The sequence below is a fragment of the Pipistrellus kuhlii genome, unplaced genomic scaffold, assembly GCF_014108245.1.
Source record: "Pipistrellus kuhlii isolate mPipKuh1 unplaced genomic scaffold, mPipKuh1.p scaffold_m20_p_18, whole genome shotgun sequence".
Lineage (NCBI taxonomy): Eukaryota > Metazoa > Chordata > Mammalia > Chiroptera > Vespertilionidae > Pipistrellus > Pipistrellus kuhlii.
The window spans coordinates 8,893,602-8,962,858 of NW_023425493.1; the positions used below are offsets into that span (position 1 = coordinate 8,893,602).

At 51.8% G+C, this 69,257-nt stretch overlaps 3 long non-coding RNA genes across 4 annotated transcripts in view; all 3 read right to left on the reverse strand.

The window, feature by feature from the left end:
- LOC123652544 overlaps positions 1-8,780 on the reverse strand; it is a 9,627-nt gene extending 847 nt beyond the window's left edge. The window contains exons 1-3 of one of the 2 annotated variants that reach the window (XR_006741928.1): positions 7,402-8,780; positions 963-1,135; positions 141-288 (exon numbers count right to left, since the gene is read on the reverse strand). This is a non-coding gene — a long non-coding RNA (uncharacterized LOC123652544). Of the gene's footprint in view, positions 289-962; positions 1,136-7,401 lie in introns of both variants that reach the window. The other variant, XR_006741927.1, reaches the window with a different exon arrangement.
- Positions 8,781-32,940: 24,160 nt separating this feature from the next.
- Positions 32,941-47,920, reverse strand: LOC118721268. Its single transcript, XR_004988674.2, has 4 exons — positions 47,790-47,920; positions 33,918-33,974; positions 33,816-33,887; positions 32,941-33,308 (listed from the first exon to the last, which is right to left on the reverse strand). It is a non-coding gene; the product is annotated as an uncharacterized LOC118721268 (long non-coding RNA).
- Positions 47,921-55,801: 7,881 nt separating this feature from the next.
- On the reverse strand, positions 55,802-57,327 carry LOC118721267. Its single transcript, XR_004988673.2, has 2 exons — positions 57,054-57,327; positions 55,802-55,879 (listed from the first exon to the last, which is right to left on the reverse strand). It is a non-coding gene; the product is annotated as an uncharacterized LOC118721267 (long non-coding RNA).
- Positions 57,328-69,257: the final 11,930 nt, after the last annotated feature.

Sequence of the window (69,257 nt, forward strand, 5' to 3'; positions counted from 1 at the left end):
GGAGCCTGCCCTCATGGATCCTTAAGAAAACCAGAGGGAGGAGGAGGAGGAAGGGGTGGAGAAAGGCAGGGAAGACCAGAGGTCCAACAGAAGGAAGGGGGAGGTCAGAGCAAGGCAAACAGGAAACCCAGAAGACATACCGGAGCCTGGTCTTCACCAAGGGCCACGCCGTGCCTTCAGCCACATCCAGGGCCCGGTCTCTCCTCGTCCAAAGCCCAAATCCATCGAGGCTGTCAGCTCCTCCGATATCAGGACCCTCATCCACGTGACCTTTGGATCTCTCCGCATCTGAATTAGGGGAAACCGAGCGTGGCAGCCCTGAATCAGGGACACCACACACGGACACACACACACACACACACACACACACACACACACGCACACACAAGGACACACGGCCTTCCCAGAAGGAAAGGCCCCTCAGAGATGCCTCGCTCTCTAGGTTCTGGTTCTCTGATAGAACCGCTCCTCTCCCACAGGGGAGGGCAGACACGTCCGATAAGGATTGCTTAGCAAAGGCTATATATAGTCTAGGTTCCAACCGGCCTGGAGATTTGGAGCTAGAACTTGGCAGAGAACCATGCTAGATGCTGGCAGGGACCAACCTCCCTCTGCCAGCCAACTGGGAGCCTCACCTCCCTGCCAGGGGCAGGGAGGGCAAACAGGGTCCTCCCATTTGGCCCATTAACACTCTGCACCGAGGGACGTGGGCTCCTGGCTCTATTTTAGGGCAAGTCGAGGTCTCCTAAGTGAGAGGGGGACGTGTGCGGGATGAACATCGCGTTCTAGCGTCTCTACAGTTCTCCGCAGCACGAGAAAAGCAATCCAGTCCTCTCTTCCGGAGTACCGAGGATTGGGGGTGCCAGAACAGAATGGAGAAGGCACGGCAGCTGGCTGGGGTCAAAAAACATCTATCTGCTTCCGACGTCTGAAGGAATAAAAGAACGCAGGCAAATACTTACTGCACGGAGCCAGGCTGCCACGCATCTCTCTTTTTTGGGGGTTTTCAAATAAATGCAAAAGGGCGCACGTGACCCCACGGTATGACGGCTGTCTTCTGCCCACCAGCACCATCCTCGGATGGTCCGAATCTCCACACGGTTGTCACTGATGGAGCTCAACTTCTCTGAGTTCTCTGTGGGGAAGAAGCAAAAGGAAGACTCAGCTGCAGGGCCAGCCGCAAGCCATTCGTGGTGCAGGCTCCGATGAGGTCCCGTCAGGGTCACGATGTGGCCCTGGGACCATGGCTGCTCAGCATCCAATGACAGGAGCAACCCACTGTCCTGGAGGAAGGGGCAGCGTCTGGTCAAGAAGGGCCAGTCCCAGCAGCTCTTTCAAAACCAAACCTGAGGCTGCTGTGGCTCCGTGGTTGAGCGTTGACCCATGAACCAGGGGGGTCATGCTTGGATTCCCAGTCAGGGCACATGCCCGGGTTGCGGGCTCGATCCCCAGTGGGGGACGTGCAGGAGGCAGCTGATCAAGGAATCAATGATTCTCTCTCATCTTGGATGTTTCTCTCTCTCTCTCTCCCTCCCTCTCCCTTCCTCTGTGCAATAAATAAAATTATTTAAAAAAAAAATAACAACCAAACCAGAAGGACCACGGAGCTCTCTGAAGGACAGAACCTGGGCTCTCTTCAGACACGCAGCTTCTGGACAAAGAAAACAGGAGGCTCAAAGCATCTGACACCCACTATGGATGAGTTTTTGTAGGTCAAGTTGCTCTGTACTCAGGCTCAAAGAGACATGACGCAGAGGGGCTGGTCCTGCCCGCGGGCTCTGGGTGGGGACGGCTGGCTCCTCCACAGCTCTGACCAGCCGTCCGCTGTGACCTCAGTCAGGTCTCCGTGCTCCCTCAGCCTCCCGAGGCCCCAGGGCCACTCCTCCCAGAGGCCCCCAGTGAGTCACGCCCGCCCCGATGTCGCTGGGGAAGGGAGGGGGCGCCCCCATCCTCTATGGCAAAGCCTGAGACTCAGGAAGGGGACCCGGAGAGAGGGGTCCGGGAGCTCCAGGCCCGCTGCCCCTCCAACCCACCCGCAGGCTGTCTGCTCCTCTGCCCAGTGCCACGGACAGAGAGGAGAGAAAGCGAAGCCAGAGGCTGGGGACGATGCTTTGGCCACAACTCAGCGGCGATGGAGCTCCATGTTCTCTCTGGCTCCCCGGCAGGCCGGGCGGGCGGGGCGGGCGGGTGGGGCCTGGGGGAAGGTCACATGCGCTCAGCGCAATGCGGCAGATCCAGGAAAAGCCTAGAACCCTGAGCCGCCATGACACACACCCAGGTCAGGAACTCAAGGTCTACCATTTTGCCTGAGAAGGAAGAGAGGCAGATGAAGGGGTGGGGGAGAGGGAGTTAGCTTTGATTTGAGAAGGCAGGAAAGGGGAGACCCAAGCAGGCAACCCAAGAGCTGAGCTTCAGCTTAAGGCCGGAGGGAGATGCGTCTCCACCATCTTCACACGGTGCCACCTAAGACGCAACATCCCCACGACGGGCACTGGTTCGTGGGATCCCCCGGGCGCTCCTGCTCGCCCCGTCCCCACCCCAAGAAGAGATCCCCCCACCTTCTGTCCGAGCCACAGGGACACATCCCCAGGGGCCCCGGTGAGATGCCTCCCGTTGGGGACGCGTGAGAGGAGCTCCAGAGGCGACCCTGTTTGTCAAGTTCATCTAAAAATACAAACAGCTGCGTGTTCTGTTCCGATTCCAAAATGCACGGGCCCCGCAGCAGCCTGGTGAGTCCCCGGGGCTCCCCCCAACCCCACCCCGACACGCCATGGGGGGCTTCTTGCTGCCCGGCCCCTCTTGCAAACGACCCCAGCGGCGGCTGGGTCAGCTCTGAGCCGCCCCGACAAGCTGTTCCTGCTTTCACGCTGACAGAATGTCCTGGCCATTCAGCTGAGCGCTCCATCTTCCTGCTCCCAACGCACTGAGTCATCATCCAGAGAGGAAAAAAACAACCGAGCGGCCGTCACCAGGGTCCCCGCTGCCGACGGCTGGCGACGCACGGCTGGCGTCACTCTCCGCTCTGCAGCCCCACAATTGGTGACGAGGGGCCTCAGGGTGCTCGGCTCCCCTCCCACGGATGGATGCGTGGCAGGAAGCAGGGGAGGGAGGCTAACCTGGCATCCGAAGGCTCCCAGGAAGGCGCCCCGTTAACCCTCCCTCTGCCACCTCCCGCCCTCCGGCCCCGTTCCCGCGGCCTCGCTCCCACGCAGACGGTGGAGGGGCAATTCCTCCCGGTGGGGAAGGAAACGGCGTGGCAGGCTTCAGGTGCCTGCTGCCTGGTGCCTGGTGACCTCCCCTCCCTCCCACCCCCCACTCTGTTCTGCTGCCATTGAGGCATGCAAGCTCCCCTCTTCCCCATTTCTTCTTGAGCCCAGCCACCTCACGCCATGCCGGCCTCACGGCCCTGCAAACCTCCTGGGTAGGGGCCAGGGAGCCACACTTCGGGGGGGGGAGGGGGGCCTGCTTGCTGGGCGAGATGGCAGGCATTTCTGCGGAGTCACGTGGCTCCCTCTCCCTGAGTGAGGGAGGACACGGAGACTTAGGAAGATCCAATAATCGGTCTAACACCGCCCGGGGAAGACGAGGCAGGGTCCGCAGGCCACCCACCGTCCGTCCAGGGATAATCAATGTCCCCGGCCCTGCCTCCCACGCTCTCCACTTGCTGCTGCTGCTGCTGCTGCGTTCTGGAGCTTATCTCTGCTCAGAAGGTCCCATAACCCACCCACTCTCCTCCTCCTCCTCCCTCTCCCAGGATCACGGAGGTTTGTCAATCCATCCATTTCAGCTACAAAAAACAAACAACAACAACAGAAACAAAACAAAACAAAGGAAGCCGGCCTGATGAGTGAGACTGGCCACAGGGAAGAGGAAAAAGGGTGAGGGTGGTATGGGCCAGCTAAGGGACCCAGACCTTGGGTGCAAAAGGACCGGCCACCCGAAGTCCCCCCATGCCTCAGGGACTTACAGAACCCCTTACACAGTCACGTTTGGGGGACCTACCTCGTTCAGGGGCATTTTGCAGACACAGAGGACGGAGAGAGGAAAAAACACACAAAGGCTTTGAGAGACCAGGGTTCTAACCATGATCGGAACACTTACCAGCCACCGATGCCCCCCGGGGGTCAGGGTGAGGGATAAATGAAATGGCCGTCGTGCGAGAGCCAGGAGGGGGGCCCAGTAGGCAGGAGGCGCCCACTGGGTACGAGTGAGCTCCCCGTCTAATAGGTGGCGTGAGATTTACAGGCAAAAAAAACAACAACCAAAGGAGCAGACAGAGGGATGAAGGCCATGGGAGCTGGGCAGGGGTGGCTCTGAGGACCCCGCTGGCGGAGGGAAGGACAGGTTCCTGGGGACAGGCACTGCGGCAGGTGGGTGGGTGGGTGCCACGGAAAGCGCCCCCCGGTGAAAACGGAGGTGGGAGAAGCAAGCACAAGGGAGTCACCTGGTTTTGCGAGAATGTGTGGCCACCTAGGGACAGGATCTGAGGCTGGCTGCAGACAGCCCCCGGCAGGCAGCCTGCGAGGGGAAGGCTCTCCTCCGGATCGAGGAGGAACCATTTCACGTTTCTGGGCAGGAAGACAAGATGGCCGCTGCACGCAGCCAGCCGGGGACGGCATGGGCACGGGCACGGGCACGGGGACGGCAGGGCGCCTGCTGGGCTCGGGATTGGGGATCGGCTGTGGGAGGGGCCTGAGCACAAACAGAGGGGGAAATGGCAAACAGGCAGGGCCATCGGGACAGATCCTCAAACTGCCAGGGACCCCACCCCAGGCCGTGGGGAGGCTGCCTGCCCGAGGCAGATGTATTTGGGGATCCCACACGTCTGAGAGGAGCTGCCATGGCTCTGCCTCCTCCTCCCACCCCCCGAGATCCAGCCGTTCACCCGACAGCCCTGAGCCTGAGGCTGAGGCATGACGCCCCAGGCCTGGGTCAGCAGGGCCCACGCTCTGGCCACACCAGGGCCCCAGTGGTGAGGCCCCCCCCCCCCCCCCCCCCCCCCCCGCAACCAGGGCTGTGCTTGGGGTTGGGACTGGGCCACCTTCACTGCGGCAGCCACCGATGCCCGCCTCTGACCCCCCCCATCCCAGCCCCCCCCGCCCCCCCCACTCTGCAGAACCGGCGCAGCAGGACAAAAAAAACCAACACCACCGTGTCCGAGCCCAGCACCTGTACCTCCAACATGGCAGCCTTGCAAGAAAAGGAGTCCAAGAACCCTATCAGCCCACCCAGGGCAAGGAGGGCCAGCGACCAGGGCGGGCAACGGTCCACCGCTCCCACCGGGGCCCCCCAACCTTCCCTCGCTCTCCCCAACCGCCACGTCGTTCCCATCAGAACTGCCCTTTCCGAAGCCAGAGGCCTAAGAGGGCAGGAAGGGCATCCGCCCGTCCCCCGGGAGAGGTCCGGGGGGACCGGAGGTGGCCCCGGGCACTCAGAAGGACAGCCTGCGTTCTACGCCCCAACCCGAGGACCCATGGTCACCCCCCTTCTGTCTGCAGCCCTAGCGCCTACCTCTGCCGGGACAGAGCGAAATGGCTCTCCTGTGAGACCCTCCCGGCTCCGTGGGCCCCGGGAGGGAGCCGGGAGGCAGGTTGGCGAGGAAGGGCCAGGAAGGCGCCGCCGTGCCCTCCGTTATGTAAGCAGCAGGGCGGCGCTGCCCCAGGCCGGAGACCCAGGCGCATTGCGCTGCCAGCTGCGCAGTCACGGGGCGGGGGCCACTGCGCAGGGCTGGGGCGGGCTCGGGAACCCCGTCCCCACCAAGGGGAGGCCTGCAACCAGGCGGGATGGGGAGCCGAAACCCTAGATTTCCCACGTCCCCTGCCCCCCAACCAGAGGATCAGCCTGCTGTCCTAGTTTTGCTCTCACTCTCGGTCTCTCCCCAGAAGGACAAGCCTGTGTCCCCTCTCGGGGCCCAGGGGCCCTCCCCGAAACCCCACCCGATACACAGCTTCGGACCGACGTCCGGGGGTCGGTCCCATCCTCACCTTTGCGAGCACCAGGGAGCAGCAGCTTCCAGAAGGCAGGTCCTCCCCACACTGGGCTCGGCTCTGGACAGCCCCAGACGTCAATGCAAATCTCTGGTCCCCCTGGGAGCAGCCCAGCGTCAGCAGGAAGCCCGGGGTGGTGGCAACAGCAGCAGCGGCGGCTCTGCCCTACCTTGCCCGGGCGTTTCCAGGGGAGCCAAGAATTATTTTGCCGCAACACCAAGGTGTGGCTGATTGGAAAATTCCCTTTTCTGACACCAAACTGAAGGACAGATATTTTCTTTCCGTCTGGCCAACGCTCTGGGCACCTGTCTAGCTCCCCAACCCTTCCCCCTCGGCCAAGTTTGGGGTGCCCTGAGCTCCTCATGAGGTAAAAGGGCGCAGGAAGAAGCTTCTCCTGGTCCGTCGAAGGCAGGCCCCCAGGAGCACCTACGCACACCCCTAAACAGATCTCAGAGAGCTGCTGGGCTTCTCCCCCCTCCCCTGGAAGCAAGTGGAATGCAAATTCAGATTTGATACCTCACCCTCAGCCAATGAAAAAGAGGTTTTCACCTGCCACAGGCCAGGCCACCAATCGGAGGACGTGTCTGGAGGGAGAGCCCTCCCCTGGCCAATGGAAGGCCAGCTCAGTCACTTAGTTAATGATGCAGCAGTACAAGGAAGGCCATCACATGTGAACTGGAAGGGTGCCAACATGGAGAGACACAGAGAGCGCAAGGTAAACAACTTTCCAACGCCAAAGGGATGACATTTAATCTCTAAAGGCTGGCTTCCCCCACTCCGCTCCTCTTTTAAACCCTCTCAGCTGGCCCCACACACCCCGGGAACCTCACTACCTGTCCCCCCAGAGGTCCCCACGAGATGCAACAGTGACTGCGTCATCATTTCCCCACTTTCCCCAACTACGCAGTGACCAGCCTGCCAGCCTCACCCCACGGCTCCCAGTCCACAGCCCAGCCTGCCCACCTGCTCCCCGCCGGCCAGAGCCTCAGGGCTGAGCGTTTCCATGAGGCAGCCCCTGGGAGACTGTGCCTGGCCTTCCTCTCAAGACCTCTCCTCCTCCTCACTGACCCCCCTCCCCCTTCCACCTGAGCCCTGCACGGACAGACAGACAAGGGCTGCCACTGAACTGGAAAACCAGTCCGTATGTCTGCCCAACAGAAGAAAAAGGGGATCAGGACTAGGAGGGTCAGGTGGGACGCCCGAGACAGCTTGCTCCTCTCTCCTCGCCCCCCCAGAACAGGTTTGAGCAGCTGACACGAAGGGAGAAGAAACTGAAGTGGGAGAGAGAGAGAAAAAAAAGCCCTCCCTCCATAAAAAAAAAAAAAAAAAATAGCAGAAAGTGAGAAAGGAGGTGAGAAAGACAGAGCGCCCACATACGCAGAGCCATCGCCCCCGAATCCCGGCAGATACGTACGTGGGGGAAGAAGAGGGCTGCGCCATCGAGTCCCGAAGCCCATCGGACCGCCCATCGCCGGCTGCGCAGACCTAAATCTTGGTCTGGCTGTGACGATGCCGCAGTCTCGAATGTTCCAGAAACCGGTCCGGTTCAGGCTTCCACCGTGGCCCCCACCACCTCTGGCCCCCACCCCTGCCCCCCACCACCCCCTCTCCCCACCTCCTCCGCACGGGAACCGCCCGTGCCACCTTGCGTATCATCCTCCTCCTCCTCTCAGCCTAGGCTACCCACAGGCCTCCAGCCCCAGACAGATTTCTGAACGGCTTTGGCCAGGGAGCTGGCAGAACCTGGCACCCGGTGTTGCTATGACTTGTTTCTTGATTCCCCTCTCTCTCTCTCTCTGCTGCTGCTGCAGCACGGCTGTTGCTAGCAGACCTATCGACGGAGCGCTCTCTCTCTCTCCCTCTCCCCCTCTCTCTCCTCTCCTCTCTCTCTCTCTCTGAGCTCTGTGACGCAGATCTAAATTCTCCAGTCTGCTCCTTGTGTTGCAAGAGCAGAACTGCAGCTTTTCCCCTGGAGAGCCTGAGGGCAGTGCCAAGGCTGGTCAAACAAGGCAGAAAAAAAAAAAAGAAAAAAGAAAAAGTTGGGCCTGCACTCGGCTCCCTGGCCACACTTTCCCGTCCCATTTTTTACCCCACACCTCACTGCTCCGGGGCATCCAGAGGCTGGTCCCCGTGGGCTCACACCTTCCCTGAGGGCTCCCCGGCCCCAAGGCCAGCTTAACTCTTTGAGGGACAGCGCCCACGAGGCCGACAGGCCAGGGCTGTCCCACACCAAAGGTTGCGTCATCTTTTCTTGAGCCCCGTGAGCGTCTCCCAGCCACAGGAAAAAAAATGGCCCTCACCCCGAGACCACTGTCCTGTTAACTCTTTCTGTCACGGACAAGTCCAGATCTACAGCGCAGCTGATCTTGGCTGCCTTTTTAGCTTTTGGGGGCCACCAACCGGGACCTTTTTTCCCCTCCCTGAAATTTCCGAAAGACAAAAAAAAAAAAAAGGTAATTAAAACATGGCCTGGCTTATCCCACGAGTGAGATCCTGGTACCGGGGCAGGAACTGGACCGGGGAGTCCGAATGTGAACGGCAGCCTGACGAAGCCAGACTAAAACCTGTCTGGGTCTGCGTGGCTCCTGAGCTCAGAATTTGAGAGACGAGGCGGACCCGTCCAATCGCTTCTCAGAAGGCACGCCATGCCACACTCAGTCCCAGAGATCCAGGTTGCTGAGTCATTTGTTCCCAAGAAGATCCTCCGGCAACACGAAAGGCAGCAAAACAGAGCGGCAGCCAGGCCTGGGCCTGGAGAGGCCAAGGACGGGGTTCTCCTCGCTGGGGGGTGGGCAGCCAGCAGCCCACCCCCATCGCCCTGGCGAGGGTAATGCCTGGGCACTCACATACCTGGACACTCTTTCGGGGTCTGGTGGGGGGAGGGGGAGCACCATGGCTCTGGAGAAGGCCCGAGACTGTTCTAGGATACTGACAGGTCTCCACTGCAGCCAAGCACAGACCCAGATATGCTTCCAGAACAATTCCGATGCTATCCTTGGACCCCGCACACCGAGGCAGACCCAGGAAGGGTCTTAGGCCCCCACACCATCACCTCGAAAAAATCCAGACCCAGAAAGATTTCCTGACAACCAGTGGCACCATACGAGAGAGGCTCGACCCGACTGGAAGTGAGAGAGAGAGACTCAGTCCCGGGGCAGGTGACTCGTAAGGTACTTCACATCGAGAACCCCGCCCCTCCCGGGAAGATGGCTTGAGAGAGAGAGGCCAGGCAGCCGCGTGACCCCGAACCCTGCCTCCCTGGCAGCCTTCCTCCAGCCACCACGCCAGGCCACGGCCTCACGCAGCACGAAGACCACTTGGAAGACGACCATGGGTATCGGTGCCAGGCTCCCAGCCGGGGGCAAAGCGCTCCAGACTCACACCTTCTGGGCTCCAGGGCAGAGCATGCCAGCGAAGACGTTACCGACTGGTCCGGCGGCCAAAGGCGCACGGCGCGAGGCCCCCCTCCCCGGCACGGTCCTCTGCCGACTTAAATACCATTCGCCGGAGTTTCCTTTTCCATGGAAGAAAAACATGCCTAAGTTCACGTCAGGACATTCCTGATTTATCCAAGAGCCCAGGATCAAATAAACAAAAGGGCTCTGAGCTCTGCCAGGGAGCCTCCTGCTCCGGGACGGAGAACCAGAGGGAAGCAGCGGGGGCCCCTGCGCGCAGAGCTGGCCCATCACCCCGGGGAGCCTGGTGCGTGACGCGGCTGCTCCCCGCCTCGGCGATGGGGATGCCACGGGTGGGTGGACGTGCGCAAGAAGAGGCAACTAAGTCAACGGGAGAGGGAGCGAGAGCAAGCTCGGGTCAGAGGAGGGCCGCTCCCAGCCACGGAGGCTGCAGGTGGAGGCCGGCCGTGGCCAGTCCCCGAGCGTGGGTAAATGCAAAGGAAGGTCCCCCATCCCGGCGGCTCAGCCGGAACCCACTCTGACTTGCAAAGCAGTACGACGACGACGAGCACTGTGTTTGGGAAAGGCTTTGTTAGAGTTCACTCTTCGCCCACGTCTTCTCTTCTTTCTTCCCACAGCCCCATCACCGTTCTTAGCCGCGTCACCAGGGATCGAAATGGCCGTGGCGGCTGCCTCTGCCCAGGTCTAGCTCTTTCTTCGGTTAACTCGGTTCTGCGTGGCACCGGGAACAGAAACCCCCGAGCGGGATGACCAGGAAGCAGAAACGAATGTGGTTCCAAAAACACAGGGGAGGATGTTTACTTAGCAAGCATGCGCGAGCCTACCAGGAAGCGGCTTTCCAGGGTGCTGCCTGCGGTGTTGGACTTCGGGGGGCAGAGAGAGCTCGGGGGAGAGGAGACGGGGCTGGCTCCTCCCGCCACACTCGGGGGGCCTGCAAAGGCAGGGCTTCCACTCCAGCCCAGCAGGCCCCTGGTCCTCCTGGGTTTCTCTGAGCTACAGGCCTCGGAAACCAGCCCCACTCTGCAAACACGGCGAGCTCCCCGTGGCCTCTGATGGATCTGGGTCAAAACTCTGCAACGCCAAAGACGAAGTTTTTTTTTTTCTTCTTCTTCTTCTTTTCTTTAAAGGGAATGAGCTGAACTTTTACCCAGCCCTTGTCCGGGGTTTGGAATGCGAGCACCCTGTCCTTGCCACAGACTCCCGTTTGGCATCAGCCAGGAGAGCAGGCGTGAGACAGCCTCTACGTCGTGGGACCCACTCAACCGGACGGGAGCTGTCACCCAGAGAGAAACTGTTTTTCTCCAGACAGGGGAGCTGGGCAGGAGACCGATCCCAAACTCCACGCCAGGAGAAGGGCCAGAGTGGGTGTTGCGGAGAGATCAGGCCGGTGAGGTCTCGGGAGGAACTGACAGGCCCAGGCAGACAGGCCCAGGCGAGCACCCAGAACGTCATTTCCTAAGTCCCGACGAGGTGCTGAGCCACACACAGCAAGCGCTGTGAGACAGAGACCGTCATCTCAAGACATACCATGCTAGGGGAGGGCCCTGTCAGCATCCCCACATTTGCACTGTTGATATCTCTGCTCTTTAAAAGCTGATATTCGTTTTCCCGTTGAAATATACCAAACAGTATTGTTTGCGTTCCCAGGACAGCCCACAAAAGCCTATTTCAGTCTCGTCAGAATGTCGCAAACGCAAACGCCTGTGGGCTGGCAGGCAGGTAAGAAAGGCGAAGCCGCTGGGGGAATGTGCCAAGGGGAAGGAGGGTCCTCTCTTCACAAGCAACCCCTCCGCAGCCTGCCTGCGGGGGACCAGCTGGGGGTGGGGGCCCCAGGAACTCAGATCACCCCGTTTTTCAGGAGAAGGTGGAAATCCAGATTTATTATATTAAATTCTTAATTTTTAAAAATATATATGTTTACTGATTTCAGAGAGGAAGGGGAAGGGGGAGAAAGAGAGAGAGAGAAAGAGAGAGGAGAGAGAGAGAGATCAATGATGAGAGAGAATCATCGATCATCTGCCTCCTACACGCCCCACACTGGGGATTGAACCCACAACCCGGGCATGTGCCCTGACCGGGAATCGAACCGTGACCTCCCTGTTCACAGGTCAACGCTCAACCACGGAGCCACGCCGGCTGGGCTACACTCTGAGTTTTTTAAAACACCGTCCAATGTTTTAAAAGCCAAAACATACCTGCTCACCTCCCAGACTGTCTGCTCTGTGGTGATGGGTCCGGAATACGATACGTTTGCAATGAAAAAAATAAAGGCAGTCACTGCCAGAGAGAGAGGACTTAAAGAAAATAAAGAAACAAGGACGCGTAGAACGGAATAGGAAACTGCCTCGCAGCGGCTGCTACAGGAGAAAAAAATGACACAGACCAAAACCAGAGACCCTCGACCTTCTGCTCAATGCTTGTAAGCCGGTTCTGTGCTGAGGGCTGCGGCAGAGAGTGCCTCAGAATCTCCTAAATATTCATCACCCCGCTAAAGGGCTGGTGTTTGTGCCTGGCCTGACCCGGCAGGAGCACAAAAGAGTGCTCCCCAATGGAGAGGTGCTGCTCTGAGCATCCCCAAAGGGTCCGTCCTGGGCTTTGCTGGTAAAACCGGAAGGGCTTATCCTAATCCAGCTGCCTGTCCACGGCACCGGGCCCTCCACAGACAACACCGTGACCTAGACGTGGTGTAGGTTTAGCCTCCGCGTGACCCAGTGACGCCTGTGCCACCTTCGGAGGTCCCACAACTGGGACGAAACTGAAGGAAACGGTCACTCCGGGTCCTATCTACCAGCCTCAGGCCTTCCCTCTGCCTCGGGGATCCACAGGACAAGCCTGCTCCCCCGAAGGCGTTCATGTGTTAGGATAACGTTTACGACCACACCAGTTTAGGCTAAACAAGGAGGTACAGAAAGGGAAATGAAAGAGGAGGTGGGGGGTTGGGGGAAAGCCGGGGAGAAATCTTCTTAAAACAGCTGATCAAAAATTAACCAGCCCAGCTGAAACCGGTCTACGGACTGAAAGGTCCCAGGTTCCATTCCAGTCAAGGGCATGTACCTTAGTTGCGGACACATCCCCAGTAGGGGGTGCGCAGGAGGCAGCTGATCTATGTTTCTTTCTCATCGATGTTTCTAACTCTCTATCCCTCTCTCTTCCTCTCTGTTAAAAATCAATAAAATATATTTTAAAAAATTTAACAAGCCCAAGGAAAAGAGGAAGGTGTATATATATATCTATATCTATATCTATATCTATCTGGACACTGAGTGGCCAGATTATTATGCATTCAGAGATCATAATAATCTGACCACTCAGTATGTGTGTGTGTGTGTGTATAATGTATTCATGAGAAAGAGGCACTTTGGCCAAATAAACAGCTGAGGGAAGCAGGACTGGGAAAGGAAGGGCCCGGGGCCACACACACCGGAAGAGAACAAGAACCACGGGACCAGACAGTTCCCAAGGCCAGCCACCAGGCTGTGCCGTGATCAGGGCCCGCTGCTTAAAACCTGAGACTGGGAGAAGAACACCGCATACAGCCCACAATTTATAAGAATGGGGCATTCTTTTGACCCATTTTGAGGGAAGGGATTCTTTTCTTATAGATTGTATGGATTCTTTATATGTTCTAGAATCAGATCCACTTGCCAGTCCTAGGTGCAGCCTGAGTCTCCTCTCTGCTTTGTGCTCTCTTTTATTCATGACTTGTGATGATCAGTTCCTCATTTTAATGTCAATAACTTATCGGCCTTTCCCTTTATAGCTAGTGCTTTCGGTGTCTTCTTTAAGAAGTGTATGGCCACTCAAAGTTATGAGGGAATAGAATTCCTAAGTTATCTTGTAGATGAAGTTTTACTTTGTATTCAGTTGGGCATTTAGATTGATGAGCTCACTGGGAAGTATTTTTGTGTGTGATGCGAGGGAGTGAGTGGTCATTCATTTCTACAAAGATACCCACTCTCCCAGCAGCACTGCTGATTAAAGTGACTGTCCATTCCGAACTGCTCAGCAGTGGCCCATGCTCAGGTGTCCAGATGTGTGTGGGTCTGTTTCTGAGCTCCCTGTTCTGTTCCTTTGGTCAGAAATAAGATAATGCTCAGCTGATGTGGCTCAGTGGTTGAGAATTGACCTATGAACCAGGAGGTCATGGTTCCCGGTAAGGGCACATGCCCAGGTTTTGAGCTCAATCCGGGGATATGCAGGAGGCATTCAATTGGTGATTCTCTCTTATCATTGATATTTCTATCTTTCCCTCTCCCTTCCTAAAATAAATGGAAAAATTAAAAAAAAATTAAAAAAACGAAGTAAGATAAGTAGGTGCATTATGGAGCACCAATCTTCAGTCAGGTGATTTGACAAGTAAAGTTTAAGAAAATGTAAATCAAAGAGCCAGTTTTGCAAAAGGAGTTCAGTGTGGACAGAAATAGTAGTAGGAGAGGGCTCCAGCCAAGGCCTCTCAGAAAGAATACAATGAGCAGGGATAAACAAAGAAGAAGCCAGCCAGCTGAGGAATGGGTAGCAAGAAGAAGGGGGCAGAGGTAAAAAGGAGTCTTGTTTTTGTAGGTGGTTAACACAGCGATCCAGAGGATGGACTCCTTCTACATTCCAAGTCCTGACTATAATGTTTAGCTGTGAGACCTTGGACAAGTTTACTCAGCCTTCCTGAGCCTCAGTTTCTTGATCTGCAAAATGGGGATTAAATAGGTTCATTGATGTCTGCCACTTAGCACAGAGCCTAGCACTGTAAGTATGCAAAAAGTGTTGGTGTTATCCACATCAGAATTAGTGTTACCATGGAGACCATGCAGACTATTGGAGCAATCTTGCTGTTCAACAAGCATTAAGCTATTGTACAAACATATATTATATATATGGCTTAAAAACTCAGACTCTACAATGAGACAGGCTTGAGTCTAAATTCTAATTCAGCCTCTTTACTAGTTATACAGACTAGAATAACTTACTTGATCTAGTAAGTTTCCAGTTTCAGCTTCCTCCAAACTTCCTAGTTTTCTTGGTGAGGATGTTATGTGATACAGCAGCCTTTAGCACAATGCCCAGGACAAAGGGAATGCTTCCCTGGTGCCAGCCATCGCTGTGATGACAACAGCGATGGGCCATGATGATTTTGTACTCGGTCTCATGTCAGGCACCAGAAGGAAAGGCCTACCAACCCCTGGAAAAACCTACAGTCCCCGACATTCTCCGTCTTCCACCCAAGAACTAACCAGGCCGGACCACACCTGGTTTTGTATCAGCAAGACTAAGGGGGTAGACCCAAGACGAAGGAAGAGCTTGGAGAAAGAAAAGAAAAAAAAAGGTTAGAGACGTTGAGTAAAAGCCAAATGGCCGGGCCTGTTAAACACTTGGTAAAAAAAAAAAAGAAGAAACAAAAATACAGAATCCACAAATTCCATATAATCAGAAAAATTCTGAAAATGCGCAGGGTCGAAATGTTAGATGAAACGTCGGATGGTCTCCATGGGGAGAAGGTTCCTGAAGAACATGCCGTCCACAGCTCCAATCAACACTAATGACCACGCTACGGTCGGCCTGAAGGGCCGCAGCTCAGCTGTCTCCCGGAGCAATGACCCCCCAGAGCCGCCGAGTTGCTGCCAGCAAGTCCCCAACCGGAGGGACCACCACCCGTCCACCCGGGATTCCTGAGCTGCAGTGAAACGAGGCCCAGCGGGGACAGCAAACACTCCAAGGACACAATACGACGCCAAGTGCCAAGTGAAAATCTGAGAGACAAGGGCCGGGGACAGCCTGTGCTGGAGGCGAGGTCCTGGCAGAGGTGAGATGCAGATGCTGACGCGGACGCTGCCTCAGCCCGGGAGCTGGAGCCAGGCAGCAGACGGCAAGTGGCCTGGCAACTGCTGGCCTGGGGCACACGGGCCTCCCATGACGGCAGCGGGGGGGGGGGGGGGGGGGGGGGGGGGGCGGGGGGGCGGGGGGAAGAGGGGAGAAGGCCGTCAGGTCCTGACTTCTCAGCACAGGTGGAAGGGAACCTCAGCACCCATGGAGACTCCACGTGGAAGGTGGCCGAGTAGAGATGGGAGGGAGAGGGGGCATGTCTGTTGGGGGGTAAGGCCAGGCCTGGGATGGGATATTTGTAAGCAGGAGCTTTCTCTTGGGCAGAGTGAGTCAGTCGGCCACGGAGGCCAAGAATCCAGGCTCCTAGCCAGTCGCTCAGTGGTTAGAGCAATGGCCCTTGGACTGAAGGATCCCAGGTTTGATTCCATTCAAGGGCACATGTACCTTGGTTGCAGGCGTGGTCCCTGGCCCTAGTCAGAGGGCATGTGGGAGACAACCAATCGATGTGTCTCTCTCACATCAATGGTTCTCTCTCTCTCCGCTCCCTCCGACTGTTTATAAAAAAAAAAAAAATCAATAGAAGAAATATCCTTGAGTGAGGATTAACAACAAGAACAAAAATTACCCAGGCTCCAAAATGTCCTGCCCAGCCTGAAACCGGTTTGGCTTAATGGATAGAGTGTCGGTCTATAAACTGAAAGGTCCTAGGTTCAATTCTGGTCAAGGGCATGTACCTTGGTTGCAGTACATCCCCAGTGAGGGGTGTGCAGGAGGCAGCTGATGGATATTTCTCTCTCATCGATGTTTCTAACGCTCTATCCCTCTCCCTTCCTCTCTGTAAAAAAAAAAAAAAAAAAAAAAAAAAAAGTCAATAATATATATATATTTTTAAAAATGTTCTGCCCAAGCTAGCTCCTGTCACTTGAGAAAGTGAAAGAGGCCGACACTTTTATCTTGTCCTAGGTCACTGGTCATTCAATCCAAGTTCCTGCCCCAGCAAAAGTTACCCTCGAGCAAAATCCAGGCTGCAAGGGGACTGGCACCTGGGTGGCCATGGCCATTCCACTGACCAAAGCCTTCCAGGGCTGCCCCCGGCGCAGAGGACAAAGTCTTCCTGGAACGTCGGAGGAAGCCAGCGTGCCTCTTGGCCGGCTGCTCTTGAAATCCTGGCCTTGTCAATGGGTGGAAACAATTTCCAGAGGGATGGAGTGTGGCTGGGCCATGTGAGCCGGACTGAAGAGACATCATCCCTGCGCGGGGAAAGCCGTGGCTGTGCCAAAGGCCGGAACGGGGGGCCATGAGGGTCCTGCCATTCACCCCTACCCACAGGCTGGAACCCTTAGATACTATGCTGGCTGCTCTTGAGGTTCTTGTTCTTCTCTTTCTTTCTTTCTTTCTTTCTTTCTTTCTTTCTTTTTAAAGATATATTTTATTGATTTTTTACAGAGAGGAAGGGAGGAGAGGGATAGAGAGTTAGAAACATCGATGAGAGAGAAATATCCATCAGCTGCCTCCTGCACACCCCACACTGGGGATGTACCTGCAACCAAGGTACATGCCCTTGACCGGAATAGAACCTGGGACCCTTCAGTCTGCAGGCCGACACTCTATCCACTGAGCCAAACTGGTCAGGGCTGGGGTTCTTGTTCTTGATCAGGGATTGAAGCTCTGGGAGGAGGAGCTGTCTCTCGGGTAAGAGAATGTGGGCAACGGATGACTCACGGGCTGCACTGACCTCTGCGTGACCACACGAGCTGCACCATGTGACTCAAACATGGAGTCTTTTTCCTGCTTTGCTTAGCTGAGTCACATCTAGAGAGCAAGAGTCCCCAACACGGGCAGGACGGGGTGGGGGGGTTCCCCAAACAACTCTGACGGGAGCTGTCATTTCCATACTGCCCTCTCCCCCTCGCAGGGGCATGCCCCTGCTTATCCCCACAGCCGAGAAGGGAAGATGCAAGACCCCGGGGCCCTCAGGCACATCCGGGTTTCCGGCAAGGGCAGCCTGGGCAGGAGCTGGAGCAGGGACCGGGCCTCGAGGAATGAGACTTTCGCCTGTTGGTGGGAGGGGCTGGGAGCAGTCTAAAGCATCGTATTGAATGTATTTAATGTCAGGTTCTGGGGCAATGTTTGCCATGTGCTTTATATTGAAACCTTGATGAAAGTAAGGGTCCACAAACATCTTTGACAACATGAAAACATCCTGTGCCTACAGAAAGCTAGAGCGTGGGGAAGGGCTGTTGACCAAAATCGTGGGGGTGAGCGGCAGTCAGTCCCTGATTGATTTACAGAGGGAAGGTGTCTGACAAACATTCTAGAAGATTCAGCCCTTGGAAGCCCTTTGGGACCAGTGGGCAGTCGTTATTATTTTTTATTTTTATTTCTTTTAAAAAATATTTTTATTGAGTTTTTACAAAGAGGAAGAGAGAGGGATAGAAAGCCAGAATCCATGAGAGAGAAACATCTATCAGCTGCCTCTTGCACACCCCCTACTGGGGATGTGCCCGCAACCAAGGTACATGCCCTTGACCGGAATCGAACCTGGGACCTTTCAGTTCGCAGGCCAACGCTCTATCCACTGAGCCAAACCGGTTTCGGCTGGGCAGTCGTTATTTTTAAGTTAGGGTCTGGCATAGGCCTCTGGGGTCACTGTTCTTTCCCCAAAGCCAGAGCAGTGGTGACAGCTGTGCCTTAAAAAACAGAAAGAAGATTTTCCCCCAATGCTATGTGTGGCTTGGGGTGAGAGGAGCACCCCACCATTCTCCAACACTCTCCCTCTGAAAACTTCAAAATCTTCAGGGGTCAAGGTGAGCACTGAGAAAGCACGTGAGTCCTACAAGAATGAGTATTTATTTACTCCAAAAGCACGTGTCTGGGGCCCTGGCCGGTTTGGCTCAGGGGCACATACCTTGGTTGCAGGATCCACCGCAGCCCAGGCCCTGGTCAGGGCTCAGGCAGGAGGCAGCTAACTGATGTGTTTCTCTCAAATTGATATTTCTGTCTTTCCCTCTCTCTTCCACTCTAAGAAATCAGTAGAAATATATCTTTGGGTGAGGATTAAAAAAAAGTATTTGGGGTCCATCGTGTGTCCGTGGTCTTCTTAGAACTTGCCCTTGGCCAGCAGGGCTTTCCCTGTCGCCAGAGGCTGGTGACCTGGGAACCCACAAGGCAGACAGGGGACTCCTTAATCCCAGCCTACTCTCCCCTGGCCCCACCCCCCACCGCCCAAACAAGACAGCTCGAGTCCTGCCACCTGCCCAGGTCATGGCAGCCAGACGCCACTCTGCCCTTCTGGAGAGGCAGAGCTGGGTGGGGACACCTGCAGGCTGAGCTTGCTGCCAGTCAAGATGTCCCTGGGGCCCTAACAGTTTGGCTCAGTGGATAGACTGAAGGGTCCCAGGTTCGATTTCCGGTCAAGGGCATGTACCTTGGCTGTGGGCACATCCCCAGTAGGGGGTGTACAGGAGGCAGCTGATCAATGTCTCTCATCGATGTTTCTAACTCTCTATCCCTCTCCTTTCCTGTCTGTAAAAAAAAAAATCAATAAAAAATATATAAAAAATTAAAAAGATGCCCCTGGGAAGGCTGACATGAAAGAAGCACCACTGGTGCTTCCGAGAGTCCCAAGCCCCCAGGGATCGAGGCCACAGGAGAGGCGGAGCTGAGATGCTGAGATAAGCCCGGGAGTCCCCAGCCGCTTCCCCAGGGGCCTGTCAGTGGCGGCTAGCAGACATCTTTGGGGCAGAGCCCCGCCCCCTGACCCTGAGGCCGGGCAGAAGCACCCACAGAGAAGTCACTGAAAGCAAGAACCCTCCCCGCACCCAACAGCGCACCCAACCCCTTCCAAAGGGGCCAGGATGACCTGCCTGGTGGTGGTGGTGGTGGTGGTGGTGGGGATAGGGAGGGTGAGGCTTTGGAGCCCTGTGGAGGTCAGATGGCCTCATCTTCCTAAATATAAGACCGGCCTTGGGATCACAGCCGAGGCAGGGGACCCTGGGTGGGTGACTTCATCTCTCAGCCCAAACTTCCTCGTTTCTAAAGTGGGGCGAATGAGCCCCCTGCACCCCGTGTGTGGTAAGGATTCGATGTGTCCACAGGAGTAAAGCTGTGCCCAGAGCACCGTGTTCAGGGAGAGGTGCCTATTACTCTTGTTTTTATCATCAGCACCCCCGTGTGCTGGCCACTCCACTTGCCTGTGCGCAGTATGGCCCCACGGAACCAGCTCCCTGCCTCCCAGGGTCGCCCATCCTCCCTCCCTCCCTCCCTCCCTCACATCCTCTCAGGCTCAAATAGTGGGAAAATTAGCCGGTTCCATGCATCCACCACTGGTCTCGGGTCACCGTGACCTGCTGGCCCCAGGGCGGCCCTGCGGAGTTCCACAGAGGAAGGAGGACATCCACACCACGTGACAGTTCTTTAAATACACAAAACTGTGCCCATCAACCCTCCCTCCCCCTCCCTCCCACACACACACCAAAATCCTCCCTTCTTGGGGGTAAATATGCCCATGTTTGAACCTATCTTCATATGCCAGCAGTCCTTCTCTGGACTCATTCTACAGTTTGATATTTCCTCCTCTTACTCCCGCTTCCGGAAAGGGTCCCCAAGCAAATATCCAAGGGACACGTGACCTGTGCTTTCGCCAACACCAGCGATCCCCTCCCCCTCTGGCTGGAGGAAGCCAAGGGTTGCTGGCTGTGCAGGAAAACAGCGCCATGGCAGCTCTGAACCTTGGGGATCGGTTGTGGGGATTCCTTTCCCGTGTAGCCCCACGGAGGTTGAGGATGGGGAGACAGAAATCGCCTGTCCTCCTCTCCGCCGAGCTGGGAAGGCACCGCCAGACCCACTCCCACCGGAGAATCCCGGGCCAGTCACTCTCCTGGCTCCTGGTGGCGCCCAGGTCTGGGCTCAGGAAAGCACGGACCGCCTTCCTCACCTGATACCTGGCGGAGGAAGGGGAGAAGGGAGCAAAGGAGCACCATCCTTGTCCCTGGGGAGGCAAGAGGGGAGCTGGCGCCTGGCCCGCCTTCAGGTGCCTCCGGGCTGGGCTGGCATTCTCACGGTGAGGTGAGGAGGAACAGGCCCCACCAATGCCTGGCTCCCGGCATTCCCCAGGTGCCATGGGCTCCCCCCAGGCACCCTGAGACACGCCTGGGGACACACACGGAGAAGGCCCTTCGCCCGGGGAGGCTGTTCTAGGCTCTCATTCCTTAACCAGCTCTTTCCCAGTCCGTCCCATTCGCCTAAGCACCTCCCACACCCCCCGGACAACGCCCGGCACACCGTGTTTGTTGATTCGGCTCCTGAATCCAGGACAGGAGGAGAAAGAGAATCAAAATTAAATGTAAGATATGGTTCAGAACCAAAGCAGCGCCTAAAATAGCTCCCGGAGCTAACATGGTTTGGGAACAGTTACAAAACAGCCCGGCCGCGAGGAAGCTGCTTGTGAGCCTGGGCGGCGTGGGGCCCGCCCTCCAGGCCCGGCGATGGCCCTGCCCTGCCCTTCCCAGCGGCCATCGGCCGTGGCTGGAAGGACGGATGGGCACAGGAACAGAGACTCGGGGCCACTCCGGCGGGACCTGCTTCTAAACACCCGCAACCTCAAGGTTTGCCTCTCCTTTTGGGAGTCACACAACTCCCCGAGCCTGGCTGACCACTACCCACCAGGAGGCCATCTGTCCCCCGAGGTATCGTGTCGCCTTCACGCAGGAGAGCGACCCAGGGGTCCCTTCAAGCGGCCCCCACGCCGGCTCCCCGGCTCCCGCTTCTCTCTCACACACAGAAAAAGGAACAAGTTAAAGAGTGGCGGGAACCCTGGGCGAGTAAACTCTGCTCCTTGGCCAAGCCACACGGCGGAACGCACCCCTCCCTCCGCCTGCAGGTCTGCCACCCAATGGAATGAGAGAGCCTTCCTGTGGCTTAAAGCCCTAAAGGGGTCTGGCTGGCTTCCACCCAAGGTTGCCCTCCGTTCCCCTAGACATGGATGACCCCCTTGTCCCTCTTCTGAAACAGCCTTCACATGCGGCCAAGCCCCCCAACGACAACACCCCTCGCCTTCTGTCTGCCCACACAGCATCCTCATCACCGTGAATGTGGTCCTCAGCACCCACCAGGCGCTAAACACTCCTCAGGCCTGGCGCTCCGGGCCCTCCACGGACCGCAGCTCAGCCCACCTTCACGGTGGTGCCGAGGCCCGGGCCAGTTCCGCCTCCACTCTGCAGGCCTGAACGGAGCAGCCTGAGGAAAAATGCCCATCCAGTCACTGGACTTTCAACCACGGTGAGAGGCAACCTGGCACCACCATCCCTTTCCGAGACTTCGCCCACTTCCCGTCCCCGTGTCACACCTGACAACCCCGGGTATGAAGGTGGGACCAAGCATGTTTCCTTACAAAAAGGCAACCACCCAGGTGCTGTGTGATGGCTGTAAATAAATATTTAAAAAAATATATATTTTATTGATTTTTTTACAGAGAGGAAGGGAGAGGGATAGAGGGGACATTGACGAGAGGGTCATTGATCAGCTGCCTCTTGCACGCCCCCTACTGGAGATGTGCCCGCAACCAAAGTTTACATGCCCTTGACTGGAATTGAACCTGGGACCTTTCAGTCTGCAGGCTGACTATCCACTGAGCCAAACTGGTCTCGGCTAAATAAATATTTTTAAAATGAGATTTTACTTTTGGCTCATTTAAATGAGGCCTAATAGATGATGTTGGCAGAGGGCATAGAGGGGATACATGGTGATGGGAAAAAATAAAAGAAAAAACTAAAAGAAATGAGCTGTGAGGTATGTGTAACTCCTTCTAGTGAACAAGGTAGTTTTATGACAAATTAGCCTATGCCCCTCCTCCCCATCCACCCGGAAGTCCTATGAAAGAGACCCAGTGATTCCCAGCTAGTCATCAGCAGAGCAACACATGCACCCCAGGACCTCTACCCGCTAAGTCCTGTGCTCTAGGTGCCCCCAGGGTGCCAGGTGGCAGAGCTCAGGGCGGGGGGGGGGGGGGGGGATAGAGACTGACGGCCGTGGCCTGGGACTCAGGAGTGCTCGCAGGACTGGCTGTGTGACTCGCGCAAGGTCGCCCACCTCATCTCATCTCATCTCATCTTCATCCATAAAATAGTGCTAATAACACTGTGACCTGTGGCGACCGTGAGCATGGAATGAGATGATGTATGCAAAGCGCTCAGCACGCTGTCCAGCACGTCATAAACGCCAGGGCAATGGCAGCTATTTCTACGAAGTGCCACTGCCCAGGCAGGAAGCACGGTGCCTCCTGGACTCCATGTGCCTCTGCAGAGCGGGAACCAGAGAGAAGCCATGGCCTCTCTCCTGCCCCTGTGGCTCCCAAACAGCCGCCCAGATGCACAGGCCGCAGATGGCGAGGAGCTCAGTGCCACGGGCAGGAATGGATTTCCAAGGCTCACGAGGGCACCAGGGCAGGGACCTGTCCCTCCTGCCAGGGGTGGCTCCCAGCCCTGGTGCCTCTGAAGCAGCAGGCTGTCCTGATGGCCGAGCTGCAGGCGTGGCCACCGGCAAGATGGCGGGGCAGGCCTGTGCCAGCCTGCGCACCCTGCCTTCCTTCCGGGGCCTCGGCCTCTCCTCCCCCGCCTGCCGCCCCCTCCCTCCCCCGGGGCTCCAGCCTCTGCTCCCGGGGCTTGGGAGCATGCCTGTCCTCAGCAAATAAAAGCACATGGCCTACTTCCAGCTGCCTGCCTCCCTGTTTCTCACTTTCAGATGAAAATAATAACGCGCAGACACACAGAGGCTGGAGGGGGGGACGAAGTGGCACCCGAGCACAAGGGCTCCTGCAGCGGGGGCCGCGGTAACCTGGCAACCTGAGAAAGGTGTGTGTGCCAGAGCGAGGAGGATGCAAACAGACCAGGGCCGGGCCTGGAGCCGGCAGGGCTAGCCGGGCAGGGTCGCACAGGCTGGCCTGGCTCCTCGTGTGCCGAGGAGGGAGCGGGGAGCAGCTAGCACGCTGCCTGCCACAGGGCCCTGTGTCCCCTGATGCCACCTCCCTGGTCACCCTGCTAGCTCCAGGCCCTCTCTTCTCTGGTCCTGTCCAGATGCCTGTACAGGTATCTCCCCAGACATGCTGGACGTGCAGGGCCTTCCCGTGCTCTGAGGCCTCCCATGCCTCCCCCAGGCCTTGCGGAGGCATTCTCCTAGCGATCAGGACCCCCCAGGACCTGGTCCCAACCGACCCCTCCAACCTCCCTTTCCTTTTCTCCCTCACCGCACCCACTGATCCTATGTATACATCCCTCCTCCAGGCCTCCGCATTTGGCCGGTCTTCCCCCCACCTTGGCCCAAACCCGGAGGTCACTGTTCTCCGAACACAGGGGTTCCCAACCTTTTCTTGACCACAGCCCCCCAAGCACCTCAAAAATCCTGATCCCCCCCACCCCCACCGTGACATATAATTCTTATTATTCAAAAAGCAAGCTCTTATTCACAGAGAGGAAGCCTAAAAGGCCACTAACTTGGTCTAAACAAGCTCTCAAAGAACATGGCATCCATAAAAGAGAAAAAAATAAAAGAACGAAAGTTCAGTTGAAGTACTGAGGAAGAAATCACGAAGAAATTGTTAAAATAATAATAATAATAATAATAATATGAGCCGAAACCGGTTTGGCTCAGTGGTAGAGCGTCAGTCTGTGGGCTGAAAGGTCCCAGGTTCGATTCTGGTCAAGGGCATGTACATTGGTTGCGGGCACATCCCCAGTAGGGGGTATGCAAGAGGCAGCTGGTCGATGTTTCTCTCTCATCGACGTTTCTAGCTCTCTACCCCTCTTTCCTCCTCTCTGTAAAAAATCAATAAAAAAAAATAATAATAATATAAAGTGATATGAAAAAAATAGCAAATAAAGTTTCAAAACATATAACAGAGAATCGAAACGCATAGATATGTCATAATACATATTTCTATACTGCATATGAGGCCCCTAGAACCATAAGAAATGCAAAAAGCTCACTGTTAACTCTCAAAATGTCCCCCCCTAAAAATCCAATTGCCCCCCTGTGGGGCATATGCCCCACATTGGTATTTGCCGAATGCCTACCATGTACCAGGCATTGCTGGGCATGAGACCACAGGAACACCTAAGACATCTCCTGCCTACAGTGAGCTCCTGGCCACAGGGCCAAACAGGCCCATCAAATAGGGCACTTACTAATTTAACCCTTTACAGGCTCACTTAATCCTCTCACAACCGCTATGATGGAAGTGCAATTACCAGCCAGTCCCATTTTTATAGAGAACGGAACTGAGGTATGGCTGGGGTGGGGAGGGGGGATGGAGATTCGCTGCCCCTTCAGTCCAACCCAGGGGGCCTTTCTCCTCCTCCTCCTCCTCTTCCTCTTCCTCCTCCTCCTCCATCTTCCTGAAACTGGCTGGAATGCAAGCTCCATGAAGACAGGAACTTCTGTCCGCTTTGTAAACTGCTGAGTCCGCAGGGCCTAGAACAATGCCTGGAATTCAGCAGGCACTCATAAATACTTGTGCCCTAGATGGTTTGGCTCAGTGGACAGAGCATCGGCCTGTGGAGTGAAGAGTCCAGTTCAATTCTGGTCAATGGCATGTACCTCGTTTGCAGGCTCAATCTCCAGCCCTGGTAAGGGCGTGTGTGGGAGGCAACCAATCGATGTGTCCTCTCTCATCGATGTTTCTCTCTTCTTTCCCCCTCCCTTCCATTCTCTAAATACCCATGGAAAAATATCCTTGGGTGAGAATTAACAAAAAATAATTAAAAATAAGTAAATAGTTGTAGAAGGCATGAGTTATCTTATGCACCTTACAGATAGGAGAACATGGATGTTTCCCGAAGTTATACACCTGGTGATGGTAGAACTAAGGCTCAGATCTGGCACTTGCCAGGTACAAAACACTCCTATGGTGCCATCAGCTGACACTAGGATTTACTGAGTACCTGCCATGGCCAAGATGCTCGAGAGTGATCCTCGCAATGAAAACACTACTGGGGGCCAATTCTGTCCCAGGTGCTGGGGGACACAAAGACATGGCCTTCAAAAAAATAAATAAACACTGTCTATACACATACATATAAGTGCACATGGAAACAGGCGCCATTTGAATATATGTAAATAACATGCATATATGCAAATATCATATACAAATTATTTTAAGATCGTCTGGGAGGGCCCGATGATTGCAACAGTTAACAGATGCAATAGAAACCGGGAGGGTGCAAGATTCACTGGAGGCAAAGAGGCTCCTCGAAGGAGACAGAAGCTGTGGGGGCCCTGAGGAATCCAGAACCTTCTATCCAAATGGAAGAAGCTAAGGCCATGCGGCAGGGGCAGGGGTGGGAGGGGTGGTTGATGTGCAGAAAAGCATGAAGGCAGAGCTGTGTAGGCTCAGGGAACAATTCACAGAGAAGTCTGGCTGGCCGAAGGTTTTTCTTCCTTGTTTATTTTTTGAAAATGTACACCTCTGCTTTTAACCGTTTCCTCTTCGGCCCCTATCAGCAACGTTTTCTTGGGGAAACAAATGGTTCACAGCAGCAAAAAGATACATTTTTTTTTTGGAACCCTGGGCTCAAGTTCAATCTCATTATCCTATGGACGGGAAATTGGAATTGCCCTTGGTCCCGGAGCTGGCTCGTGGCGGAACTGGGGAGACAGCTGGGGCCTCTCCCATCTCACAGGGTGTACCGCAGCGGGCAGAGGAGGTGGGCCAGGCCGCCGTGTCCTGATGGCTAACGCTCTCAGGGTCTATGACTGGCATACGACCAGGGACATGTGAGGCCCCTCGGAGTCCGTGTCCCTCTGCTGGAGACGCTGCAGAGCTCTCTGTGCTGCATGGAAGTCATGAGTTGTTTGTTGCTTTTCTTCCTGCTTGGCTTGTTTTGACACGAGGAAGAGGCTAATCCTCCTGGCAGGCTTGGGTAACGCCGAAGGGCAGCAGTCCCCTCCCTGAAGCCGCGGAGGCAGCCAGCTCCAGCAGGGAGAAACCAGATCCAGGACGCTGCCTGGTCAGCAGCTGACCTCTCTGCTGGCCCCTGGTGGCTCCTCCACACCCCGCTGGGGCTGCCTTCCCCGGAGAGCACGGGCCCTGGAGGCAGATGGGTCCAACTGCGACTTCCACCTGCCACCAGCTGGGTGATCTCAGGAAAGACACTCTGCCTCCCTGCGGCTCAGTTTCCTCGCCTGCCAGAGACAATCCCGGCGTTACTAGGAGGCCTGCATGAGTGAATACATAGAAACTAGTCAGAACAGCACCTGGATCCCAGTGAACGTTCCGTGAGTGTGGCTGTCGCTAGGATGTTTTTGTTTGTACCTAAGGCGCCCTGAAACCTGGTCTCTGAGGTGCCGGGCAGGCCAGGCTGGATTCTACAGGGACTGCTGTGGGGCTGGAGCAAACAGTGGTACCCAAGATGCTACAGGCACAAGCCTATGGAGATACAACGCCTCCTTCAGCGCCTGGACTTCACTTTCAGCATCTCTGAGAGCTGGAGGCAGGTCGGTGATGCTACCTGCTTGGCACTGCCCTCATACTCAGACGCAGGCCAGGCCTGTCCTGCCTCACGCTCTCAGCCACGGTTCCTGCCCTGGGGGGCGGCATCTGCCTGCTTCCCTGTACGGAGGATTCACGTTCCACACGCTTGGATCCTTCGTCGACATCCTGTGGGAACGCTCTAGGCATTTTCCTTGAAATAAATAATTCCAGACATTTATTCCCTGAGATAAATTCAGTCCCGGAATTTGGGGGAGTTGGCTGGGTAATATCTTTCAAAGCCATTGCTGACTATTTCCTTGAGACCTGGGGTCCACCTGGTGGGTGGACACAGGAATTTATCCGGCTGCCTCTTCAGAAGGGGGTATATCTGAGAGCGCGCTGTTGCCTGGTCCCAGAGGATAGAGTCGGCAGCTTGGCGCTGACGAAGAAGGTGCCAAGAGTGAGATGGTGGCAGCCGTGGCATCCGTGGTCTCAGTCTTCTCCCCACCCACTCCCTGGGTTCTGCAGAAAGTCTTTAAGACTCAGGTACGAAGAGGGACCATTCAGGCTCAACTCTTACTTTATAGATCTCAACCTTTTCATCTTCATATCCTGGCATCCAGCACCTGAGCGGGTTCTCAGTGGGAGTTCAGGGAATGCCCGTTACATGGAATGGAGGCTCTCATTCTCTGGAATCGCAGCTCAGAAACAGCCAGGCATCTTAGAGCCAGCTGTGTCTGTCACGTGCCACCAGGTCATATTCTACGATGCTTACAGGACCACGGGTCACCCTGAGGATTCTTCGGTGTCCAGTAATTATAAATATGACTACTGAGTTATAGTAGATGTCATGTTTACATGTAGATTACTCAACTGACCCAATCACCCTCTCCTAACCAGCTTTCGAGAGGAAATAATAGGAGTGCCAACCATATTTCCCACTCCCCCCACCTACCCTCTGCCTCAGTGATCTGGTCTCCTTACTGACCCTTCCTGCACGCCCCCATTCTTTCCACTAAGCCCATTTTCGCACTGCTTCCTCTGCCTGAGGCGCCCTTCTCTCTCCTCTTCATTAGCACACAGCCCAACCATATGTCAAGGCCACACACTCAAGATCATGACTTCCAGAAAGCCTTAGAGCAGTGGTTCTCAACCTTGCTAAGGCCTCGACCCTTTAATACAGTTCCTCCTGTTGTGGTGACCCCCAACCATAAAATCATTTTTGTTGCTACTTCATAACTGTAATTTTGCTACTGATATGAATCGTAATGTAAATATCTGTGTTTTCTGATGGTCTTAAGTGATCCTACTAGTGGTTCTCAACCTGTTGCAACCCATAGGATGAGAACTGCTGCTGTAGAGTCTAAGACCATCGGAAAACACAGATATTTACATTACGATCCATAACAGTAGAAAATTACAGTTATGAAGTAGCAACGAAAATGATTTTATGGTTGGGGGTCACCACAACAGGAGGAACTGTATTAAAGGGTCGCGGTATTAGAAAGGTTGAGAACCACTGCCTCAGAATGATCTGTGCTCCATGGTCTTTTTCTGCCGCTGCTTCACCTATTGCTACTCCTGGTGCCTAGCATTTCATAGCCTGCTGTTTCAGGCATGTTTTCCCTGACCCCATGTTCTGGCCCATACTTCCACCACCACTCTTCAGAAATGTCTTTCCAAGGTCAACAATGACATCAAACTCAGCCAAGTTCAAGTCCTGGCTCCATTATTATTTGCCAGTCTCAGACCTCATCTTTATTGACTTGGATGTCCAGCACCCCTTCTTAAATCCCGTCCTGTTTTTAAGTCCCGGGCACTACCCAGAGACCACGCCTCCTAAGTCTTTCCTGGCTGCTCCCACCTGTGCTAAGCCTAGGCCCCTGCTCCTATCTCCTGGCCCTGTGTGTCCTGGGATACTTTGATACCTCTAACTTCATCCCTCACCTCTCCCTCTGTCCTCAGGCATCTTGGAACAGCTGTGGGACAGCCCACTTTGGTATCCTACTGTCACCTCATGCTCAGCATGACTAAAATTCATCCAGCAATTACGTGTTGAGAACCTATGAAGCCAATCTGTTCTCGTCCTTGGTCAGTAAAAGTTCTCGGTCCAAGTGCCATCGATGAATGCATGGGTACATAAAGTGAAGGACAGCCATGTAATGGAGCATTAGTCAGCCTTTAAATGGAAGGGAATTCTGACACATCCTACAACATGGATAAACCTAAACACATACTAAGTGAAATAAGCCACTCAGAAAAAGGCAAATACAATATCATCCCACCTTTATGAGGTACCTATAGGAGTCAAATTCGTAAAGACAGAAAGACAGAAAGTAGTACCAGGGCTGAGGGGGAGGAGGAAAGGGGAGGTATTGTGTAATTGCTACAGAGCTTATGCTTTTTTGTTTTGTTTTGTTGTTTTTTTTTAAAAAAATATTTTATTGATTTTTTACAGAGAGGAAGGGAGAGAGATAAAGAGCCAGAAATGTCGATGAGAGAGAAACATCGACCAGCCGCCTCCTGCACACCCCCCCACCCATCCCATTCAGCATCTGGCACTGACCTAAGCCATTTTACTTTATTTTTTAAAATATATATTTTATTGATTTTTTACAGAGACGAAGGGAGAGAGATAGAGAGCCAGAAATGTCGATGAGAAACATCGACCTGTCGCCTCCTGCACCTCTCCCACGAGGATGTGCCTGCAACCAACATACATGCCCCTGACCAGAATTGAACCTGGGACCTTTCAGTCCGCAGACCAACGCTCTACCACTGAGCCAAACCGGCTTTAGCCAGAGCTTACATTTTACAAGATCTAAAGACTTCTGGAGTTGTATGGTGATGATGTAATTGATTGTTTCAATTATAATGAAGGAGACACTGTCCTCATGGAGCTTACATGCTGGAGGCAATGCTGTGATTGCTACCCTGTTTCCCCGAAAATAAGACAGTGTCTTATATTAATTTTTTCTCCCAAAGTTGCTCTAGGTCCTATTTTAAGAGGATGTCTTATCTTTCCATGCGCTAGGTCTTATTTTCGGAGGATGTCTTAATTTCTGGGAAACACGGTATCCCAGAAGCTCAGTCCCAAATGCTCATCCCTCGCATTGCCATTCTCCAGCTTGTCCTGTGGGCACCTCATCCTCTTCTCCCCCCATATCCACATCCTCTCCATCTTCCTCCTTAAAGCATTTGTCTCAGTCCTTCCTCCTTCCCAGAGTCTCCATTTCCACCAGCTCTTCATGTTGGATAGACAAACTCGAGGACGTGGGAAGACACTCAGCAGTGCCGGGGTCCAATGCCGGCTTCACCACTGGCTCAGAGTGAACCCGCACAGGAGCTTTAATCCCCTCGCCCGCTGTAGGAAGAGTTTTTCGGGACCCTCATGAAGACACCTTCTGCCTCTCACACAGGGTGAGTCTCTGCTTCGCCCTCCCCGGCCCGGCCTTGCAGGTACTCAGCAGCCAGAGAAGCAAGGCCTCTTTCAGGAGGAGAACCAGCCAGGGCCACGGCTCCCTCCAAGTGCTCCTTGGCTCTCTTTCCTGCCAGCCTGAACTTTCCCTGCTTGCAACCTTGTGACGCTGCATTACCTGCCCTTGGATTGTGCCAGCCCTGCACCGCCGCGGGGACCTCTTCTGACCTGACTGCCCGTAACTGAGACAGCCTCGTCCGCTGACAGTAGATCTTGCTCTGCTACCACCAATCGGGCTTCCTGGTGGCTGTGCAACAAGGATGCTGCTGACTGGACTCTGGCTTCTTCCTGGCTGTCACTACGGCCCCTACTGACGTGCCAGTCCTGGCCCTGGTCCTTGCAGTGTCCTCTGAGTTCACCCTGCTGCAAGCTGGGTTTCCAATCTGCCTGTGATGGAGTCATTCACTCCACAAATGTCCACTATGATGTCCAGTCCATGGCAGGCACTGTCTAGGCAAGAGATTCATCGTGATGGGACACAACTGCTTCTCATATCAGCGGCCCCCTGCCGCCAAAACAGGCTTCCCTGGTCAAGGAAGACTTCATCCAAGTCAAAGTCGTTCACTCCACAGGTATTGATTGAGCATTCATTGCATGCCAGGCACTATTTCAGGCATTCTGATAAAATACCAATTTTCTACGTAGCACACTGATTACAGAGCATGAGCTCTGTGGCAAGAATCTGTTACCCAACCTTCAGTAATTACAAAAGCCCTCTGAGCCTCGATCCCTCACTTGAAAATGGGGCATAACGGTCACTAAATGGTAAGATTGTCTGAGGAAAAAATGAGATCGTCCGTGTAAAATGCTTAGAACAGTGTATGGCACATAGCAAGCACTTGAATATCAATAAATTTTATTTTTATGCTTCCTAACTATGCCAAGAACTTCAAGAGTCCTTGTCCCATCCTACCCAACCAATATCTCAATAGTGCCTTCGTAGGTAAGTACTGACAGACAGAATGAAGCCGAAACACCAACGTTGCTAATAAAGAAGATACCTGTGTGAGGTCACATAGAATCCTAATGCTTTCATATGGGTTACCCTGGGGGATGTCATTAAAGTTATGGATACCAAAAGCTTTTGAGAGGAAAAAACTAGTTGCAATAACATACATTCAACAATATATGAAGAACTTCCTATAAACCAATAAGAAAAAGACAGGCAGCCTGATAGAAAAATGAGCAAAACATTGGAAGAGGCACTTCACAAATAGCCAATATCATGGAAATGCAAGTTCAGACCAAGTCCAATATGACTTCATTCCTACCAGGATGAGGACAATGAAAACAAAAGGTAATACCAAATATCAGCAAGGACATGGAGCAACCAAAACCTTTCTACGTTGCTAATAGTCGTATTAGTATAATCAGTACAACTGCTTTGGCATTATCTACCTGTGCCAAGCATATCTACACATATCTACGTGTGTATGTACAAAAATAAAAATATGCATTCACTGAAAGATATATTCCAACATATTCATAGCAGCACTGTTTGTAATAGTCAAAAATCTGTACACAGCTCAAACACTCATCAACCATACAACAGATAATCAATTGTGGATTAATAAAATGGAATACTATACAGTCCCAAGAATGGGAAACTACAATGACACACATCATGGATGAATGCCACGAAATAAGAAGTGAAAGAAGTCAGACACAAAAGAGAACACACTGTGTTATCCTTATTATACAAAGTTGAGAAGCAGGCAAAACATCTGTGACTCTAGCAGTTGAAATAGTTGTTACCCTTGGAAGGATGGTTAGCAACTAGGAAGAAGAGCGAGGCATTTTGCGGGAGGAGGAGGCCTGGTAACGTTCTATTTCTTTGCTTGACCTGGAAGCTGCTTACAGATTGTGCACATTTTGTGCTCAACACTTAGGATTTCTCCACTTTTGTTCTGTATGTATTATATGTTAAGAAAAAATATTCGGGGGGGCTGGGGATAAATTTTTTTTTTAAACTAGGAAATATTGGTTTATCCAAATGGATTGTTGCCAATAGATTTTTTTAAAAATTTTAAATATATTTTATTGCTTTTACAGAGGGGAGGAGAGAGGGATAAAGAGCTAGAAACGTCGATGAGAGAGAAACATCCACCAGCTGCCTCTTGCACACCCCCTACTGGGGGTGTGACCGCAACCAATGTACATGCCCTTGACTAGAATCGAACCTGGGACCTTTCAGCCCACAGACCAATGCTCTACCACTGAGCCAAACCGGTTTCGGCAGTTGCTAATATATTTTAATTTTTGCGCCTCCATGAAATCTAAGACACATTTCTGATCGCTTTCCTACTGCCTTTCCATAAATGGCAGAGATCTTACTCTCTAAAACTCCAAACCCATATAAAATAAACACATTTTCAACACTCCAAATTAATTTATCAAGCTTTATGTCCTAAGAGGCTGAGTCTGAAAATGTATTTGGGTTTTGTAGATGCATGTTGCAATATGGAGTCATTTTGAGAAACAATATTTTTTAATGAGAAAAAAAAAAAAAAAATGGGGGGGCCAGGAGGGAAGGGAGTAAAAATCAAGAAGATGGAGGAGCCGAACCAGTTTGGCTCAGTGGATAGAGCGCCGGCCTTCGGACTGAAAGGTCCCAGGTTTGATTCTGGTCAAGGGCATGTACCTTGGTTGCAGGCACATCCCCAGTGGGGGGTGTGCAGGAGGTGGCGGATCGATGATTCTTTCTCATGATGTTTCTAGCTCTCCCTTCCTCTCTGTGAAAAATCAATAAAAAATACATTTTTTTTTAAAGAAAAAGAAAAAAAGAAGATGGAGGAGAAAACACAGCTCCAAACCAGCAGCCCAGGGCTTACATTTCCAGTAGCTGCCAGAGCACTGCAGTGACTCTGGGCCTGGAGGCCAGGAAGTCCAAGCAGAAGCCAGGGACTCAAAGACAAAGTCAGGATCTGGAAGCAAGATGGTAACTGAGTTAAGGAGTCTCAGAGACCCAGGCAAAAGAGCCCCGAGCGCTTGTAGATAACTATAGGCTACTGAGAGGTTAGGAGGGGCGTGATCTGACTTCCTGACCCCGGGCAGGAAATAGTGGCTGGGTGTGGGCAGCCCTGGTTACATAAGGAAGTGACTTCAGCCGATCTTGGAGTAAGAGGATGTGACCCCGGGTGGGCTCAGACCTGCCAGCAGGATGAGCAAGTTGGTTCTTTCTCTGTTGGGTGTGACTTGCTAAATACACACACATTTGCCTGTACAATCCTATCCACTCAGATGTTTACTATCACTGAACAGGACTTCGGAGGCTTCTGGCCTTGCAGCCAACTCCAACAGCAGTAGCCAAGAACCTGGCTCCCGAGCTTACAACCATCATCTTAGTCCTTTCCATTGGAATAAAGGAAGCAGCGAACATCAGGATTTGCCAATCTAATCAGCCCCCAACCCCATGATGGCCACCAACAAAGGAAGACGGAAAACTCAGAATTTTAAATAAAAATGTAAAAAACAAAATAGGTAACGCCAACATCATTTGTATTTATCTAAGTACCTTGGACTCATTAAAAAAAAACAAAAAAACGGTACTAATGTCACTCATGGAAATTGAGTGACTGTCACTCATGGAAATTGAGTGACTGTCAGGTCAGGGGCAGGGGGAGACGATGTCAAATGCCCAGACAGCCTGGTCTTACCTTGCCTTCTGCTCTGCAAGCTCCTGTGACGTCATGGCCACCACCTCTTCTTTCCCACATCACACAGGTCTGCTCACAGTGACATCACGCCTTCAAGGTGACATCACAACCGAAGAGCCCAGGTAGTGAGGTCACACAGGAAGAACCTTGAAGCTGGTCCTGAAATGTAAAAAGTCAGTGCATTCTAGAATCCATACATAGCTCCTCCCTTCCCACCACCACCCCCATCTAGAGCAGGGATGGGGAACCTTTGTTCTGCCGAAGGGCCATCTGCATATTTGTAACATCATTCTCCGGCCATACAAAATTATCAACTTAAAAATTAGCCTGCTATATCTGGTCAAACATTTAACGACTCGTCCCTAATGCATTGGGAGGGCCCAGACAAAATGATTTCACAGTTCTTATATGGCCCACGGGCTGGACACTCCCCACCCCTGATCTAGAGTAAGCTAAGCCCCGTGCTTTGGAAGACTTCTCATTTCTGGCCTTAAAGAGCCTCATCAATTGCAGGCGGCCAGTGTTGGCAGATGAGATGCCCTGGGCTGCTGAGGTATCTGGCAACAGGTCGGAAGTTTTGTCTGGGAAGCAACATCATGTTCTCCAGGGCAACGAGTATGTGTTTGTTTCCTACATGTCAGAGAACTTAGCAATTGGAACTCAGTTCTGCAAGGCAGAGCAAAAACCTCAGCGACAGGGAGAATGAAGGAAACCGCTGCAGGCTAGACTCCTCTCACTTCTACTTTCACCTGAATGGAAGTTGCCCTTCAAGTCCCTATCAGATGCATCAACATCTAAATATGCTAACCTCTGCCGAAACCGGTTTGGCTCAGTGGATAGAGCGTCAGCCTGCGAACTGAGAGGTCCCAGGTTTGATTCTGGTCAAGGGCATGTACCTTGGTTGCAGGCATATCCCCAGTAGGGGGTGTGCAAGAGGCAGCTGATAGATACTTCTCTCTCATCGATGTTTCTAACTCTCTCTCTCTCTTCCTCTCTGTAAAAAATCAATAAAATATATTTAAATTAGCCGAAACCGGTGGGGCTCAGTGGATAGAGCGTCGGCCTGCAGACTAGAAGGTCCAAGGTTCAATTCCAGTCAAGGGCATGTACATACCTTGGTTGCGGGCACATTCCCGGTAGGGGGTGTGCAAGAGGCAGCTGATCAATGATTCTCTCTCATCGGTGTTTCTAACTCTTTATCCCTCTCCCTTCCTCTCTGTAAAAAATCAATAAAATATATTTTTAAAAATATTTAAATTAAATAAATAAACAAACAAATATGCCAACCTCATAGCATATTTAGGCGCTCCAGGGACACCACCGCATGGAGCATGACTGAGCTGGGATGACATGGGAAGCTATACCATGTGAGGTTAGGAAAAAAACCACTGAAAACACAGTTTCCTAAGACACCGTAAATGCTGAGGGTAGGGCAGGCAGGGGGACGAAGGGACAGAGCAGTGGCCAGACAGCTCTGAGGTCATTTCCAGTAGGAGCAGGGATTGGGAGGAAATGGCCTCTCCGGGCCTTTGCTACAAGACTGCTTCCCTGGAGCAGGGTTTCTCGAGCTCAGCACGACAGACATTTTGAATGGGACAGTTCTTTTTTGTGGGCAGAGCCGCTCTGTGAATTGCCTGATATCCAGCAGTATCCGTGGCCTCTATCACCGTGTAACAACCGAAAATGTCTCCGGAGGTGGCCTGGGGCAAAATTGCCCCTCGCGGAGAATCACTGCCTTAGAGGAACAAATCATGTCTCATAGAGGCAAGACCCCAGCCCTGGCCAACGTGTGATCATCCACCTTGGAAAAGGCTAAGAAAGCAGAGCCTGGTCACAACATCCTTGGGCATTAAAGCAACAGAGCTCCCCAAGCAAACCATCATCATCGGATCCAAGTGGGAGGAGGAGGAGGACGTCCAGGAGGAAAAGACGTTCTGTCTCCAATTCCACAAAACCCACCTCCTCCCAGCTACATCCCACATCAAAGGACAGCTGACCAGAGAAACCCCCAACTATCAAAAGTCAGTCTCACAGCCCCACCCCAGCCACCCCGCATTCTCATTCATGTCGACGGCTGGGCATACAAACACCATGTACATGGCTAAACTTCTGGGAGGAGGCAACAGACAGCTCAGATCCTCAAAACCTTGTTCCACTAACTACCCCAACTCTTCCCTTTGCTCCACTCATCAACCTTGACCAGAGGGTTTCCTAGGATACCAGATGCTCTAAGAAAAATTGACCAAAGCTCAGGTTTTGCTCCGCAGAGCCTTGGAAATCAAGGCAGGAGGACTCGTCAAGGGGCAGGGAAGGATTTGGAGGCCAAGGAGAAGGAACTGAAGACAATTCCAGACACGTGGAGGAGGGACAGGTGGAAGACGGAATCCAATGGGCAGTGGGCGGAGCCACGTCTGGAAGGGGCAGGGCCTGGGCCACCCCCAGAGGCAGGCTGACAAGCTCCAGGCTTTAGAACTTGTGCAACCACAGACTTGCCCCAGCAGAGTGGAGGACGCTGGCTGCGGGGCTGACTATAAATCTCGTCCACCGGGGGCTGGGTTTGGCTCCCTACGGGCTGGCCCCCCACCAGCTACAGTTTTGCTAAATTTAGTGCTGTTCCCGAGTCACCGAAACGACACTGCTCTTCGTGTCCATTTCAGGTTCAGCCGGGGACAGGAGGAGAGGAGCACGACTTGTCCAGAAGCAATCTGCCCTCCCGTGACCTCTCCCTTCCCCGCTGAAGACAGGGGCCCCGGGGAGCAGAAGATGTGAGAAACCAGTGGGAGGTCCCTAGGCTCGGCCAGCAGGCTCTGCCCCGAGACGGCACCCAGAGAGGAATGGGGGCACAGATTCCAGGAGCACAGCCTGCCCCACCCCATCTCCATTCTTGAGGAGTGCCAGAGCCTGTCTGTGGGGGTGGGGGTGGGCTTGCCTGCTCCCTCGATGAGAGGCTGGAGTGGCTCCCCGTGGAATGATGGGAGACCCGAAGACGCCCTCAGGAGGCCCCTCTCTCTTGGAGATAGAAATGTATTCGATCGAATATTCACAGGCGCCCAAACTCACAGGCGATGGTGGTGGTTTCTAAACCGGGTTGCCTGCTGAAACCACCCCCGAAGCTTCAAAAACAACTGCAGCGCTGCAGTAACCACGCACGGTGCCAGGTGGGTACTGGGAATACCCTTTGTAAAGAATCTGACTGTCTAACCACGACGCTGTACACCTACAACCAACACGAAATAATCCTGGGAGTAAAGTGTAGTGAAAATGAAACACACACACACACACACACACACACACACACACATACCCCGATGCCCAAGTCCCATCCCCCTAGACGCTGTGATGAAATTGGACTGGGGCGTAAAGCAGTTGGCCCAGGCTTTGGAAAAACTTTAAAAGCTGCTCTGGTATTCCAATGTTGAGACAAGTTAGGGGAGCAGTAGGTGAAGACCATGGGCGTCTGCCTTCAGGCTGCCAGGGGTGAGGGTGAGGCAGGGGAGGTCCTTGCTAGGTGACCTGAGGCGAGTTATTTAACCTCCTCTGCCTCAGTGGCATCCACTGGAGAACGCACGTGACCATGCAGAACACCTGTGTGAGAGCAGGGCCTTCACCAGACAGTAAGGCCCACAGAACATGGGTAGCGGTAAATGCTCCATACGAGCCAGGAATCACGGTCGCCGCTGTTATAAGATAAAGAGGAGAAGAGAGAGGGCCCCAAGCACTCTCTCAGTGCTGTCCGAGGATGAAGCGTCTTCAGGACTGAAAGTGGGGCTATTCTCAGGGGTGGGAGGGGACGGGGCTCCTCGGCCCCTGTACTTTAGAAGACTACCCACTCTCCCTCCCTCTGTTTGCGCTGGGCCTCCCCCTCCATGTCCTCCTCTCTCCCCATCCTTCTAGACCCCACCCTCCAGGGCCCAGCTCTGGGAACCCAGGGACCGCCTCCTTCCCAGGTCCCAAATAATACTTCCCTGTGCCTGGAATGTAGGAACTGTGTCATTTGCTACCCGGAACAGCTACCAACCAAGTAAGTCTCTGCCTATGGCAGTGGTCGGCAAACTCATTAGTCAACAGAGCTAAATATCAACAGGACAACGGCTGACATTTATTTGGAGAGCCAAATTTTTTAAACTTAAACTTCTTCTAATGCCACTTCTTCAACATAGACTCGCCCAGGCCATGGTATTTTGTGGAAGAGCCACACTCAATGGGCCAAAGAGCCACATGTGTCTCGCGAGCTGCAGTTTGCTGACCACGGGCCTATGGGATAACTGAACACTTTGCTATGTCTCCTCAAAGAGGCCATGAGCCGTTTGGGGAAGGCCCTCATTCTCACGTTTCCATTTGTCCCCGACGGCCCCCAGCACTGTCCCAGACACCCAGTCCTTGGTTAATAAAGATTGTTTGTGGAATGGAAACCTATGTGGAGCCAGAAGAGCTCACTGCACACGAGCAAGGAGCCAGGCTCGGTGCCCAGGAGCAGCAGGACCAGCACTGAAGGTCATGGGCTTCTGGACCCTCCGCCTCCTCCTTCCCAGAACAGACCCCGCCTCTTTCCATCCCAAGAGACAGACCCCACCCAGGATCTCTAAGTGCCTGCAGCAAAATACATGTTGGCCAAACCACTCTGCTCCCCGGGACCCTGCTATTCCCAGGCCTCAACGAGGGAGGCCACGTGTCTAGTGGCTTCTGCCCTGAAGCCACCGACCCCCAGGATTCCCTCAACCCAACTATAGCAGCCGGCCGAGCAGAGCCGAGGCTGCCCATATGGATGTCCAGAGCAGCTGGGCGCTGACCGGCTGTAAGCCTCTTACAGATTAAAGGTCCCAATTTAAACCTCCGTTTGAGGCAGGACAAGTGGGTCAGCGTGCGCAGGCCGGCCGGCACAGTTGGTGGAAGGAGAAGCAGCGGAGATCCCAGAGACTCCTCCCAGAGGGCGAGAGATCCAGGTTGGATCATTGATGGGGAGAAAGCTCATGACATCCCACCAGGAACCTCCCCAATGTCTAAACGCCAACCTCCCTCCCAATGAGCCCGAGAAATAGAACAACAGGATGAGATAGGAAGGCGAGATGGCCTTCCTCTCCCAGTCCTGACCTGAGGTGGAAATAGCTAAAAAAAAAAAAAAAAGTCAGGAAACGGCCCTAACTGGTTTGACTCAGTGGATAGAGCGTCGGCCTGCGGACTGAAAGGTCCCAGGTTCAGTTCCGGTCAAGGGCATGTACCTTGGGTTGTGGGCACATCCCCAGTAGTTAGCATTCCATATTCTGCCTTCTACCTCCAGGAGTGCCTGCAGGTGCTGGGCAGCATGGAGCACCACGGGGCACAGGGAGGACTTCCAATCAACGTCCTTCATGGGAAAAAGTATTGCCTCACCGCTGGCAGCCTCGGCCCTCCACAAAAGGAACTTGCCCATGACACACAAATGCAAAAATGTCAACACTGTGCAGCCCACACTGGGTTCTTCCAAGCTCCCAACAGCCTATCTGTACATCAGACACCCTACACACTCCTCAAGGATGGGAGGTTTTGGTTTCTTTCTTGATGTTTTAACTGAAGGTACACAGAACCCTTTGTAGAAATTTATATGAAAACAGGAACAGAAACAATCGACTTTTAAACTGTCCTCAACCTAGGCCTGGTGCTATTCCAAGCAGCCCGTGACATCTCGCCACCTCCTTCTGAAGGCGGCCTTCCCTCGTGGGCCAGAACAGCAAAGGGGTCCTCAAACCCTATACCACGGTGACAGGAGCCTGTGCCATAATCACTACTCCCAGACGAGAAACACACTGCTTCTCTGCATCCGCAGTTACTGCTTGGCTGAATATCTGAGCTGGAAATCACATCACAGAAAAAAGTCAGCATTCTAGCCAGGCTGGCGTGGCTCTGTGGTTGAGCGTGGACCTATGAACCAGGAGGTCAAGAATTCGATACCAGGTCAGGGCACATGCCTGGGTTGTGGGCTTGATCTCCAGTGTGGGGCATGCAGGAGGCAGCCGATCAATGATTCTCTCCCATCATTGATGTTTCTATCTCCTTCTCCCTTCCTCTCTGAAATCACTATAGATAGATAGATAGATAGATAGATAGATGATAGATATAGAGAGATAGCATTCCATATTCTGAATTAGTGAGTTTTAAGGATTCCTTTTTCTTATTCTTCTCCCAGGTAAACGTCTTTGCCTGCTAATAAGCATAGCAGACACTGGACTGCTCCATTCATGCCAGCGCACAGACACGCCCATGCTCCATCGCTCCCCTAAGCTCACCGGGGCTGTGAGCGCCTGCCCGCTATCTGTGCCCTGGAAACCCAGAAAGCCTGCGCGGTGCACCGCACCTGAGTCCCTCCAGAGGCTCCGGGGCCAGCAAGTGTCTGATCCCGTTTTCAGAGCCCTGGAGCGCTGCCGGCTGCCCAGCCTATGGCGGGACCTGCGAGTCTTCTGACCGCAGATGCCAGATCGTGCTGCTGTGATGTTCCCCACTCCTGCCCCTGGAGACAGAGACTATAGTTTCCTTGCCACCCCTAATGAGAACTGGCGTCAAAAGAGGTTAGGAAACACCAAAATCAGCCGAAACCGGTTTGGTTCAGTGGATAGAACATTGGTCTGCAGACTGAAAGGTCCAATTAAGGGCATGTGCATTGGTTGCGGGCACAGCCCCGGTGGGGGTGTGCAGGAGGCAGCTGATTGATGATTCTCTCTCATCGATGTTTCTAACTCTCTGTCCCTCTCTCTTCCTCTCTGTAAAAAAATCAATAAAATATATTTAAAAGAAAGAAAGAAAGAAAGAAAGAAAGAAAGAAAGGCCAAAATCAAATTCTTAGAACGTTGGTCAAGGCCCTCCTGAGACCACCCCTCTCTTTGCAATGCACAGCTCCTTCCCGCCACATGCACCCCTCAGAGAATGCAGCCCACCTTCCCCAACAGCCATTTCCTCCTTCACCCCTGGGCCGCTGCCCTGCACTTCTGAGGGGAGAAGTCCCACTCGCAACACCCGATTATTAACAAGGGCCATTTGGATATTTACAACACCACTCACGGGCCACACAAAATGATCAACTTAAAAATCAGCCTGCCATATTTGGTCAAACATTTCATCAACTCACCCCTCATGCCTTGGCAGGGCCAGAAGAAATGGTTTTGTGGGCCTTATAATGGCCCCCCGGGCAGGACGTTCCCCATCCCGGCTTTAAATTGTGCTTCTGGCCACGGCAGCTGGAAAATAACCCAAGGGTACATATCCAGCTGGCACACATCTTGGACTGCCAAGGTGGATGAAAAGCACATCTGCACACGCATTTTCAGCAGATTGGTGGGCGGATGGAAGACAGGCCACAATGCTTCCAAGACGTATCACCTCTCTCTTTTTAGAACAGAGTGGGCTCCTCCAGCGATTTGGGCCGTCTCTCGCAGCAACCTCTGCCAGCACACTCATCACCCACCACTTGAATCACAGCGTGGCGAGGCCCCAAGTAGCTGCTACCTTTGCTACCTGTCAGATCCAGAATGAGGCATTGAGCTTGCAATGCTATCTCTCCTAATGGTATCAACATGTTCAACGTTGCTAAAGAAATGGCTCTAGAAATTACCACAGAAATCTAGCTACGAGAGTTTGTTGTCTAGCCAATGGCATCTTAGGGTGCCAAGGTCAGAAAATAAAGTTACTCCCCATCACTAACCAGTCAACAAGTATTAGTGAAAGGTGGTTTCAAGGCAAGACTCATATAGAAGAATCGATGAGAGCAAACCACCTTCGATGTGGCATGTACAAGGTCCATGAGGGTGAAGAAGGAGAATGTCTATTTAGAATTACTTTTACTTGAAACTAAGGAACTAAGCTTTGCTATTATTATAGGAATTGACACTGGTACACTCCTTCAATCCGTGTCGGGTGGTCTCCATCATTTAAGGTACAGGAGGCATCTTGAGTCTGAGTAGGAGATCCAAAACACACAGACGGACAGTGTGTTTGGTTTGCACGTGGCCAGTTAAGCTAACTTAAGGATGTCATCTCTAATGCAATAAATAACGGTCGTCATAACGAGAGGGTCAGGCCTGTAAGTCATCTGGCCACACCATCACTGGTGCTCTCGTGGCGAACCACCCAAGCTGCTCAACCCAAAGGTTGTTTGCATGAAACCAGAACACAAGGTCCCCGAATCCGCTGACCTCTTCTGCGATGAGCACTTGTCAGTAGAAAGCTACTCAATGAACATTTTAAACAAATACATATTTTATCTGTCCTTTTAAGATAAAGGTGACATTTTAAAAATGGGTAAGAAAACCTTTCTTTTCTTTTTTTTTTTTTTTAACAGAGACATGTCAAGGAAGGAGCATGTTAGAAACAGGTATTGGGAAGTCATTTCGGTGTAAGGATGTCCTCTGTACAATCCTGTATCTATGCACAAGTTTAAAACAGAATGTCCACACTTTAAAAAAAAAAGTCTCCATGAAGTGAATAAAAAATAAAAGTCTCCATGAAATGAGTAAAATACAGGGGTCCTGGCTCCTTTATGCCATAAACTGAACCCATAATATCCTCTTCATACACAGGTCTCTTTCAAAATACCCTGACATGAGCCAATCCACTATATTGCAAAATATGACACCAAGATACTGTGAAAAAGTGAAATGTATTCTATTCAATTCAGTTCTTCCTAAAGATAACAACTCTTAACAATTCATTTCATTGCATTCTTCAACAGCACCCACCCATCTTATACATGTCAGGCACTGTTCCTCATTCTGAAAATACAGCAGGGAACTAAAGTGACAAAAATCCCTGCTCTCAAAGGACTCACATTCCAGTGAGTGTGTGTGTCGGGTGTGTGTGTGGCATGGGGAATATACAAAATAACAGGGATATATAGCATGTTCAATGGTGGCTGTGCCATGGAGGAAGAACACTGTGGGGAAGGGATGCAGGAAATGCTGCCAGCAAAGGTGAGGAGTTGGCTGAGAAGGTAACACCAGAGCACAGACCCAAAGGAAGTCAGTCAGCTGCGGGCTCTCTGGGGGGGAAAGTGTTCCGGAATGGAGGGCACAGGAGGTGTGAAGGCCCTAAAACAGGAAACACCTAGCTTATGTGAGGAACAGCCAGGAGGCCAGTCTGGCGGGAGCACAGTGAAAAAAGGGAAGCGTAGCAGGAGATAACAACAGAGAAGTAAAGCAGGGCCAGACCACGTAAGCCTGCGTTTCCAATATGGCAGCCAGGAGGCCCACCAGGCTCCAGGGCACATGAAATGCACCTAGTCCAAATGTTGGTGTGAGTTGGGACGGCAAAGACCAGGTCCTACAGGTCCGGAATGAAAACACAGGGGTGGGCAAAAGTAGGTGGGAACTCTGTGCCACAGTGTATATAGCCAGGAGACTACAAGCATGTGTCAATCATGAAGGCCGGCAATTTGAGCAAGGATGGTAAGTGCACTGAGCCATTCTTTTGAGATAATAAAGCTACTGTCATGATCATAACCTGCATGTCTTTTTCCACACAAGCAACTGTAAACCTACTTTTGCCATCCCTGTACAGTTCACATATTTTTTTTACATCCCGGGTTAAATACATTATTATGTTTCTTTTTCTCTTTTTTAATCTGGCTTCCAGAAAATGTTAAATTACACGTGTGGCTCTCGTGTGTCACTCGCGTTATATTTCTATGGGATCGTGTTGATGAGCTACAGGGTCTCGTGGGCCACTCTGAGGACGGGGGCTTTCACTGAGAGAGGAAAGACGCCCTTGCAGAGTTCTGAGCATGGCAGGGCATGATGGGATATGCCGCATGGCTGCTGTGAGGACGACGGCCTGTCAGGGGCAAAGGAGAAGCAGGTGAGAGGTGATGCTGGCTTGGGCCAGCGTGATGGCAGGGAAAGTAGTTCTGACTGGTCACATGCCAGGAATATTGCAGATAGAGCCCCTAAGATTTGCTGCTGGGTTGGATGGACATATAAAGAGAGAGAAGTCATGAGCACAGATATTATGGATGACGGCATTCCCATAACTGAGATGGGAGATTCCGGGAAGAATACGTTTGTGTGGGAAAATCAGGAGTTCCGTATGGTACATGTGAAGTGTGAAATGTCTATTAACATCCAAGTTGAAATGTTACGCAGGCAGATGGAGGCATAGGTCAGGTCTGTAGTTCAGGGGAGAGGCTGGGCTTGGGACAAATAACTGAGGGTCATCAGCATGTGGATTTCTTTTCTAACTTTCCATTCTGGAAAATTTCAAATAGAAATAAAACTTGAGACAGTATAGTAACGCCCCAGGTACTCATCACCTAGCTTCAACCATTATCTACTCAGGGTCAAGCTTGTTTATCTCCCAGGATGACTTGGAAGCAAATTCTGGACATTGTTCATGGTGGTATGTAAAGCCACGAGTGGGAGAGGATCACAAAGAGAAAGACAGAAGGTGAAGAGGAGGGGCCTCGGGCCTTTCCATGTTTAGAGGTCAGGGAGATGAGATACTGAGAAGGGAGAGCCAATATGATTAGCAGAAAACCTGAAATATATGTCCCGAAGCCTCGTGAAAAAAGAGCTTCAAAGAAAAGGGTATGGCCAGTTGGGTCAAGTACTGCAGAAGCTCCTATGATGAAGACTTGAGGGGTGACCTCCATGGCAATAACACGGAGGTCACTACCAGCCCTTCACTTCATTGGAGTGCTAGGGATAAGACTGACTGGAGGGATTCTAAAGAGCAAGAGAGCAAGGAATGAAACTCTGTAAGGGAGAGAGACATGACAGTAGCTAGAGTCAATGAGAGCTTTTTGAAGATGAGAAAACAGTAGCATATGGAAACGATCCAGTAGAGAGGGGGAAACTGGTGATGCAAGAAGATCAGGGAGTCCAGCTGGCGTGCCTCAGTGGTAGAGTGTTGACCTATGGACCAGGAGATCAGGGTTCGATTCCTGGTCAGGCCAGACACTGGATTGCAGGCTCGATCCCCAGTGTGGGGTGTGCAGGAGGAAGTTAATCAATGATATTCTTTCTTATCATTGATGCTTCACTCTCTCTCCTCCCTTCCTCTCTGAAATCAACATATATATATATATATATATATATATATATATATATATATATATATATATGTAGGCAAGGGAATTCTTGGAGCAATTCCTGGATATAGGAGAGGGATGAAATTCAGTGTAAAGGACAGAGGTTATCTTCAGACCGGACCTCAATTTTACCTGGGAAAAGGCTGAGAATACAACATATTACAACCTGTTTTTAAAACTTTGTGTTTCATGATGTAGATAACCTATCAGTACAGCAATGCTCTATGTAAATTATAAATACACCACATAAGAGGAGTTCTCAAAAGTTTTAACCAATGTGGGTGCATAATCAAAATAATTAAAGATCACTTAATTGGAAGAAAATTAAGCATACTATCAAATTATAAACTAGGTAGCCTTTAGTGACTGGCATGCATATCACAGTATAATTTATACTAGTATGTTCTGTATTATTATGTTAAGTATACAATAAAATATCTAGCCCTAATTGGTTTGGCTCAGTGGATAGAACATCAGCCTGCAGACTGAAGGGTCCCAGGTTCAATTCCGGTCAAGGGCATGTACCTTGGTTGCAGGCACATCCCCAGTAGGGGGTGTGCAGGAGGTAGCTGATCGATGTTTCTCTCTCATCAATGTTTCTAACTTTCTATCCCTCTCCCTTCCTGCCTCTAAAAATATCAATAAAATATATTTTTTAAAAATAAAAATCAATAAACTATTGGGGAAAAGATTAAAAATAATAAAAATATCTAGAAGAGGTAAAAAGAATAATAGTCTTTGTATCTGAGAATAGATATTTTATTAACTAAGATTTTTCACAAACATTACAATCCAGAAACTGCAATATAGCTGCATCTGAACTGCATGTAGAAAAAAACAAGAATCACGAACCATTATTGAAATCAGAGTGTCACAGGGACCGAATATAAGTCTGATTGTTTATTTACCCAGAGAAATGCAAATCAGACCATGGTTTTATTAGCCAGGCAGGCCTCAATTGCACCATCAGATTCTGCTCCCGAGGGAGGATGGTTACCCCATACCATACGGCTCGGCAATGCACAGCAAATGGAGAAACTGGGCCTAATTAGGCAGGTGGCCTGATCAGAACAGGCAGAGCCCCAAACCAACCCGCAGTGTCCACAGAGCCACCAGCTGCCCACACAGCACAGCAGCCCCGCTTGGCGTGAGCTGAGCCCTTTCGCCATTCAGAGCATCTTTCAGATCTTCTCATTCAGCCTCCCTGCACTCCGCCAGTGAAGTCAGCGTTCCACTTTAACCTGTTTGGCTATACGGACTCAACCCTACGGCGGCGTGAATAAATGGACAGACACCAAGGCGGTCAGCAACACTGCAAGGATCCCAGTCACACGGCGACGCAACAGAGGCCTGCCACAGAAGTCACCTTGAATGACAGCAATGCCCGGCTTGTGTGGCTCAGTGGTTGAGAGTTGACCTATGAACCAGGAGGTCACAGTTCAAAACCTGTTCAGGGAAATGCCTGGGTTGCAGGCTCAATCCTCAGTGTGGGGTGTGTAGGAGGGCAATTGTTCAATGATTCTCTCTCATCATTGATGTCTCTAACTCTCCTCTCCCTTCCTCTCTGAAATCAATAAAAAATATTAAACAAACAAATAAAATGACAGCAAGAGCAGGTGAATACTAAGTCCTAGAACGTGGCAGAGCGTTCAGCACAGAAGCGAGGGTCCTGGCCCCCCGTTGTTGGGGAGACAGATGACAAGCAGTCCCCCCAACAGCTCTGCTGTGATCAGGCTGTAAGCTCCGTGAGAGCAGGCCCCTGCCTGTGTTTTCCCAGCTGTATGCCCGGTGCCTGGCACAGAGCAGGCTCTCAACAAATATTTACTGAAGGAAGGAAAAAAAAAAAAAGACTAGTTATATTAAACCACAAAGATGAGGAAAAATGAACACTCAAAAAAATGACAAAATGGTTCCATAAAACTCAGGGTAACTGGTGGTGGCAACTGACTGGAGATAGAGGGACACAGCTAAATAAATCTAAAAGGCAGAATTGTTGAACATAAATTCTTTGAAGAATGACCATCATTTTCAATAACAGAGACTTTGAGGTTAGTCATCAACTAAAGGAAGCGTGTGAGTCTTATTGAGAGCCTGATTCAAACAAAATCAACTATTAAAAAAGAAAAAAGAAAAAAGAAAAAGCCAGGACCGGTTTGGCTCAATGGATAGAGCGTCGGCTTGGGGACTGAAGGGTCCCGGGTTCGATTCTGGTCAAGGGCATGTACCTTGGTTGCGGGCAGATCCCCAGTAGGGAGTGTGCAAGAGGCAGCTGATCGATGACTCTCTCTCATCGATGTTTCTAACTCTCTATCTCTTTCCCTTCCTTTCTGTACAAAATCAATAAAAAATAAAAAAATAAATAAAAAAGGAGACAAACAGAAAAATGAAAATACTGGTGATAGGTGGGAAATGGTGCTTTTGCGAGGGGTGATCCTACTACTGGAGTTAAGTTATTCAAAGGCATTGTGTTTTAGAGACACACCGTGGAGTATTTATGGTGTAATATGATGTTTGGGATTTGCTGTAAAAAAATCTGAGAAGGGAGGAAGGAATAAAGTAGGCGGGGCCATACATGAAGCAAGAGGGGCCACGTATTGGTATGTAGAAAGTGAGTGATGGGAACACTGAAGTTTCTTATACGGACCTACTTTCATGTAGAATTTATATTATAGATAGTGTCTCCCAAAAGAGGTTTACACACACTTTGAATAATTACAAAGTCAGCGTTTATTAAAGTACATTTCATTTTAAAAATTGAGCTATTAGCTCTTAGAGGGTGTATAAATCTTTGGGGGTGGCCTGTATGTGAAATGTTTCATAGTAAGACTGTTAAAAAGAAAAATAACCCTAATCTCAAACTGCAGTTCATTTCCTTGCACCTGCCCCTGCCCCCCTCATACAGGGAAATGTGATGGTCAAGGTCATACCTGGACTCGGTCATTTCCAAGGAGATCTGCAGACAGAGCTGAGGGTCCTGTCTTTTCTTCATCACTGCCGTCATCATCGCCTGGGACTCACCTGCTTCAGCTCCACTTTCACTCCGGGCCTGGGGAATGCCCTTATGGGTTCAAGGTTGTGTCACCATAAATATCTTAGCTGGCTGGTTTGCATTTAACCTAGTTGTCACTTTGGTTTCAGTTTTCCATGGACAAAGTTCTCACAATTACTCCCATTTTTACATTACATAAATCTCAGTCTCATCTACCTAATAAAAGAGTAACATGCTAATTGACCATTCCTTCACGATGCCCACCAGCCAATCAGGAGTGAATATGAAAATTAATCCAACAAAGATGGCAGGTTAATTTGCATACACAGGTGCTGAGTGACTGGGGGTGCAATGCTTGCCTTGCCATGGTGACAACACAGGCAAGACGCACCACCCCAGCTGCTCTGTGTCTCTGGGCAGCGTGTGAAGGCAGAAAGGCAGCTTGGGGCCAGAGTGAAGGTGGTGCCAGCAGCCGGGGAACAAAGGCCCAGTCTTGCACAAATCTTCATTTATGCATCAGGCCACTAGTAAGATCTATAAATACAGTGACAAGTAGACATGGTGGTCTTAACATTGTGGATGATAACAACTACATATACAGCAGACTGCAAAGCTCCATATATATCCAGACCACATCCTCTACTAGAAAACCATGGCAGGTCAGTTTGCAAATCCTTTGGTGAGTCCTCCCATCCATCCAAACCAAAAGTTTACCAGGCTGCTCAAAACACAAAAGAGGCAGCTGCTAATTCTTCACAGCCTTTGAGAGCTTTAGTTGGAAACTGACACCTCTCTTAATGAAGGAAGAAGAAATTTTAGTGAAAAAGTGAAAAACTCTGAATGAGACGAATCAAGGAAAAAAGAAAATGTAAAATATTATGAATGGAAGACTTCGAAGACGACGCGTTTTCATTTTTCACAATAAAGCCTTTTAATTTTGTTACTCATTTGTTCCTGTTTCATTATATCCTTTTAAATGTCCCTCTTTTCTTTTTCGTTCTTTCATCTTTTATAATGCAGTTGCCTTAAGGCCTATGAGTTACCAGCAAACATGGTTGGGGCAAGATGTTGACCATGTAACTAGCAGACACGGCCTTGTTTCCTCTCACTGGTTTCCATTCTCACGCCCCAATCCCGCCTTCCCTGACATTGGCTGGCTTCTCTTTCTTCCCCAGCCCTCTGCTTTATCCAATGAGGTGCATGCACCCCACCCACCTCTTTGTGCCAGGCTATTCTCCTCCTTTCTCACCATCCTAATGACAAAGGAGTCTCATTTCCACCTGGCATCCATCTTCCTGTATCCTCTTCTCCTGACTCGCATGCCCAGCGTGTCCAGCTGCGTCCCACCCTCCCCCAAACGTGTCACATGCTGCCCTGAGCTCCTCTCTTCCTCCACCCGCCCCCTCAGATCCCTCCTGCATGTTCCCAGGACAGACAGAACAAGGACGGGTCGCCCTGGAACATCTGGGTGCCTCCCCAGTGCCACCCTGGGTGACAGAAGTGAACAGGACAGATGGAGGCATGGGTGCTGGAAGTGTATGTTCTGGTGCAGGTCGTATCCAACCTGGATCAACTGTCCCTTTGCCTGCATACCAGACTGTGAACCCTTTATTTACTCTGTATCCTCCCCACTTCACAGCCCCAGGTCCCCGATCCGAGGTCAATACCAGGTAAGTGACTGATACTCCAGGTCAGTGTCCCATCAGCGTAAGCTCACGTAGTAGGAGGTCCCCTGCAACTCTACAGAGGAAAGGTATTTAGAGGGGAGCTTTGATAAGGACCGTTTTATTTTATGGCCCCTGGGATGGAGGGCGTGTGTGTAGGGGAGGTTCACGTGAAGGAAGGCTCCGAGTGCCAAGCTCACCGTTGCCAGCTAAAAGCGGCTCTGGGTGTGCTTAGCTGCTGTCTTCTCTGCTATTCTGGTCGTCTGCTCCCTCCTCCCACTGCCAGCCGCCTCCCTTCCAGCTGCGAGGGTCATAAACCTCAGGCACCCTCTGACACCTGCCGCTCTGAGCACCCAGCTCCCCCTTTGCCACCAAAGGGTCTCACGTCCCAGCCCAGCCCCAAGCGGCAATGGCCAGAGGGTTGTGCTGCTATTTTGCAAAAGCAGGAACTTTCTATCAGTCCTACTCCTGCCAGGAGCTTCACCAAGACCAAGTAAAAAAAAAAAAAGGTGGAAACCAGGACACGAGGGGACTCCGTAAAGGCTGGCTGTAAGGATACCCAGTCGTGATCTGGGCCCAAGCCAGCAGAGACACACACCCCACCAGCTCCATGCCGCAGGGCCTTGTTCCCAGTGTGGACGCGCGCCAGGTTGGGCTGCAAGCTCTCGCTGCTGCAGCTGCATCACCGGGGCCTTGGCAGAAGTGACAAAGCAAAGAGAGCGAGAGAGAAACATGCTGTGGGCCTCGGTGGGACCAATGACCCTCTTTGCCAGAGACTGGCTTTGGGTTGGTCCATTCTCAGCAGGGTCCTGGGAAGTAAAAGGGAGGTGACCTTGTCACACCAAGGACACGCCCCACCCCTGCTGAGGAATTCTGGACTCCAGGCTCCAAGAAGTGTGTGTGGGAGTGGGGGGAGGAGACCCTCCAGGTTCCAGAGGTGGGACTGAAAAGGACAGGGGTTTTCCAGGTGCAGGATACTGGCTTAGGCGGATTCTGATAGTCTACCATCTCAATGGCCGCATTATCCCCTCTTGGGACCACAAAAACAGGCCCAAGGCACACTCTTCAAGAACCCAGGAATCGCTGAAACCAGTTTGGCTCAGTGGATAGAGTGTCGGCCTGCGGACTGGAAGGTCCCGGGTTCGATTCTGGTCAAGGGCTTGTACCTTGGTTGCAGGCACATCCTCAGTAGGGGGTGTGCAAGAGGCAGCTGATTGATGATTCTCTCTCATCAATGTTTCTAACTCTCTATCCCTCTCTCTTCCTCTCTGTAAAAAAATCAATAATATACATACATATATATATATATATATATATATATATATATATATATATATATATATATATATATATGAATCCTTTAAAAAAAAAGATCCAGCCCTGTAAGCATCCCCAGTGGAGATCCAAACACTTTTCCGGTGATGGTGGAGGGCAGGGTTGACCAACTCTTTCTTAAAGGGCAAGACAGCAAATATTTTAGGCTGATGGGTCCTATGGCCTCTGTGGTAACTACAGTAAGTTCTCAACTAAAGGTCGTGGATCGGTTCTTGGAAACTGTGACTTGAACCAAAATGACATACAATGAAACCAATTTCACCATAGACGAATTGATGTATAAAAAAAAAAAGAGTTCATTCCTAGGGCATATTTCTGGTCACAAAACCATCACCAAACTTCTAAATAAAGACCCCAAACACTTCTAATATTAAACACTGAGAGAAACGTGAGCGATATATACATTCAAGAAAGATGAATAAGAACAATGAAGATCCTTATTTTCCAACCCACTTATTCCAGTAGAACTGTTCCAGCAGCCCAGGGCATAAGGCAGGTACTCCCCCAGCTCCGGGCGCCCTTCCATTGCAGGGCTACTCACACCCACACCACTCAGAGGGCGACAGTTTAGACACATCAGTTCATCTAAGAGTCACATCTTTGGGGTGTGAGAGGAAACCAGAGTGCCCCAGAAACCCACACAGACATGAGGAGCACTTGGAAACTCCACACAGCCAGAAATCAATCCCCCCCGCCCATCAATATTACGTTAAAACAACATTGAACAAAACAACATTTTTAGAAAACCTGCTGTCCTCAACTATAGCAATTAGCATGAAAGCGGCCATAGACAATTAAACAATGGGCATGTCTGTGTCCCAATAAAACTTTATTTACAAAAGCAGGCGACTGGCCCATGGGCTGTAGTTTGCCAGCTCCTGCTCTTCCTGCTCTTCCAGCATTTCCAAATCCCTAGAGCAGTGTTCCCCAAAGTGTGGTACGCATACCCCCAGGGGTACAGGAAGAGTTTGGTGGGGGTACGAGTTGCACCAGAGTTTGGTGGGGATATGCACTGCACCGTGCTTAGCTGTGCCTAATTCTACGTTCTCATGAGTACGAGGGGTACTCAGCATTATGAAAATTATGAGAAGGGGTTTACATGTCAAAAGTTTGGGAAACACTGCCCTAGAGGAATAGAGGCCCTCCACCGGGAGGACTCCCCATCCCCAGTCTGGAGACAAGGGCCTATTCTGGGGACCAGGCCTCCATTCCTGCTGCTCCCTCCCACAAGACACGAAAGAAGTCTGGGCTGCTTATTCGAGAAGAAAAGTCAGGTTCGCATCAGAAACCGAGGGCAAAGAGGCCACCAAACCCAAAGGCTTTAGAGATGAAAAGACCTAGGGTCTGGGAAAGGAAGTGACCTGCCCAAGACCATGTAACTGGCAAAGGCTTCCAGATGCTGTCCAGTGATCTTAATCCCCCAGAGCAGAGATTTTCAACCTTTTCCATCTTGTGGCACTCATAAACTAATTACTAACATTCAAAAAAATATGTTTTGCTGACCTGATAAAAAAAAAAAGGTATATTTTGATTGATTGATTTTTTAAAAAAGTAATTACCTACCCTTTTTGCTCCAAAGTGACTTTTTACACAAATCAGGCGCCTATACTTGTATAGAAGGATTTCTGGTACCAAGAACGAACAAATCAGAAGCAATCTTATTCTGCGACGTGACCAATAAGAAACAGCTCCATATTATGGCTCAAGACAGGGCATTCACACCAGACGGCTATTTTTGTGTTGGCTGTTGTCATTTTTTTTTTTTTGACAATCTAAGGGAAAAGAGGTCAGTGACCCTGACTAAATAGTCGAGTACTGCATGTTTTAAAATTTCTTGTAACACACCAATTGAAAATTTCTGCTCTAGAGGGATGACTGGAAAGGAACCAGAATCCACAGTCTTGCTGGTGGAGGCTAAGGGCCTATGACACATCTCTATACCACATCCTGGGGACTTTCAGTAACCTCTAAGAGCAGAGGTCAAGGAGAGAGCTTAGAGAGGGTAAAAAAAATAAAATAAAATAAAATATATATGTATATATGAAATATGTATACATATATATGAAATATTTCACATATATACATATACATATTTCATATATACATATATTTCATATATATATATATATATATATATATATATATATTAGAAGCCCAGTGCACGAAATTCATGCAAGAATAGGCCTTCCTTCCTCCAGCTTCCCTCTGGCACCCAGGACCCCGGCTTAGCTCGCAGAGGGAGGCTCCACCCACCCACTGCAGCCTGCCGGCTGGTGGCCTCAACCTCCCTCTGAGGAATGATCACAGGGCAAGGCTGGGCCCCGACCAATCACATCCCACCGCCTTGGCTGGCCTGGTGCCAGTGGATGTCATAGTGTGGTCCCAGATGGTTGTCCAGATAGTCATTCAAATGGTCGTTCCACCGTATGGTCAATTTGCATATTATGCTTTTATTATATAGGATATAATATAAGCATAATATGCTAATTAGACCAGATATCCTTCTGGACAAAGCCAAGGCTGTGAGGGCTGAGCCCCTTGCACGAATTTTGCACATCAGGCCTCTCTCTATATATATATACTCTATATATATAATCTTTCCAGGACCTATCCTCCTGGTCATAGCTATTAGAGAAAAGAAAAACTTAAATAGAAACCTGAACTTCCACAAAGGGTGTGGTTTGGTAGGAGTCGTGGGTGTTCGTGAGCAGAAACTGGTCCAGCAGTCTGGGCGGGCCCTGGGATCACAAACAAGAACAAGACACACAGCCTCACCCAGTGCTGGGCCACACCCTTTCTCAGCAGCCGCGCACCTTCAGAGCTTCACAACCATGTCCTCCAAATCTCCTTCCAGAACAGAGTTCCCTGGCAAACTCCATTTGCCTGACCATACACATATCTACCCGGGTGGGCACCCTGCCGCCGTCTGGGATGCATTGTGTCTAAAACCTAAACAAACATGGCTGCCCTCAAAGAAATCTGAGCCCTGATTTTTCTATTTCTGTCCATCACTAAGGCTCAACATGCCCGTGCCTTCTCTCCCCCTCTCCTGTCCCCAAGCCAAAATGGCTCTCGCAGTTACCTCTTCCTCCGCACTCCCACAGGCTCCGCCCGCACCCATCACCCCCCGGCCTGGAATACTGCCCGTCTTCTGCCTGGGGCTCAGACTCTAAGCTTGTAAAAAGGCCAGGCTGACCTTCCCCCAGATCCCCCATCCTTCTGCCACCCACCACAATCTCCTCAAGGTCAAGGCCCAGTCCTTGACCCGTCTCCTCCCCAATTCCCAGAACCTGACCCAACATGGCAGGTACCCGATCCGTGCGGAATGGATGAATCCCAGCTCTCATCAGGAGCCGTGGCCACACAGGAAAAAACGATGCCTCCTGTGAGCCCAGAATGCCAGGCCCCGCAGGCCTCCGTCATCCCACCCACCCTTCCCGCCCGCCATCTCAGAAACAGGCTCCATCCGGCTGATCGATGCCTAGCCCCCGTCATGTGCCAGTCATGCCTGCATCCACATCCCTGCCCACGCGCTGCTCGCCCGCCCTGTGCTGCAATGACGTCCATGCCCTCCCCCCTCCATCCACTCCAACTCCTACGTAACTGCCGGGCTCCGGGGGGAGACAGGGATGCAGGAAGCAGGGGTGGGGGTGAGGGGGAGATCGTTTCTAAAAACCGGGTACTGGGGGGCAATGACGAAGATATGCCGAGGTCTCTGATCCCTGGAGACACCGCCCTCCCCATGGGTCGCAGGCGATGAGAGACGGAAGGGGGTAGGAGGAGGAGCCAAATTTTTCCACTGAAGGAAAAGGCATGATTTTCATCACTGCTTCTGTTGCCCTGGTAACCAGGGACAGCCCAGTGGAGAGTACAGTAAAAGAACACCATGTTTATCTTTGCTTCCCGATCCACTCCCCGTGCACCCTTCCCTGACCATCCCCTAGCCCCCAGGCCCGCACTTGCTTTTTTTGCTTTTTGTTTTTTGTTTATAATGCCACCACCATCTTCCTGGTCACCCTTGCTCAAAACCTCTGAGGCAGAGCTCATGTCTGCCTCTCTTTAACCAACACCATGGACCATATATCCTTCTACTGCAACATCTCACCAGGGATCATCTCACCACACCCATCTGCCATGCCCGGGTGGGTGGGGGGGGGGTCCCCACGTACAAAAAAAAAGCTGATCTCAAAGCACCAGAGTGGCATCCACTCCACCACAGGCTCTGGGCCACAGGGACGAGAGGGCGAGAAGGTGAGGAAGACTGCCCAGCTCCCCCCTCCCCCCTTCTCAGCCCGAGACAGCTGGCATGGAGTGGGCCCCTGTTTTCCGTTCCCCCTCGTATGTCCGGGATCAGGAGAATGAACGAGCCAGGTTGAGAATAGGGGGGGGGGGGGGCCAGGGGGGTGGGGAGAGACGATGGGGAGGGGGGAGCCGTTCTACCCACAAGCTTCCAAAGATCCTGCCTCCCCCACAGCCCCAGTGTCTGCGTGACCTGAGTGGAGCCAGGGCGCCTGCCCTGGGAGGTTATATAAGCGTTATATAACATGGCAGCACCAATGAGCATGCAGGGGCGGAACCAAACCCAAGGGGCTGGAAGGAACAGCCTTCTCGCCAGCAATGCCAAAAAGGATCGCCAGGCCCTGGCTGCCCCGGCTGCCCCGGCCCTGTCTATACCTGCTCCTTCCAACCCAGAGGACACACACACACACACACACACACACACACACAGACTTGCCTGGCTCTGCATTCTTCTTCCCACGCTGGGCAACAGGGAGGGCCTGCGGCACCATCACCGCCCCGGCCGTGCCAGCCTCTGCCCCTTCAGCCTCAGGTGGGCCGGCTGCCCTGCCCACAGGGGAGCAGCCAGGGGGCCACAGGCAGGCAGTGGAGGGGCGGGGAGCCAGCAGCCCCCTTCTCTGGGTCCCTGCACAGAACAGGGTACTGGGGGGGGGGGGGGGAGGGCTGCAGCAGCTCAGGATTGGCTGGGCCGGCGTCCCTCTGTCCCCTCGGTCTGTCCTCCTCCGGTCCTCTAAAACACACATCACACCAAAAGGGGAAGAAAAAAAAATGGTGCACATTTGGCAAATGATGAATCCCAAATTTCGGTCTAGGGCTGCAAATAAAGCTAAGGGCGGGTGTGTGTGTGGGGGGGGGGGCGCCATTACCCAATGTCTCTAAGTCCCCCCTCCCCTTCTCCCACCACATCCTGACCAGCCAACCAACCAACCAACCAACCAACCACCTATGGACTTGGGCTGGAGTCCTGGAGACCCCCTTGCCTCCTGACCCACCTCCCTCCTCTCCTCCCAGCCCCTGTCTCCGGGGCTGCTTCAGTTGCTAAAGCTTCAATCTCTGACCTTCCTGCCCCCCCCTTCTCTTCCCACCCCCCCCCCCCTCCCACCCGCCCAAGTCTCTGCAGAGTGCTCTGAGTCTGGGGCTCTCAGACATGCACGCAGGAGCCAGGTGCCTGGCCCTGGGCAGTTTAGGACAGTTCTGGGCTGGGGCTCCATCAAACTCCTCCATCCTCGCCTTCACACCCACTTTATTATTTGGGGGTGGGGGGAACTGGACAGAGCAGAGCCCAATAGCATCCTTCTTCTCTCCCCCCCCCCCCCCAACCCCGTTCCTCCTGATAGCGCCTGCCCTCTCCTGAGCTATGCCACTGGCCTCCCCCCGCCCCCCTCCTCGTCCACATGCCCCTCCGATCCCCCTGCAGGAGGAGGTGGGGGGAATACGCATTCCTATCAGGAGCCTCTGCGCACCCTCTCTCGCCTCCTCAACCACCTGTCTCGGCAGCGCTCTCCATCCCCCGCAGCCTCCCCCAACTCCGGGCGCCCCCGCTGTAGCCAAGGGCCGCCACGCCCACTGCGGAGCGCAGAGATGCAAGGTGGGGAGCGGGCCGGGGCGCCCCGGACACCCCAGGGGGCTGATCCTCCACCTCCCCCGCCCTGCTGGCCCTCGGGGGCCGCCCGGGGCCGCTCCAGGCCCGGGACCGCAGCCACCCACGCTGCGGAGGCAGTGGCGCCCGGAGGCCGCACCGCAGCGGGGGTGGGGCGGCGGGGCGGGTGCACGGTCCCTAGGGCCCCCCCCCACCCCTGCCCTGGGCTCCCCGAGATCGCCCGCAGGCCCGGCCCACGGGGCACCCTCCTTGCACACATACCCCCCCCCCCCCCCCCCGCACCTGGCCGGAGCTCTGCTCTTACCTCCCGCAGCGGCTTTCCCCCACGGGGGCTGCGCCACCCGCCCGGCCGGCCGTCCTGCCGAGCGCCCCGCGGGAGGTGCGCGCTGCGCAGCCGCTGCGGGCGGACGCCGCTGCCCGGGCGGGCGTGTGAGCTCAGCCTGTCCGCGCCCGTGTTTCCCACGCTCCGCGCCCCGCGCCGCGCCACCCAGCGGCCGCGGCGGGCACTGCAGGCTGGCGTCCGGGAAAATCTGACGCAGCGCTGCCTGCCAGCGGCTTTGGAAATTCCCAGAATTTGACCTAGGCTTGCTGCTGTGGGGTGGGAGGCTGACGGGTCATTCTGACCCCCTCCGGCCTTAGGGCGGGGCGCCTCCCAGCCACCCCGCTTCTGAAGGAGAGGCGAAGCCTATGCAAAAGGACGTCCTGAGCCCCCCCCCCCCCCCCTTCGTCTGACCTTGCTTCCATATTTCCCTCTGGGCAAATGGAGACTGGGGTGAGGGTGCTGACTCACCTTGGAAAATGGGGGTGTGGGGTCAGGGGTGGGCAAATGGCAGGCAATTCTGGAGGCTGGCATGCCAAGGCCTCCCTGGTCCTGTCTAGAGCTGCGAGGTGTGCACAGGTCACTTCCAGAGCTACCTTGTTGTTTAAAACACATACACACACACACACACACACACACACACACACTAAATAGAGGCCCCAGTCCACCCGAATTCTAATTTGTTCTTATTTGGGAGATTTGGAGGACTGGTGTCTACCCTTTTCTCAGATGTGGACCCTTTGGAGATGTGGAAAAGAGCCATGGGCCCTGGCTCCAGGAAAGGGCACACCCATCCATAAATACAACGGTGCATGGCGGGAATTCCCAGATATCCCCAAACTCCGTGCACCCCGGCTTCCGCACTCCTTCCGAGAAGACGCCCTGAGACCGCGGGAGATGGCGCTGGCGATGGCCTGAACCATCGTTGCTTAGGCTGTGCTCCTCCTCAGGGATGTGTCCTCCACGCCTCAGGCCTGCATGTCTGCCTACAGCAACCCCGACTCCCCTTTCAGACCCGCTCCAGCCCTGTTCTCCCCGGTTGTCACACTCGGAAGTGCAGTCCGTCCCCTGTGTTTTCTGGGCACAAGTTCTTTTTATTTTATTATTTTATTTTATTGATTTTTTACAGAGAGGAAGGGAGAGGGATAGAGAGTTAGAAACATCGATGAGAGGAACATGGATCAGCTGCCTCCTGCACACCCCCTGCTGGGGATGTGCCCGCAACAAAGGTACATGCCCTTGACTGGAATTAAACCTGGGACCTTTCAGTCCACAGGTCGACACTTTATCCACTGAGCCAAACCGGTTTTGGAAGGGCACAAGTTTTTTATGCCATTTGTGTCTGTTCATGCCATACTCGAGGACGCCTAGTTAGTTTTGTGGTTGGCTGTCTTATGGCTTCTTCTAGATTATAAACACTTTTGAGGTCAGTTTCCCCCTCCTCCAGGTCGGACGGTACCTCACAGGGTATGCCCTTGACAAACAGCTCTTAAGTAACCAGAGGAAGTTGAGAAAACAGGAGGCCCGCAGGAATCCCCCACCCTCTTCCTCTGACCTTGCTTCCATATTTGACCTTTGCCACCTTGAGATGAGACCTCTCTTCCCCGAATTTTTTATGAGGCTACTTCCTCTTGGACCACCCTGCCCAACCCTGCTACATCACATTCCCTGCACAGCATTGCCTCCCGTGATGTTTGCTTTCCCTGTCAGACTAGGAGCTTTGCAGAGCGTCCTTAATCCCAGCACAAGGCCAGGTGCCTGCCAGGAAGGAACACAAGTACTGATTGAACGAATCAGAGCTTTGAACTGGATTCAGACCCCGATGAGAGACTCTGGGGCAGAGGCAGGATCCGAGGGGTCAGCCAGGGTGGGACCAGCCCTACTGTTTTTGAATGAGGGACCGCCTCGGTTTGCCGGAGTCTTCTATGTCCTCCACTGGAAAATGGGGAGACTACGACTCAGGGTTTCTCTTATCTTGGCAGAGATAGAGGCGGAGGCCCTTGTACTTTCGAAGCGCCGGGAGTCGTGTTACGTGACTTCACCTGATCTTCACAATAACATTCTGAGGTGGGCAACTGCCATTTGCCATTTTGCATACGAGGAAACTGAAGGAGGACAGTGGAAAGCCATTTGCATAAGGTCACCTCGCTGGTTGCCAGGGAACAGAGCCTTGTCTCTGGGTCCCCAGCCCAGGCCCGGCACTCTCCACGCACCACCCCTGCCCCTTTCTTCACACCCAAAGCAGGAAGCAGTGTGGGGACGGACACATGCATGTTGACATTCGGGGATCAGGAAACTTGCAAATGTCACTGCTTACCATTTCTGAAAGGGTTTTTTTTCTTCTTCTTCTTCTTTTTTTGCGGATGGGAGTGTGTATGATGGGTTGTTGGCATAAAGTATATAACCACAGAAATCAGGGCAGAAAGGAGTAGGATCCGGAGCAATTGACCTTTGCGCTGACCCTATGTTCCCCATCTCTGGCCCTGCTCCCCCTGCCCCCCGGAGGGGTTACCTTGATTGACAGCCCCCTTTCACTGCACAGCTGGACCTCTGTGGGCTCTGAGGTACCCCCGAAGCTGGGGATCTCTTCCTGCCTCCGTATTTCCAGTGCTGCCTGTCAGCTGTATTTCCTGAGTGCTTGCTAAGTGCTTTGTCACTGCCTGTGGGAACCTGGCCAAAGCACTTAACCCCTCTGAGCCACAGTTTTCCCTGCTGCGAAATGGGATCCATCACCATCAACCGCACCATGCTGCACTGAGATAACCAAACAGCTGCCGCTGGGCCGCAGCTGGTGGAGAAATCACACCCCACCTGGTGTTCTGGTTGTCATTCCCGGGCGCATGGGGTGGTCTGTGTAGTAACCGGGGAGGGTGGAGAGGCGCGGAGGGGCCAGAACAGAGAAGAAAGGACTAAGAAGGCCACTGTCCTGCCCACCGAGCCCCTCCCAGGGACCTGGGGAGCTGAGGGGCTCAGAGCCTGTTTGCACCATTGAGGAATGATTTGTGAATTTGAGTTGGTATGTCATCATCAGCCCCAGTGATGAGAAGCTTTTCCAAGCCCTTGGTGGTCAGGGGGCTTGGACCACTGAAAGCCAGGATGGAGGGTAAGAGCCACCTTTTGCGGACTCCAGCTGTGAGGTGGTGGTGGTGGGGATGTCTCCCAGCAATAACTCCAGAGCATTCTAAGAATGTCGATGAAACCGTCAAACAAGATGTTAGGTGTTAGAAGGTGGAGTCTGGCCGGTATGGCTCAGTGGTTGAACATCAACCTATGGTCACGGTTCAATTCACAGTCAGGGCACATGCTCTGGTTTCAGGCTCAGTTCCCAATGTGGGGTGTGCAAGAGGCAGCTGATCAATGACTCTCTCTCATCATTGATGTTTCTACCTCTCTCTCCTTCTCCCTTCCTCTCTGAAATCAATTAAAAAAAATTTTTTTTAAAGAAAGAAGGTGGCCTAGACGCAGGCGTCTTCAAACTACGGCCCGTGGGCCACATGCGGCCCGCAGAGGAGTCTGATCCGGCCCGCCAGGTTTTTAGGGCAGTGAGCGCAGCCGAGGTGTTACAGTAGGAATTAGTAGTTCATATAGTCCGGCCCTCCAGCTCTCTGAGGGACCGTGATCTGGCCCCCACTTTAAAAAGTTTGAGGACCCCTGGAGCATTGGCCTGCGGACTGAAGGGTCCCAGGTTCGATTCCAGCCAAGGCCACATGCCTGGGTTATGGGCTCCATTCCTAGTATGTAGGAGCATGTAGGAGGCAGCCAATCAATGATTCTCATCATTGATGTCTCTCTCTCTCTCTCTCTCTCTCTCTCTCTCTCCCTCCCTCCCTCTCTGAAAAAAATCAATTTTATATATATATATATATATATATATATATATATATATTTTTTTATATATTTATTTTTTTTTTTTTTTTTTAAGAAAGAAAGGTGGTGGTGCCTGGCACATAGTAGGGACTCAATGTGTGCGAATTCTAAGATGTGCATGCTCGGGCATCAGAGCACAGAGCCCTGTGCTCCTGGCTCTTCTGGTAACGCTGCCTTTACACAAAGCGTGTTTGTTTCTCGCCGTGGCCAGTGCCCCAAGGAACACACGTGGAAGCGCCCTTCAGAGATCCCCCTGCGTGTGGTTTGGTGGTTTTTCTCTTTAAAGATTAAATCACTTCTTCCCTTTTCCGCTCAACAAAGACAACAGCCCTTTGGTTTTTGATAAAATGTTCCTTTCCTACCAGCAGGTGGATATGCCCGGGGCACTGAGAGCTGTGCTTTCAAAACACACACACACACACACACACACACACACACACATGCCCGGCTGTTGGAATCGCTTCCTTCTTATTTCTCTTATCTTCTGCCCTCGGGGCTGTGTCTTCTCTGCCTTGGCAGGCTGATAACATGTGGAAGGATGAGAACAGTTCTAATTAATAGACTAATTAGTGGTACAAGCCTTTAATAGCTGATTATAGGAAAGTCATTCCCCACCCCCCACCCCAAGTGACTTATTTGTTTATTGCTGTGGTGCTGCAGTGTGGCACAGAGTCAGCTTCTAATGATCTATTGGTTGGTTTTGTGGGACTTTTCTCTCTTCTTCTCCTCCCCCTGGCTAATGGTCAGCAGAGGCAGAACGGGAGAATTCAACCAGCTGACCAGCAGCTCTGCATAGACATGTGTTGGGATTCTTTCCCCACCCCACCCCCAATATATTTTGTTGATATCAGAGAGGGAGGGAGAGGGAGAAGGAGAGGAAGAGGAAGAGGAAGAGGGAGAGGGAGAGGGAGAGGGAGAGGGAGAGGGAGAGGGAGAGGGAGAGAGAGAGAGAGAGAAACATCAATGATGAGAGAATCATTGATTGGCTGCTTCCTGCACACCCCCTACAGGGGATCAAGCCTGAAGCCCAGGCAGGTGCCCTTAACCGGAATCAAACAGGAGACACTTCTGCCTGCAGGCCGATGCTCTATCCACTGAGCCAAACCAGCCAGGGCAAGTGTTGAGATTCTGATGTCACCCCATCTTGAGAGCTCAGAGCTAGAAAGGGGGTGGGAGATATTGGACAAAAGAAGGCAAGAAAATCCTACCCATTGTGTTGGCTTACCTCCCGTGACCCTCCTCTCTTGAGTCCTCCCTCTTGGTGTGTCATAACTCACATGCATGTCAGTTACATTCAAACACAGCCTGGTTATGGAGCTTAAAAGCCAGCACTGAAATTGACTACCTAGGTCCAAACCTTGGTTCTCCCACTGGCCAGCTGTGTGGTCTGAGCAAGTCACCCAACCTCCTTGGGCCTGCTTCCTCATTGGTAACATGGGGATATAATTGTTCCTTCCTAGGATTTCTGTGAGGATCAAATAAAGCAGGTAAAGTACTCAGCACAGTGCCTAGCACATACTAAACCCTCCATAACGTTAGCTATGGTAATCACTACTGCCTGAAATTACTTAATTCATCAAACGCATGGAAGGAACTTGGTAAATGTTAGTAGACTAAATGAATGACTCTATCATCATGTTCAGGTAGATGGTGTGCCCTTAAACTTCAAATGGGAGGAGAAGAGAGGAAATTGCTCCCTAAATCATAATAAGGAGCTACCTTCAGTTGAGTGCTTATCCTGAGCGAGGCTCTGAGCTAATTGCTTTATTCTCTCATGTAATCCTTATATAACCTGGTTTTTACCAGGCATCTTGGATCATGTTTCCCTTAAATAGCACCAGTCCCCGCACCAAATTTTGAGGGATGTCTCCCCACGCCCCACCCAACCCCCAAGATCCGAACCCCTAAGACTTCCAAGGATTCTGGGGAAGGGCTGAGATTGGCACGATCGCTTTCCCTTATGAATTCCTGCTCTGGCTGAGTTCCATCTCTCACCCACCCCCTGACAAGGCCACCCCCCTGTCCCCTCACTGTCACGCACAGCAAGCTGAGTCCCTTTCCTCTGCCTTTCCTTCTGACCCCGAAGCCCCCAGAACACAGGGCCACGTGGTGCGGAGGACTCTCACCGAAGGTCTGAGGCTGTAAAGAATGGTCATGGTGCCATGGAGGAGCCATCAACGGTAGCTCCCACCTCCCTTGCCCCGTGCCCTCTATCCTGGCTGTGCTGCTGCTTAGAGCCCTGCCCACAGCTATTTCCCCTGCCAACGCCCTTCTCCCCCATCTCTCTCCTGCCCCCACCTCTCCCTGAACACATCAGGTTGCTATCACTCTGGGGCAGGAATAAATGCAGCTCTAACATCTCTCTTCTGGGCTCTTCTCAATCTAGGGGCAGAGAAGGCGCTATGGAGCCGGGTGAGTGTGTGGGTGCTCGCTGCTTTCTTAGCCACAGAAGTCCACCCACGTGTTTTCCTCCACGAAGGAGCCGCGCACTTCTGCGATGAGTCCTGTCCCACCCTAGAATGAGGGAATGTGGCAGTCATATGACTTACACGTTTTCGTCCTGTGGGACTTGTGGTTAACACTAGGAGGTATTGGTCACTATCCCCATCTTTTCCAGATGAGGAGACTAAGAATTGAAAGGGATTAAAAAAATAATAATAATAAAAGCTGCTCAGAGTCACATAGCTCACCTCAGAGCTGGATCCTCACTACAGGCCTCTGATCCCAAAGCCGGAGAGCTTGACCACCACACCACGTGGTCACTCCATGCAGCTCCAGCCGCTCTGAGGCAGGTGCCACTCACGGGGCAAACCTTCCCCAGGAAATCTTCCTGAGGGTGGTGGGGGTGGGGGGTGGGAGGGCCATGGGAAGGTGAATTGATTAACTGAAGGCCAAAGACATTAAGGTGGACTTAGAGCTAGAAATTGGCATGTATCTACAGCTTCGGGAACGAGACTCCAGAGGAGCCGTTGCTATTAAGCAGCACCGAGGGACTGCTCTGATTGGCTCCTCGGTTGGTGCTGCAGTGGCTGATGGCTGCTGTCCTTTACTTAGCCTTGGGCAGGGGTCCCCTCTCTGGAAGGATAAGGCCCATTTTCTTGTGCTTGTAGAGGGCCGACTTCATATGTGAAACATCTCGTTGGTAGCCCACCTGTGTTTCATTAAAAAGGCTGGCCTGGTAGCGGAGGCTTACAAAGAGCTCAGTAAAGAGCCGTGGAATGAATGAAAGAATGGCTCTGCACTCTTGTCAGTTTTCTTCCCAGACCCTAGAGCGGGAGGGGTGAGCTAGGCAGAACCAGATGACGGCGCATCCATCCCAGCTGGGCAGCCGGCAGCGGGGGCACCAAAATGATAGGGCATGCGAGAACCTCACGTAGGCCACCAACATAGAGGGTGGGGGACATCTGACCACAAAGTACCAGTGTGACCTCGGTGTCCTCCTTTCTAAGGTGGGGAGTATGATACTTAGCATGTGACTTGTGTCCCCCCAGGGAGGGTGGTAACGGGAAAGCTATAGCTTTTGTTATTACTTATTCTTCAGCCTACCACACTCCGGTTTCCGCCCTCTCACACGCCACTGGCTGTTCTCACTGAGGTTACCTGCCACACCCTTTTTTGAAAATGCCTTCCCTCTACTGCTTGGTAGCTTTTCACCCTGTGTACCAGGCCTTCCTCCGTGGCACCCTCTCTTCCCAGGTTTCTCATGACCCCAGTCTCAATGTTTTCGTGTCTCCTTGACCCCCATTCTAAGTGTCCACGGAGGCATCTTTATTAGTTATGTCATTGTGTAACAAGTTACCCACAACGTTAGCAGCTGGAACCAGTACTGACCACCTCACATCGTTTCTTAGGGTTAGGTATTTGGGAGCAGTTGAGCTGGGTGGAGCAGTTGAGTTGGGTTGTTCTGCTCTGAATCTCTCATGAGACTGCAGTCTTATATTCATTCATTCATTCATTCATTCATTCATTCACGAAGGGCTCTGCCCAAGCTCTTTGGAGCTCCCTCACAGGGCTGTTGGCAGGCGATTGCAGTTTGTCCCCTCGTGGGCCTCTCCACGAGGCTGCTCAGGACATGACAGATGGCTTCCCCCAAAAGAGGGACCCAGGAGAAGTGAGTGTATGTGGCTGTGATGGAAGCCTCCGTGTCTTTTATGACTTAATCTCGGCAGTGACACAGTATCCCTTCTGCCCTGTTCACACAGACCAACGCTGTACCATATGGGAGAGGGCAGCACCAGGGTACGAACACAAGGGGGCAGTACTGGGGCCATCCTGGAGGCTGTCCACCACAGCTCCTCCTCTGCGGTTCCCGGGGCTCCATCCTCACTCCCTCAATGACACAGTAATAGTAAAAGACCTTCAATGGCTATTCCTAGATTCTAAAGACACCCAGTCTGCATCTCTGGCACAGTTCCCTTCTGGAAACTTCAGCTAGCACACTGCCTATTGTACCCCAAAGGCCCCTCGAAGCCCGCCCATTCCATACTGAGCATATCCTCCTCCCCATGAGCCTGTCTCCTCTGTGATTCTATCTCATAAAAAAAACAAGACTGACTTGGGAGACCATTCCTCGCTGCCCTTCCTGCTTTCTTTCAGACCCAGTCAGTGTGCTGAGGTTCTTTGTTCATTATTTTCCCCATCTTTTTCTTTTGAAACATTTCAGACCTACAGAAAAGGTAAAAGGAGAGTGAAATAGTCCCCTATGACTAGATCACTTCATCTAGATCCACAGGTGATGATGTTTTGTGTCACATTTGCTTTCTCTCCCCTCCTCCTCTCTCTAAATACACTTTTTTTTTTCTCTCATGCTAATACTAAGCTGCCACCTGCCTTTTTACTCTCTCTTTCTCACGGATGTACAATGTGTGTATATGAAGTTTCTGCGTGAACATGCTGTATTTTAAAGGAAGTTGTGGCCCTAGCCACTTTGGCTCAGTGGATCGAGTGTTGGCCTTTGGGTTCAATTCCAGTCAAAGGCATGTACTTCATTGTAGGCTCCTCCCCAGCCCAGGCTCTGATCAGGGCCCATGCAGGAGACAACCAACTGATGTCTTTTTCTTGCATCGATATTTCTCTCTGTCTTTCCCAGTCTCTCTAAAAATCAATGGGAAAATGTCCCCAGTGAAGATTAATAATAATAATAATAATAATAATAATAAAAGTTGTGAATTTTGTGACACTTCATTCCTGAATATTTCCACATGCATCTCCTGAGAATGACATTCATCTATAGGACCACACTGCCTTCATTACACCTACTTGATTACAAAGCCAGTTGATTATAGCTTCCCACTGTGCCTCCAATTAGCCACTTTTCTCCCAACCACACGTTTCCCTTTCCTTCCATAGTGCAGTTACCCTCTACTAGTAACTGCCTGCTCCTGCAATCCCTGCTCCACACTCTGCCACAGCGAATGTTCTGCCTATCTAACTACGTCACTCCCCTACAGCAGACTGTTCAGTGGCTCCACATTATAATTTATTACCTTCAAAATAAAACACAGAATTCAGTTCAACCAGTGTGGCTCAGTGGTTGAGCATCAACCCATGAACCAGGAGTTCACAGTTCAATTCCCTGTCAGGGCACATGTCCCAGCTGTGGGCTCGATCCCCAGTTAGGGTCATGTGGGAGGAAGCTGATTGTTGATTTTCTCTCATCATTGACGTTTCTTTCTCTTTCTCCCTCTCCTTTCCTCTCTGAAATCAACAGAAATATATTTGAAACAAAACAAAAGCAAACAAACCCCATACTTCACAAGGTCTATAAAGCTTGCCTCAGCTAGATCCATCCAGAACAACACTGCCCAGTAAAACTACATTATGAGCTGTACGCGTAACTTTAAATTGATAGTAGCCACATTTTAAAAAGTAGAAAGAAATATAGGTGAAATTCCCCGACCTCATTTTTAAAAACATATTTTTATTGATTTCAGAGAGGAAGGGAAAGGAAGGAGATAGAAACATCATTGATGAGAGAGAGTCATTGATCAGCTACCTCCTGCACTCTCCACATTGGGGACCAAGCCCAAATCCCAGGCATGTGACCTTGACTGGAATCAAACCTGGGACCCTTCAATCCGCAGGCTGACACTCTATCCACTGAGCCAAACCAGCCAGGGCTCCAACCTCATATTTTTTGCATGAACTCCCAGTTTCAGACAAGATGAAGTAGATGCATTTCTTCCTGTTTGTCTGCCTAAATACCTCTAACACCGCTGAATATTACACATAAAACAAATATACTAGGGCAGTGGTTGGCAAACTCATTAGTCAACAGAGCCAAATATCAACAGCACAACAATTGAAATTTCTTTGGAGAGCCAAATTTTTTAAACTTAAACTTCTTCTAACGCCACTTCTTCAAAATAGACTCGCCCAGGCCGTGGTATTTTGTGGAAGAGCCACACTCAAGGGGCCAAAGATCCGCATGTGGCTCAAGAGCCGCAATTTGCCAACCACTGTACTAGTAGACACTAAAAGGTAAAGAGAAAGCAGTTCGGGACCTCAGGACTCAAGGAATGACATGTCGCCAGGGTGGCATCATCAGAGACCTGGTGGGTGCCTGAACTCCCACTCTAGCCTGGAAATCATGAGGCGCCCCTCCCCCAGCAGGTATAACAGCTGAATGAGAGCCTGGACTTCTACCCGGAACTGGTGGTATCCACCCAGGAGGCACCCTCCAACGCAGTCTCCAAGAGGGACTGCTAAAGCAGGAGACTGACATGAGCTCCAGAGTCTCATAACATCATATCCCAAATGGCCGAGATACAATTTGAAATCGCCCGTAATACCAAGACCCAGGAAAATCTTAACTTGGATGAGGAAACTGAATGAACTGAGATGATATAGATTTTGAAATCACCTGACAAGGACTTTAAAACAGTGATCGTAAAAATGCTTCAGCGAGCAATTATAGTATGCCTGAAATAAAAGAACAAACAGAGACCCTCAGCACAAAAATCCGAAGATATAACGAAAAATCATGTTCTTTGCCTGGGCCTTAAAAGAATCCCTCACATTTCTGGAATGACCACCCTCACTTTGCACCTGGGCCAAGGCTCCTTCCTCCCCTTGGAAGACCCATCTCTGTCCTCTTATCCTTTTTAAATCCTGCTTGACCCTTAGGGTCAGCCAAGATGTCACCTCTTCCAAGATGAAACCATGGCTTCCATGGTTTCCATGCCCCTCCCACTCAAAGCTCCTGAAACCATAGCACTTACACTCACTGCTAATTGTTCTTTCACCAGTCCCTCCCACCACCAGGGTGAAGACTTGTCAGAGAGGACTGTGATCCCAGGCACCTGGTTTATAATAAGCACTCAAAAAATATTTGTGGGATAAGTGAATAAACCAATGAACAAGTAGAAATTCTTCAGTGGCTCTTTCTTCCCTGTTGGGTAAAATTAAACTCTGTGGTCTGCCATGAAATGCCCTGCACAAACTGACACACATATGTTTGGTACTCAGCTGTCCGTCACACATCTCCCTCTGCCATATTGGAAACACATTGCTTTTAGCAAGTGCCTTATACTTCCCATCTCAATGTATACCATGTATGCTCTTCTCTCAGCCTAAGTGTCCTCACCCATTTAAAAAAAAATGTATACTTGTATTGATTTCAGAGAGGAAGAGAGAGGGAGAGAAAGATAGACACATCAATGACGAGAGAGAATCATTGATGGGCTGCCTCTTGCATGCCCCCTACTGGAGGTTGAGCCTGCAACTCGGGCATCTGTCCTGACCTGGAATCGAACCATGACCTCCAGGTTCATAAGTTGATTCTCACGGAGCCACGGAGCCACCGTGATCCGGCTCTTACCCATTTCCATCATCCACATCCTATCCATTTTGACAGCCCCACTCAGATACTTCACCATGACCCAGCCCCAATCTTCCCAGCTAGGAGTCCTGCCCACTTCTGGATACACAGCGCATTTAGTCTTTTCCTGTGTTATTTCTCATTTTCTGCTTCACGTTTGTTTTCGTGGTTGGTTTTGTTTGTATTAATGCACTTGTAGTATTAAGTTATATTTTATTATATATGTATTAATATATATTAATTAATTATATACGTATATCTTACCTCTCTGTTATGGAGCCTTTAGCACAGCCCCGTGTTACTCTCTGAGTTGGTTTCTTATTCTGAGATAACTACCTACTGCAGAAGGTTTCAATGAATATGAACTAACACACACCATTTCAATCTTGGTTTAGCATCTCCATTTGGATAGAGTAAGTCCTCAATAACTGTGAGCTATTTCTATTGTGATGATGACGATTATCTGGAGAAATAAATGGACAGAGCAAGTCCCTTGAAGCTCT